Raw genomic sequence first — 72,089 nt, forward strand, 5'->3', positions numbered from 1 at the left:
AGCGTTCGCACCTCTCATACAGTGGCAGACACGATAGGATGTCCAAACTCCAGAGACAGAAACTCGCGCTGAAGCCGAGTGTTCGCATCCCTCATAGATCTACGGGCAGGTCGTCGTTGGCGTAGGCCTTCCATCGCTTCGGGATGTTCCATCAGCCGCCATTGCCTTTCCCGTTCCCTAGTTTTGGACTAACCGTTGTCTTCTTCATTTTAGATGCGAAGCATCTTATAGCGGCGGCATGTCCTGCGGCGTCGGCGTCCGCACTCACACTACGCATGTGCAACCCTCCTCCTTCCTTCTCTCCAACAGCTGCGCGTTACTCTCTCCACTTCTCTCCTACCACCTGCTTGCGCTTCTCTTGCGTTCTCGCTTCTGCTCTCGCGGCGCATGTGCTACTCTCCTCCTCTAGTCTCCTCTCCTTCAAGTGTGAATATAAAGCGGGTAGAGCGCTGCGCGCGTTCAGTGCAGCGCTTGCTTCGGTTGACTCCGCTTGACTTTGTTGATGCTTCCGATGAAGTGTGATGGAAGCAACAGTCCCGTCAGTTAGTAGGTTGGCGCAAGCAAGCGTCCGCATCAGCCCACAAACCAGCAGCAATTTCGTGTGCTTTGTCGTGTCTTTCTTGTGTGTGACCGCGTGTGTGGGCAGCTTGCCTCATGTTTTATGCGCCTGAGTACGGTTTTTAGATGCGAATCATCTTATAGCCGAGTTCAAGGCGGTGGTGGTGTGCGGCGGGACCACCCTTACTGCGCATGCGCATCCTCCTCCCCCTCTTCTCTCTTACGCTGCGCCTCCCCCTCTCTCTCCTCTCCTACGCTCCCCTCCTCTCGCGCGCCTGTCTACCGCGTTCCCCGCTCGCCCTGTTAGACCCTTTTCGAAAAAGGGCGCCCCTAGCGCCGCGCACGCAAACTACAGTCTGCCGCCATTGTGAGGGCACCGCAGCAGACGACGCAGGCTTCGGCAATGTGCCAGTGCGTGACATTTCAGCACCACCGAATCGTGAACTGTCATCAACGTTTTTCGTAGAGACGGCGTGCTGCAATGGTGTAGACGCGCTGCGTTCCCATGTGCCACCAACGAGGATATCGCGACGAGAACAGCGATAAGGTACGCGATAAAACTTGAACAAACGCACGTGCTCTCTCTCCGTACGTGATGTCAAACGGATGTGCGGAAGGGCGCCGGTTTGTAAACTCGCTACAGAAACGGACGTGCTTATTTCACAGCGCCATGTGTAGCTTTGCTTTTACGAATGAATAGTCTTCTCCCGAGTGCCTGCCTGCGGTGAATTGCGATAGATTGTGCAGAAATACTACGAGTGTTCGTAAGGCCAGCCAGAAAAATAAAAATGAAGTTGCGTATCGTTCATTTAGTAGCGACAGAACTCGCATATCGTAAGCCACGTGTCAACATTTTTTAGTACATGCAAACAGGGGCGTAGGCAGAAATTTTGTCCGGGGGGGGGGGGGGGGTTGGGTACCACCTTGATCTGAAGTGGGGGCCGGGCAGGCAGATGTGGTCGAGTGTCATTTTGTGCTCTGTGTGCGATGGCAAAAAAATACGGGGGGGGGGAGGTCACGGGCCCGGTGTGCCCCCCCCCCCTCCCTGGCTACGCCACTGCATACAAATATATATACCCAACGCGTGGCGTCCGGAAAATAGTTGCGTGGTGTGGCTTGCGGCAGACAGGATTTTCACCGGTTGCGGTCGCATAGTTCCGCGACAGTGACGTCCTTCCTTTCCGTCGGTGCGAAGTTTGTAGCTTCGGCGAGCCTTTTTTTCCGGTCCGGGCGCGCACGCGAGTTGGCTGTGGTCACGGTCCCGCAACCGCGGCAGTCGAGCCAGACTGCTTCGCTGTTAAAACTGTCACAAACACTCACAGGGGCGCGCAATATTATCACGTTTGTCCGGATGACGTGGCCAATGGTACGCTGCTTGCACAGTTGTAGCATCGCGCCGTTGCGGTTGTTGCGGAGTGGTAAGCTTCCCGTCTCATTTTCAGTAACATTGCCATTTCCGGCTTTTTTTAACGCAAAAATAAGGGTCTTCATAAATCTGCCCTCAAAAGCGGAAAGCCTCTCTTGTATTTGTATTATCGTTGTTGTTGTTGTTGTTGTTGTTGTTGTCATTCTTATTACTTTTGCAATCAGTTTCAGCAAAAGTGCTTCTGTGGGTGACAGAAGTGAGGAGATTTTCGTTCACAACAATTCCTGCGCAGCTGCGACGGAGGTAACGTTTCCGCTAAAAGCAATCGCTGACGCTCAAGCTTCGTATGCATGCAGCTAGGAATTCAGTTTACAAGTGTTTCATAATATGATACAGCGCATCCCTCGCCGACCAGACAACTTTGTAATAAAACTTCGTACGCTACAACATGACATATGACAAAGAGAGAAAGGCCATGCTTGTCTGTTACAATGAAGTTTTCGGCAGTAATTCCGGCACTGGCTGGTGGGTGTATATAGGAACTGGGAACCGGTTCGCAAATTTGCTCAAAATTTATCACACAAGGTTTACCATACACAATAAACCAGTTTACACCCTTAAGGAGGTTTTGCTGTGTCTATAACTACACTCTTACATCATAGGAAAAGGGTGTTTTCAAGTATCAAAACACCCAGTGGTGTTGCCACTGGCCTAACGCCCTTATTGTGGGGTGTTTGCAATGCCCTAAACACCCTTATCACTGAGAAAAACGTGAAAAATAAGATCTACCAGGCAGGGAACACGTAATTACAGATGACATCAGCATATAAGGTGCATGCACGCGCCAAACCGTACACACAACAGAGATGTTTCAAGACACGTAGAATCCGATTGGCAAATAAAAAGAAATCTGTATTTTTGTATAGTTTTCGGACAAAAAACTCGGTAGGGAAAGGGTTAATGATTCGCATTCCTATGAGAGCGGAATGGCACCCATTGGAGCCCTCCTCTAGGCGTCATGCACATGTTACCTCAAGGCACTGGACGACGGAGAGTTATATGCTCCGTTTAGAAAGCAGTACCGCACCATTGTTTACTGCGGTCGTTCTAGCGGCGCCGTCCGCCGAGTAATGTCACGTGGTCAAAACGGGTTCCTCTGCGTTGCGGAGAAGCGAACATTTTGCAGGTGACACCGACACACCGCAGAACCTGGCCGTCAGGCGCAATTCACACTGGCACTGCTATTTTTCTTCCCGCTTTTTTTTTTTCTCCACGCTCATCATCAGCAAGAAAAGAAAATACTTTTCTGAAACATTCGCTGTGGTACATTGCGTAATCAATATCCTACGATGCACTGACAGTTTTTGCGGCAAGATGGCATGCTGCAAGCTCAAGTGTCACAAACGCGACGCAAATAGCAAAGCGTATTTAACGGCGCTGTAGATGATTACTCGCGCCCTAAACTTCCTCGCTGACTCTAATCGCTATCGCCAGGTATACGTCACTTCTCACTGCGCGTGTGAGACATTAAATGAAGACAAACTCACATTACGTTGTAAAATGGAAAACTTGTATTCTTATACAAAGCAGAGAAAGGCACGATACATTCAACGTTCGGACACGCGTCCGCTCTCTAGTAGGTCTTTTGAGCGTCGTAAACACGCAGGCTGCAGGCACGCAGTCCGTCCCCTCCTCCCGACGTAACAGTACACCACCCCCACAAGCACAACACTCGCGGAACGACGCACTGCTCCTCTTCAGTCAACACCGCCGTCAAAGGCGCCCCGCCGAGGCCATGCCGGTGGAGGTGGCGCGGTCTGAGACCCTCGATGTCGGCAGACGAGGAGTTATGGCTCTTTCCTGGAAAGCGTCGACTGTGCACGTCACGCTCAACTAGCACGGATAGAAACAAAATAAAAATACAACAGCGCGTTGTTGAAAATGACGGCTTGGGCCGCGCGCGCAGTCTTTGCGGCGGGAGGGTGCGCGGAGGCCTTCGGAATTCTTAACATCCTCCCCCGCAATGAGCACACGCTCATTCTCGTCCGTCTTTGTCCTTGCTGGCTGTCTAATCGTTCAGCTCAAGCGGGTACAAGGCTTGTACCGGTCGTCGAAGCTCCCTCTTGTTTGGTAGAAGCACTTGGCATGCGCGTGTTCGGCCGTCTCTTCCCGGGAAGGTTTTTAGAACCCGGCACAGCTTCCACATCTGCCGAGGGGCTCTGTCCTCCCCGAGCAGAACTATGTCTCCCTCATGGATGCTTCTTCCTGTTCCTGGTTTTGTTACATGCGCAGAACGCAATTGCAGAAGATATTCGAGTCTCCAACGCCGCCAGAATGAATCGACAAGGGCGCTACGCTGCCTCCATCTTCGGCCCTGGGTACCTGCTGTTGATTCCAACCCCGTGGTCTCTCGCAGAGGAGGCAAGCTTGTTAATTTGCGGCCGACCAGGAAATGGGCAGGCGTCAAGGGCATAAGCTCCCCCGCGTCCGAAGAGATGAAGGTCAAAGGACGAGAATTAACCACAGCCTCTGCCTGCGTTAGAACTGTGGAGAGGCTGTCGTAATCAAGGCAGCTTTTTCCGAGCACTCGGCGAAGGGTGCCCTTGACGGTTCTCACCATTCTTTCCCAAAAGCCACCCCACCATGCCGCTCTCTCGACAATGAATTTCCAACTGATATTATGCCCACTGAAGAAAGAACGGACCTCGCATCCCTTTATGGCTTGGAACATTTGGTTCAAGTCCCTTGAAGCTCGTTTAAATGTCAGAGCGTTGTCGGATAGCACAACCTTGCAGATTCCTCTCCTCGATACAAATCTCTTGAACGCCATCAGAAATGACTTTGATGAAAGGTCTCTAACAAGCTCGAGGTGCACGGCCCTTGTCGTCGCGCAAGTGAACAAAGCAATATAAGCTTTGTGTTCGGACCCGCTTTCTTTGTAGAATATTGGCCCCGCAAAGTCGATACCGGTTGTTTCGAAAGGGCCAGCTTGGGTTACTCTGCAGGCAGGAAGCGGGGCGGTAGGCTCTTCTGCGGCACGGCAGCTTTGCTTCTGACAGGGAAGACAACGTCGAATGACGGATTTGATTGTTTGTCTTCCTCGAATGATCCAATAGCGTTCTCGAAGAGAGGATAACGTGTCCGGCACTCCAGCATGCAGTAGGCGTTTGTGCTCCCAGGAAATCAGCAGGCGCGTGAAAGGATGAGACGGTGACAATATCACAGGATGCTTCGCTTCTTCTTCTTCTGTACTGTACTGTAGCCGCCCACCAACTCTCATTATACCATCACTGTCCAAGAACGGATTTAATGCCATCACTGGTGATGTCCGATCGAGAAGCCTAGAATCGCGCAGTGCGCAAACATCGTTTCCGAACGTTTCTGATTGGCAGGTTTTCTGCCAAAGCTTTTCCGCGTCGGCTATTTCCTCAGCAGTGAGCTCTCCCGTCAACCTCGACCGACATCGACTGTTGTGAATGAAACGCCTGACCCACGCTGTTACGCGGAGCACTCTCGTCAAGGAGCTATAATTTTCTAAATTAATCAGTGGCTTCGGGCATGTTAGTGCGACAGAGCTAAACACTTGGACCGCTCGCTCTTCTTCCATGCAAAGCCGGCTCGTACCGAGATCGGACTCTGAGACTGTAGTGTCTAGTTCTACTTTCTCTAGCCACTCGGGGCCTGTCCACCAGTCCTTGCGTCCGACCAGCTCAGAAGGCAATATCCCACGGGTCAGCAAATCTGCGGGGTTCTCTTTGCCTGGGCAGTGTTTCCATGCTGCTGGATCTGTCAGTGTTTGAATTTCTTGAACGCGATTGGAAACGAAGGGTTTCCACCTCTGAGCGCAGCTCTTGATCCAACTGAGAGCGACGGTTGAATCAGTCCAACAGTGCACGGAAATGTTCTCAACGTTAAGTTGTTTCGTCAGGTAGCTCGCGAGTCGTGCGCCAATCAACGCTCCCATCAGTTCTAGCCGCGGTAATGACAGCCGCTTAAGTGGAGCGACTCTTGCCTTTGCCATCAACAGCACTACGGTGACCTCACCCTCCTGACTTCGCGCTTTGATGTAAGCTACTGCACCATATGCCATCGGGCTCGCGTCGGAAAATATGTGCAGCTCCGGTTTCGTCTCGGCACGTTTCAGGTCGCGAGCTAATGTCCTTGGAATGGTTATCTTCCGAAGCTGAGGAAGCTGCCGGCACCATTTGTCCCATCACTCTTGCACATCTGGGGGAATAATTTCGTCCCATGCTGTACCCCGCACCCAGAGGCTTTGAAACATTATCTTTGCGGTAATCGTAGTGGGCGCAAGGAAACCAAATGGGTCGAAAATGCGTGCTGAGGTCTGTAACAGAAATCGCTTTGTGTCCTGCCTACTTGCCAAAAATGCAATCAGGGCGGACATCTCAAACACGAACTCATCTGTCGCAGGCCTCCATTCCACACCGAGAATCTTTGTGGGGCCCAACTCCGGTATAGCCGTTTGGGCTGTCTCAATCTTAGTAAGCGATGCCATTACGTCTTGATTATTCGATCGCCATTTCCTGAGGTTCATGCCTCCCATCTCGAGTATAGCCTGCGCTTCCTTGCATATCTGCTCTGCCTCTTCTACACTGTCAGCACCAGTCACAAAGTCGTCGACATACAGGTTGTCACTTAGGAGCTTAGCGGTGCGGGAAAAGTTCTCCTCGACACCTTTCAGATGATGACGCAAGGTAGCCGCGAGGAGAAACGGGCTGCACGTAGCGCCGAATGGCACCCTTGTCATCCGGTATTCTTTGATTGGGGGTAGTAATTCGCCTTGCTTTGGTGTACTTTGATACCACAGAAAGCGGAGAGCGTCACGCTCCTTCTCAGCCAGCTCTATTTGGAGGAAAGCCTTTTCTATGTCAGACATTATGGCCACATTGTGCACTCGAAATCGAATCAGGATGTCTGACAAACTTGGATTTAGGTTGGGTCCTGCGTAGAGAACGTCGTTCAATGATAGCTTCCCTGCTGCTTTGGAGGACGCATCAAATACGACCCTCAACTTGGTTGTTTCGCTACCTGGCCGGACAACGCCTCGGTGCGGCATGTAATAAATGGGCCCCTGCGGGGACTCACCCAGTTCTGGGGCTTCCTCAGCGTGTCCGGCATCAAGGTAGTTCCGGACTGCCTGATCATAGCTGCGGATCATTTCGTCATTTCGCAGTAGTTTCGCCGTGAGTGAGTGAAGCCTGTGGGATGCTGTCCTCTTGTTGTCTGTCAGCTGTGATGCGTTCTCTTTCCATGGAAGCCTCACTTCGTAACGACCGTTCTTGTGGACGATGGTGTCCTCAAATGCCCTAAGAACGTCGTCGTTTTCGGTGGTCAGCGGTGCGTCATCGACGATCCCAAGGTGTTCCAGTTCCCAGAATGACCTAAGTTGACGAGAAACGTCATCTGGTTCTGTGTTCACGCTGACTCGCATCACGCCGACGCTCGTTAGGCACGCTGCGGCAGACGATGTGGTGTCTGTGCCCTGCAGTGCCCATCCAAACGCAGTTTCCACGGCCACGAGCTTCTCAGTGAGTCGCTTGACACTTCCTGTCGTGATGTCCCAGTAGTGATCTGCCCCAACAAGCAGCTCAACTCCAACTCCAGGATGGTAGCCACCAGGTACTGTGTCAGCAAGCTCGAGGCCTTGTTCCTGCGCGATGTTGGCAATGCGGTCGTCCGGTGGTGGCAGCAGGTCTCCGCTGATCTCGGGCATCTCCAGCGCTTCGATGCGGACTCTGGTGTTGTCGCGCCAGTTTCTTAGCCAGCATTCCACCCGACGACAACTTCTTTCCTCTAATGGCCTCTGGCTTCCGAAGGCATAAATGGTCAGCCTCTCCTCTCCTATGACGCGGAGCTTTAGACTGCGGGAAACCTCCTCTTGTATGAACGTTCTTTGGCTGCCCCCGTCGAGAAGCATTCGCACCAAAGCACTCTTATTTTGTCCTTCCGCAAGCGCTCGTGCCGTCTGTAGAAGTACACGTGCCCTTCCTCGGTTTCGTTCCACCTGTAGCGATGACTGGACTGTAGTACTTGTTGGTGCAGCACCTTCGCCTGAGGGAGGCGGCGTTACTCTTTGGTTGAGCTCGCAGACACCCGTTGCGTGCCGTCCTGAGCACTTCGCGCACTTGAGCCACATCGATGTTCTGCACAAGGCGGCACGGTGATTTCTTTTTGCGCACTTGTAACAGCGCCTCTCCTTTGACATCACCGCCCTTTTCTGGTCTATGGGAATGGGGTTGATACATTCCGCCGCGGTATGTCCTTCTTCATCACAAAAGGCGCAATGCACCTCGCTTCCAGTCACTGTTAGAGCAGACGCCGACGGTGTTTGATGACGATCTCTTGTGAGTGGAGCTTTCTGTTTTACAGCGGCGTCAGGCACCGGTCGTACTGCACGTTGTACTCTCTCTCTGCTCTCTACCTCCGCCTTCAGGAAATTTAGGAAATCCTGAAGGTCGCCTTCAGGAACGGCTTCCGATGTTGTCTTTCTCCTGTAGTACTCGAGGCAAAGCTCACTCGGGATGCTCTTCCGAAGGATCGTCAACAAAAGCACGCCGTATGTGCTCGAGGCCACACCCAATGCCTCGAGACTGCGGACACCCGTCTGGAGTTCATCGTAAAGAGTACGCAGTCTCTCGGTGTCGTGTAGATTGTGCACCGGGCGGACCGCAAGCAACCGCGCCATGTGCTCCTCAATGATGACCTCGTCCCTGCCGAATCTTTCGACCAATGTCTTCACAGCAATGTCATAATTTCGATCACTGAGTGGCAGTCCATCGATAGCGGCCGCGGCCTTTCCGGTTAGATAGCTAGTCAGATACTGGAACTTGTCGATGGTGTGAAGAGCTGGATTTTTGTGAATCGTCGACTCGAACTGGTTCCAGAATCTAGTCCACGAGCGTAGATCTCCATTGAACTTGGCGATCTCCAGCTTCGGAAGCCTGGTTGTTAATGACGGCAGCTGGAGAGTCGTCGCTACTGTGCTCTGAACAGCACCAGAATGTACTGCTTGTTCCGAATCGTTCGTTCCTGATGAAGTGCTTGATCTTGTTTCACTCAAGGATTCGTTTTTTATGGCTCTTTTGAGTTTCGTCTTCATAGTGGTGATTTTCTTATTGTAGTCAATGCATTCGGTCAGCGCGGCATCGAGTTCCTGCAGCTCAATGTTCTTCTCGATGGCGTCGTTTACTGCCTTTAGCTCATTTGCTTGCTCTACAAGGTTTTCCAAATGTTCTTCAAGCTCACCGATCGCTGTTGCTGGCGCTTGCAGCTCCTCGCTGCTCTCTGCGATGATGGCGTCGATGGCTTGTCGAAGGGTGGCTTGCTTCTTCTGCAGTCGTTCCATGGCGCTTTCGAGGTCAGCAGGCGAAGTAATCCCGGGTTTCGGCACCAGAAAATGTAGATGATTACTCGCGCCCTAAACTTCCTCGCTGACTCTAATCGCTATCGCCAGGTATACGTCACTTCTCACTGCGCGTGTGAGACATTAAATGAAGACAAACTCACATTACGTTGTAAAATGGAAAACTTGTATTCTTATACAAAGCAGAGAAAGGCACGATACATTCAACGTTCGGACACGCGTCCGCTCTCTAGTAGGTCTTTTGAGCGTCGTAAACACGCAGGCTGCAGGCACGCAGTCCGTCCCCTCCTCCCGACGTAACAGCACACCACCCCCACAAGCACAACACTCGCGGAACGACGCACTGCTCCTCTTCAGTCAACACCGCCGTCAAAGGCGCCCCGCCGAGGCCATGCCGGTGGAGGTGGCGCGGTCTGAGACCCTCGATGTCGGCAGACGAGGAGTTATGGCTCTTTCCTGGAAAGCGTCGACTGTGCACGTCACGCTCAACTAGCACGGATAGAAACAAAATAAAAATACAACAGCGCGTTGTTGAAAATGACGGCTTGGGCCGCGCGCGCAGTCTTTGCGGCGGGAGGGTGCGCGGAGGCCTTCGGAATTCTTAACAGGCGCATCAAGCGAAAGCCAATGGCAGCCGCGTATTGCCTGCAACAGGCCGGATCCGAACAGAATATACAGCAACAGCTGCGCTATGTCGCTGCGGAGCTCCTAAGCTGAGTATCACATACAGCAGGTGTTGGGACATAAACAAAGGTTTTACGCTCAATAAGCAATAAAAAAAGTGGGTTGTTTCGATCTGAGCGGGGCGTTGCAGAAGTTGCGCAGTTCGATCTATACGTGCAAGTATCATCGGTTTCCGCGTGTGTCAATTACACGACCGCCACAGTGCGAACATATTGATTTGTGAAGCGTTACACGTGACAAGGTATCCATACGCTCCGAACAACTGAGTGGTACAGGGCAACGCAAACAGTGCGCGAGCGCGTGAAAGCGCGCTTAAGCGCGGGAGGTGAAAAGAGCCGTTTCTTGTGTATGCACGTTCACGTCCTTGAGCTGCCGCACGCCATGTCAGCGATTGAGAATTATGGACACCTTCTAAAAGCTTATAAAAGCGCAGAAGTCCTTCAATGTGAGTATTCGTGCATGGCCACCAATAGGAGTCTCTCAGATGAGCTTCGGTGCGGCTAATGCCTGGTTGTGATTCGTGGGCCAGATCCGTAAGACGGCGTGTCATAGTCGTACGCACGACAGTCCTGTCACCTCGGCACAGAATACCACTTACAGCCGTCGAGGACGCTTCGAATACAAAATTGAAAGGTTAACAGATGTTGCCGCCGTGCGGAGGAGTATCATTTCGCCGCACGCTATATTTCCAGCAATCATTGATCTCTAAGAACCCTCTGCGTAAAAATAAGGCGCGTAAACATGAGATGAGCGTTCGACTTGCTTTGCCAGCCTTATTTTTAAAAACAAGTTTGGCAGCATACACTAACACTTGAAGGTTACAGCCTGGTGCACACTTGGTAATGCATTGTGTGTTACAACCGGGGACCGGGGACTTCTTGCAATGCGTAACAAGCAGCGGCAATGTGAGAGACACGCATTAGATTACCTTGATGTTCTCAGCCTAGTGCACTGTTCTTCCAGACCTGACGCTTTCTGCACCACATGTGGTGCTCATGACCTCCGGGATCGGCGCACCTTTGACCAAGCGACAATGCCATGTGACGTCAGAATGTCATGATAACGTCTCAAACTTATACGATCTGTGACTCTCAAGGCACGTTCACAACGAACGCGGAGCACGCAATTGTGGGCAAGCGGATTTTCAAAGCGGAGAGGCAGCGAGGCCGCGCGGCTGTTCAGACCGATCGCGTTGCCTTCTGCCCACTCCGTCGCGGGGGCGGAGCAGTCCACCAATCCTCGGCGGACGTGTCGCTATCTTGCGGCACTACGCAATACTGCGCGCGCGCTTCTCGGGCCCTGATTGGCTGCGGCCAAAGCGGACAACTTTTCCGCGCGAAGAAAATCGGTCCGGGAGCGATCCGGGCAAGCGGCTGCGGGTTTTCCGGTTTTGCGGATAATTCGCGTCCGCTTTCCGGATCCGCCTCTCCGCTTTCCGGATCGCCACTCGGTGTGAACGTGCCTTCACTGCTGTACTTTTCGAAGACAACTAAGCTGCGTGACCGTCTGTCTGTCAAGGCGCGGTGAACTGTGTTATGTGTGCGCGCGCATCACTTCTTTTTTAGGTCTGTAGCACTTTAGGGGCCCGGCTTGTCGTCCATCCAACGTCTCATGTTGCATGGTCACGCAGCGTTCAATACAGGCCTAAAACAAGGCTAGCAATGCTCAAAACCAGTTCAAAATAAACTAACAAGGTCTAAAATGATATCACCTACAGAAATAACCAAGAATTAATCGCAATAATTTACCTAAAATCGCGAAAGACTGTTCTAAAGCATACGGCTGATGCCCGCGCGCGCCGCGCAAGAAATGGCGCCACCGTTTAGCCAAGCGCGTGATAGCCGAAGGAATCACCGGGTTTCCCGTGCTGCGCACTTCCTCAGGTTGCACGGTAGCGGAGCTGCATTAAGCGCAGGATTTGGAACTACACCAAGGCCTGCACGGGAGTGACATTAGCGCAGGATTCAGTGTGGCATGTATAACTACACTAAGACCTACACTAGAACCACGTTAACACTACAATACCACTGAAAGTTTCCCCCTCCTTTCTTTCAGCCTTTCCTTTGTCCTTGTCACCTACCGAAATGTAGTGCAGAAGACCAGTGACAACCCGGTTGACCTCCCTGCCTTTCATTTGTACTCTCTCTCTCTCTCCCATACATGAATTGTGCAGGCACCGGTCTGTACCTGTCTCTGCGTCGACGGTCTCGCTTCCGGAGCAAAGATGAGACGTTCCTGGGAAGCCGGACGATCCACACCCTTCCGCTGGCCCTGTCTATGGTGGCGTCCAACGTGTCCGCGTCCGGTCTCATCGCGTTCACCGCGCATTACTACGTGTACGGCTTCCACACGCTCTGGGCCATACCGGTCTTTGTGCCGGCCGTGATGATGGTCGCCTATCTCTTCCTGCCCGTCCTGTATGAGCTCAAGGTCACGTCGGTCTTCGAGGTGACATACCTCCGGTACCTTCTCATGTGACGATGTTGTTGTAAGCGAAATGAACGGGCGAATAATGATGCGATCCGTCACACGACCAGTCATACCAAAAGCTCGATACAAGCAAGTTGTCAGCCTCTTCCATCAGGTCACAATAACATGTGTCAGACGGGTCATGCCAAACGTGCCTCGCTTTAAGCCCCTCTTCGCTTCAAACGTTTTCCTGTGACGGACAAACAGAACCGGTGGGGAGATACAGTACAGAATACGCAGGAAAAGCGTTCTAAGGAACAGGAGAAAGCGTTCTGTTTATCTGAATTCCCTGTTGAAACGAATGATGCTAAAATGAAGATTACTGGTTGTACTTTAAAAAAGAAACATCAACTGTTGGAATTTTGGTACGGCAAACGAACCGACGTCGCCGTACATATATTTCAGGGTTCGCCTCACAGTGGGCGGTGGTGGAAATGCAGCCTACCGCTCCGCTTACAGCCCACCGCTCTAGTTTACCGCCCATCGCTTTCGACAGACCGCCTACCGTTACATGGAATGTTATCTCTTGTGCGTAAACCAGTTAGAGACGGGGCGTGCCAACACGGACACAAGAGAGAAGTCAAGACACCACAAACGCCGTGACTGTTCTCTTGTGTCCGTGTTTGTATGCCCTGTCTCTTTAACATGAATACTTACCAACTGGCTCAGCTCTCTGTTATTTTAAACGTAAACCAGTACCTCCCACGCAACATCTGCTGCCACCTCATTCAAAACGGAACAAGCCTCTGAAATGACGCACAAACGAGGGTAACGGTGTCTTTCCTTTTTCATTCATGTTAGCCGATGTACGCATTCGAATTCGGACCTCATTATCATTTACGTATGACAACGTTCACTCCAGGACACGAATGAGTCATTCATTCGCGCCCTAGTACAGAACACTAAGCCGCAGCACCGCAACCACGTGATGGATAGGAACTTCCCGATTGTTTATCTTCACCATCTGTTATGGTTGCCGGATTTTTAAGCTCTGCACGCTGGATAACGGCCCATGAAGTAGGTGGTAGCATCGGTTCACAGTTCAGTTTGGCGCATTAACGCCAGTACTCATTGTGAGATTCGTTCTGCCATAATATTTCTTTTCTTTCGGACAGTATAGCGCGATCGCTACATTTTTTTTCCGTGGCAAACATTAATTATCAGACTCAGTATATCCAAACAATCTTATCTTTTTTCGCCACAGTACCTTCGTATGCGCTACGGAAACGGCGTTGGAGTTGCATCGTCGGTGATCTACTTCGTCTTAAGCGTAAGTGCGTCTCCACCTATTTTTACGCAGAGCAAAAGCGAGAGAGTGTTGGGTGATCGCTGGGGAATTGAGAGAAGGAAGAAATGAAGAAAACGAAAGGGAGAAGGCAGGGAGGTTAAACAGAGGAATCCGAAGAGCGTGTGCACCTGTTGTCTCCGTCGCATCAATATGAATTTCGGGTGTACTGATTCTACGGTTCGGTTGTTAGACGTTCGCAACTGCACTCTAAGAAAAAAAAGAGTATGCGTGACTCTTTTCGGAGTGTTCTGACTTGCCACGTATAGGACTCTCTTTAAATAGTCACGGTGACTCTCTTGGTGGGTCAGGGTCGGCTCGCTCTAGGAGAGTCCCCTGACCCTCTAGGAAGAGTGGAAAGACTCTCGTCGGGCGGATCACGTTACCACTTATAGGGAGTCAGACGACTCTTGCCGGTAACGCTCCTAGGGGGGGTCAAGGGACCCACACCGAAGCATCAAGCGACTCCACAAGTATTTTAAGCTACTCATTTGATCCTTGCTCTACTTTTGCGCGACTACTATTGAATATAGTGGAGTATTCATTTTAAGCAAGTCCAATAATACTTGCCGTTCTTCCCAGCGACTGTAAAAAAAGAATGGTTCAGTTTTAGCATTATTTTAATAAAACTCGTCAAAACAACACATATTTTCCAGCAAAGTTATATAGAAAGCGCGAAAAGATGGTCTGTGATTTCCAATTAAGAAGTTTGGGTATTCCTCATTTACATGCTTCAATGAGTATAGCCAACTAAAATGTGTTACTGTGATGTACACAGTGTCATATGGTGCTAAATGAACAGCAGAAATCGCCATCATGTTTCCATATTTATTCCTTGTGATTAAGAATAAATCAAAAAGTGGTGACGGCTTGAGGCATCAGACTTGTGGCTTGCTAGGTTGTCGCTCCTGTCCAGCTTGAGCACCATGAAAAACGGTATCTGAAAAGCAGAACGTGATATTATGATGAGGAAATGAAATTGCAGTAAAGGTTTGCAAAACCTACACAATAAGTGGTTCACACAGACATAATAAAGGCTAACAACAAAACAACAAAGCACATCCTCCGGCAGCCAGGGGCATGCCGCGAGCGGTTATTGACCGCATGTTTTACAAACGTAACCCATCCTTAAATGCTCAGATAAACAGATGCGAGTACTAGGGCCCGAACGACACCCAGGGCGTGCGTACGCCGTCTACGTCGAGATCAGACATGTCATATTCTAGAATTAGCGCACATAACTCCGACAATCACGTACACTCACTCGATTCTGTTATAGCGCCCAACGTCATCGCAGTGTATGCAAACCACGAAAACAGCAAACAGAAACGAGGGAACAGAGTGCACGCCGGCGGCCGCAACAACGCGCGCCGTCGAAAGTCTAGAGCTTTTTCACTTTACCGGCGAGCCGTGTCCAACTTGAGTGACTACCGCGTACGGTATGGAAGCCACCGTACTATATCTGCACCTCAAACTACCGTCTTTAAGCCAACAAAAACCATTACATATAGTGCGTCTGAGCGTTCTGTACACAGGCTTTTTTTCTTCACGTTCCCACGCGTGGAAGCACGCTGCACACTCAAAGTCGATGGAAATGTTATTATGAAGTAGACTAAAGTGCATCTCAAAACGACATCTTGCATCTTCAGTAGTGCAGACACGACGTGCGATCAGCAAGAAATGACCCTCGATTATTGTTTGCATCGCTCACTTTATGGGAGCTTGTACAGCAACGCGCATAACGGTGGCAACTCGTTAACTGACAGCCTTAGTTGGGCATCCGCAACAGACCCGCGGATACAGGCTATCTGTTCGAAATGGCTAGCAGGTTCCGCAGAGCTGCTGCAGACGCCCAGCTAAAGCTGTATAATTAGTACCTACGAAAGCAGTACACTCACCGTTAATCGGCGCCCGTTGTCGTCCGCAGCTCCATGAATATTCCGCCCTCCAAGCGTCACTTTGTGCACGGAGCCGGCGTCAACACCACCGAAGACGCGCAACCAGCGCTCCGCGCAACCAACGCAACCACGCGTCGCATTCCAATAGACCAGGAGACTGAGACGACTGAGAGAGGAGAGCGGCGCGCCACCCCGGCGCCAACCCCGTCTGCGTCGCCGAGCAAGGCGCCACAACGGCGCCAAAGGGCGAGCGTGCGATATGTATGGCGTATACGGCGGCTCTTCCGTATACCGAAGCCAATCGAAATGCGCTTCAGGAGGGTCCAGTGACTCCTTCCCAAATGCGAACTCTTTTTCTCTGCCTGTACCTTCCAAAAGGGGTCAGATGGACACCCGAAGAGAGTCACGGTTCCATGACCCTCTTTTGACTCTCTTTTTTCTTAGAGTGTGCGCACGTATCGTATCGGGTGTTTCTCGAAAGATTTTAAATAGGAATGACAAGACATACAAGTGAGCTTTGCTGAATTGGTTTTTCCACTTAGGGGTAGATTCTCGTGCACACTAGAGACACTAATTACCGAGAACTTACGCAAATAACACTAATTATCTTTTAAATCAGAGTCACCATAAGAATGAGTCCAGATTGGACACTTGAAGTGCCCCGTCCGACAGAGCTCATAACCCTGCGCATAACTTATGAGAAAGTCGGGGCAGCTAATTTGTAAACTGATTTCGGGGCAAGTTTCTCGCAAAAAAAAAAAAAACGATACGGGACTGCCGGGGAATACAACTATTACGCCCCTGGTTCATGCCCATGAGTATGTTGCTTATGACTCTTCACCTTGCGAGCATGAAGCATGCAAGATGGCTGGTCTTCCAGGAAGCTCTTATGAACCGAGCTCGATAGCTGCTACATAAAGAAGCTGGCTTCTTAGTCCAATCAGATTGATGCTTCATAACGAAGCTCGATTGATTAGCGAGCCATGCCATTAGTTGATGAGGAAGCTCACCTTACAAGGTATCCACATGGCAGCCAGAGAAGAAAGCTCGTTTTATAAGCGAGCAAGATTTTTTGCTTGACAAAGAAACCCGCTTTCTTACGAAGGTATTAACAGTGCATAGACGATAAGAAAAATAGACAAGTAGAGGCGGCGCTCTTTGCCTCTACTTATCCTGTCTTCTATCCTTATCGTCTATGCTCTGGTAATACCCGTTTTTCATGATACAGATATCTTGTTTGCAGATAAAGACAAACTAACACGGGAAGTTACGGAAGCATTTTATATCAATAGGTGTGCAGAGAAATGCATCAGTCATCCTTCGGTGGCTCTAACAGATAAGGAGTTTGTTTTTTTTAAATTCTGTTTAGCCCTTCTGACAGTGTCCACATGACTTGCGCCGCACATGCTCTATGCTGGTTTTTGGGTATTTATATGTATCGTTCCTTTGAAAAATAAAAATAAAAAGTTTAGAGTTGGCGCTCGTGTGTCTCTTTCTTGTCCTTGTCTTTTGTGCGCACTAAAAAAGTTTAAATATGGACAAATCTGGTAAGAGCTTTAAGAAGGTATTAACAGCGCATCCTTACCAACTCGCCTTACGAACTCCTTACGAGCTCGCCCAAGCCTCAGTTCTTACAAACTCGCTTCACACTCGAGTTAGGTCGTTACTTGACAAAGAAGCCCGCTTCATGAGTGAGCCCATTCGCTGCTATAGGTAACGGAGCTCGATTCATTGCTCGCCGATGGTGGAGCGCAACCAATCACGTCCTTCTTCAGTGCCGGCCAAGTGCGTGACTGGAGCTGCCGGAAAAGTATGTCTCTGTGGTATCAGCAATCAGGAAGAAATTTATTATCTCACATTCATTATCTTAACGAATTTAGAACGCATTTGGCGAAATACCTGTCATATCGTAAGCAGTCAGTAACTGTAAACGGTTGAACAGTCTTTCGCAACTAAAAGTGAACATGTTCGATTGATTGATTGATTGATTGATTGATTGATTGATTGATTGATTGATTGATTGATTGATTGATTGATTGATTGATTGATTTCAGCAAGCTATAGGTGTGGCTGGCCTGTACAGTGCTGCGATTGCCATTTCTACAGGTAAGCTACATCGCTTCGCTCCCATAAACGTAAAATCTTTCATGCTGGTTGCCCTGTGCCCAAGCTATCTAAAAACATTATATGAGCTTTTTTACGCGGTCTGCGGTCGACTTTCAATATCGGTCTCTAAATTTCTCCGTCGCGATGGAAGCCTTGAATGTAGAAGCGTTGTCGCCTCGTTCTCGGACACTTGGGCCTTGAACACCACTTGACTGACATTCCATTCGCGTTGTCATTGTCATAAACCGACAATACTTGCTATAGGCATCGTGACTTCTCAGAACCGAGAGTGTAATGCTACTCTCGCGACCACGGCGCACCAACAACGCGGCGGCACGCGTGCGCTTGTTCGCTCGCACGTCATCTGAATGACATTTGATGAAGACGAATCGACACGTCATAACATTTCTAAACTTCAAAATTGGGAAATCGACCAGGACCACGAAGGAACACAGATGCACATGACATGCACTTGTGTTCCTTCGCATCTGTGTTCCTTCGTAGTCCTGGTCGATTTCGCGTTATCCAATTTTGAAGATTATGAACCAACTAGCCCAGCAACGTATTCTATTAAGCCATACTTCTAAACTTCCACTAATTCACTGCTGGCCACCCGATGACCTTATCACCCGTCTGTTCTCTGCCCCACTCTATACTCTCTTAATTTTTGCCTATCATTTCTTTCTTCCATGGCTCGCTGCGTCACCCTCAATTTAAGTGTAACCCTTTTCGTTTCTGTCCCGTAGGTAAGTGTCGGTAAGATGCGGCAAGGACGTCTTAGCAGAAATCAAGAAGAAAAAACTGGCACTAACTTACAGGGCATGTAGCGCGAGCGCAAGATAACCGCTAGTCATTAAAGAGTAAAGGCTAGATTCCAAGAGAAAGCAGGTGCGCGAGGGGGGGGGGCAGAAAGTTAGGTGGGCCGATGTGATTTTAAGATGCTCGTGGTGTAAATTGGCTGCAGCAAGCACACGACCGAGTTAACTGGAGAAACATGGGAGAGGCCTTTGGGCGTTGTCAGGCTGCTGATGATGACGACCCAATGACCGGCCAACCCACCGTGGTCGCTGCGTGTCATACGAGCGGAGCTAACTGGAACACCGTTTTATTGCGATAGCAATTATATGGACAGTCTCGGCTGGTTTTTGCCGTCGCCGCCGTCATGCACCACATATATATATATATATATATATATATATATATATATATATATATATATATATATATATATATAGATATATATATATATATATATATATATATATATATATATATATATGTGGTGCATGACAATACTTGCTATAGGCATCGTGACTTCTCAGAACCGAGAGTGTAATGCTACTCTCGCGACCACGGCGCACCAACAACGCGGCGGCACGCGTGCGCTTGTTCGCGTGTCTCATTCGCGTGTCTCATATATATATATATATATATATATATATATATATATATATATATATATATATATATACCTCCACCACTCTCAAAGACGCAGGAAGACTTCACCAGGCAGGGCCAGCAGCAGCGTTTATTCCGCGATGTCTGCCTCGGCTCAGAACAGCAACCAACCAACCCAATGGCGATGATGATGGTTGTGTATAAGTGAGAACGATGAAGTACGATAAATGTGCTTACAATATATATATATATATATATATTTCATACCGGGACATGAAGGCACAGAGCGTACCAAGGTCACTTCGCTCGCTGCAGCGGCCGCGTTTGCGAAACGAGCACGCTGTTCAAACAGAAATAAGTAATAACTGTGACACTTGATAGTTCACGCTCGCCCTGTGTGTGTTCTTTTCGTGCGTCCTTTGCGCTTGAGCGACGCGCTGGAAATTTCGAGCTGCTTTCCGTTCTTCGCGTTTCATTCTAATTTGTTGCTATCGCATTGATTGCTTCGCCGCTGCGGCGAAACTGTGACCTTTTTAGATGATGACCGATGACCCTTTTCCGGGGACATGTTTTCTTGAGAACACACACAGGTCAGCTAGAACTCTCGAATCTTTAATCAAGAAAAGCTCTGGTCATGTACAGGTACGAACATGGCGTTTTTGTGTTTTTGTTTTTTAGTGGATAATATGTTTTGATTGCACCGTTGAATTTTGTTGAAACCAATTCGTAGTTCGCATTGAGGTTGAGAAAAAAAAATGAGGCGAGGAAAAAATCTGCACGTTGCAGCTTGGGCGGAACCTGAGAACCTCGTATACACAGGCCAGTTTTACAGCGGCCGAGCGGAACCTTACTGAAAGACCACAAGGTGTTTTGCATAACTCCATACTAAAAGACCACAACAACCAAGCAGCGATTTTATGAACAAAACTACCGTGAAACTATTTCCCGCGTCACTTTGAGCAGCTACATGATATCTGACAAATGAAGGACAAGCAAGAATTTCATACCGGAAGAAAATTCACCGTAAAAATGTTTTGGGCTGTCTTACATTGGTGCAAGAAAAAAAAGACATTGAGGATCATCTTTCTCTCCATTTAGTTGAACTGCACCGGTGAAGGAAACTAACAATTTCCGACTCGGGCTCGTTCTGCTAATGCTGACATTTCAGGGTTTTTGATGACGGAAGCTTTAACACGAGACACCTTGCAATGACGAGTGGGTATGTTCCTATTAAGAGCACATAGTTAACAATGTGTTAAAAGGATACTGGGACATGTATAAAGATTATTGAGAGACGGGTACTGAGAAATTCTTGGTACTTTATGAATTCAGCTCTTCCTAGCCGGCACAACATTGTCATAGACAGTTTAATCCAGTCATTGAGGTATATGTGGCACCCAGGGGCGTAGCCAGAAATTTTTTCGCAGGGGGGGGGGGGGGCGTTCAAGCACACTTGATGTGTGTTCATGTGTGCCGAGATATATATATATATATATATATATATATATATATATATATATATATATATATATATATATATATATATATGCAAGATTGAAAACTTTCGTAGCCATGTACTATGCCCCAAACGGGAATTCGCTTAACCAAGCGCTAGATTATTTAGCTTTTAATACGTTTTTCTTAACCTGTCTTCTTCGTTCGTTCATCCGTTCATTTATTCGCTTGTTCTTGTTTTTTGTTGGCGTTGTTTCTTTGACCTAAAGGTATTTTTATTTGCATTCTTCTTTTTTTTTTTCATAGAAAGCACTATAGCCCGCTTCACCCGTGCTGCCAGCTTAGTACTCAATTGAAATAGGGGCTGGCACGCATCGTACAATTTATGATATCCGGTGCGGCAACCCGCATGAAAAAAAAATGGCAGATAATAACAGCAGTTCAGATACTTTCAGTTTAACTCGCCTTTTCATACAGAATGTCGCCGTTATGGCAATGACATAATGTCATTACGGGACGCGATTAAAACATCGCTGATAAAGCTAGCCATGAAAAAGAATAGCAGCTCATCGGGATTTCTGTCGCAATCCCCACGCGTGGCTGTCACAATCGAGCAACTATACTCACTATTTCCAACAGAATTGACTCCATGCTGTGGGAGCACTGAAGTACATTAATTGAATGAAATTCTCTTAATGTTTTCCTGATTTACAAATCAGAAACGAGCCAAAGACAAGGTACTACACTCTACACAGAGTGTGCCGTACCTTTATTCCAGACCGACCCTTGATGAGTGCATTCAGGCGAGTACAAAACGCGTGAAACTCGGCCTTTAGCAATTTCTTTTCTGCGCGACGGCTTGCTTGCGCAGCTTGCTTGCAGAAAATCTGCGCGCGCGACAGCTTCAGGCGGGAAAATTTAGTGTCACTTTGAGCGAGTGCTCTTCGCCATTAGCGTCATTCGCAGGCCGCCGCACGCAAAGATTTGTAACTTCCTGTCGTCTCTGACGGCGTTTCAGATGTAATTAAGCGCATGATGGGTGGTCAAAGGCTTTGAGTGAGTGAGTGAGTGAGTGAGTGAGTGAGTGAGTGAGTGAGTGAGTGAGTGAGTGAGTGAGTGAGTGAGTGAGTGAGTGAGTGAGTGAGTGAGTGAGTGAGTGAGTGAGTGAGTGAGTGAGTGAGTGAGTGAGTGAGTGAGTGAGTGAGTGAGTGAGTGAGTGAGTGAGTGAGTGAGTGAGTGAGTGAGTGAGTGAGTGAGTGAGTGAGTGAGTGAGTGAGTGAGTGAGTGAGTGAGTGAGTGAGTCGGTCAGTGTCGAATATTAATCTGCAGCGGTAACCACCAGGGCCGTAACTAAGGGGAGGGGGGGGGAGGTTGAGGGGGCTCTGACACCCCCCGAAATTTTTTCATGCTTTAACTTTTCGGGTGAGACTAAAATACTTGCACGCCTTCACAGCGACCACCAGTCGCCAAAGTTAGCCGTTCTGCACACAAACACCCCCCGAACAAAATTCCTGGGTACGGCCCTGGTAACCAAATAGACATCGCTTGCGATAGGTATGTGGTTACCGCCATCCCGGGTCTTAACGTGCTTGACCGCTTTGTTTTGTCAGCTATGCCTTTTTAATGAGAGTTCTCTCAACGCATGATTACCTTGACAATTCCGCGTAACGCGGCGCAAGATTCCTACTGCTAAAGCTCACCTAGAGTAACTCGAATGCAACTAAACAGTTTGTTTCTTAGACTGCGAGGAAGCAAGAGCAAGGGGTAAAGTCGTTAATCGAACGAGAACTAGCAGACAGCAACACTGTTTTTGTTTATTTTTTGTCTCGTTCCCTTGTTTTCTTAGAACATAATCACCCCCTCTCTTCCTGTTTGAACTCCAGTGCTCGAGGTGTCAACGGTAGTCGCCACAGTCATAGTTGGCGTCGCTGGAACCGGATACACTGCGCTGGTGAGTTCGACTTAGAATTTTCCTCAAAGCGAGAACAAAACTTGAACGTTCGTCGCTGACAGAATCGATGAAACACCGATTGTTTTGACAAAAAGTATCGGCGATAATCGAAGTCTTTAGAAATGCCGTTACAAGGTCAATGTTGTTAGTTTCATCGACGTTTTACCAGAGAAAACATTTGAGTAAAAAAAAAAAACAAGAAACCTTATGTTTGTAGTGCAAAGGAATACACAGGGTGTTTAAAGAAATGCCGTGTCCGAAAATCCTCAAGAATTAGGGAAGTGCAATATTTGCACGAAGTTCAATATTTGCCCGCTACCACAGCCAATACATTATATGTGGCGGCGGACATATCCAGATGAAGAGAGACGTTAATTCCAGCACTAATTATAGCAGTTAAAATTAACTTTTTTACCAAATGGAGATAGGCGGTTGGGTCAAATGGGAGAATTGAAATGCTTCCTCTGAATACCCCACTGACACTTCGTGATTTCCGAAAAGTGGCCGCTGGTAATTTGTACGGAATAATGAAATCGGAGAGATTTCACCGGTGAAACCGAAACCGGAGCACCAAAGAGCGCAAGTACCACGCCCTTCGAAGACGCCCAGAATGAGGACACTGCTTTCCTCTCATTGCAGGGTTTTGGATAAACGAGCGCCGTTATCAGCCATCAATCTTCTTTGCTTCGTGGGTTTTGAATCTGCGCCTGCCATAGTAACACGCATGGCGCATGTACGTTAAGAAATGCATAAAAACCGCGCAGTACGAGGGAAACAGTGTCGTCATTCTGGGTGTCTATAAAGGGCGTAGCACTTGCGCTCTTTGGTGTTCCCGTTTCGGTTTCGCCGGTGAAATGTCCGATTTCATCACTCCGCAATGATTAGAAGCGGCCGCTTTTCGGAAATCTGAAAGAGACAATGGCGTATTCGCAGTAAGCACTTCAACTTTCCCATTTGACGCGACCGTATACCTTCATTTAATAAAAAGTTAATTATTTCAATTTCTATAGTTACTAACGTAACTAATCTCTCCAGTCATCTGAAGATGAGCGCCGCCGCATATAAAATTATGCCTAAGATAGCGAGCACATATGGCACTTCCCTCATTTTTAAGGATTTTCGGACACACTTCTTTAAACACCCTGTATTGTGGCATGACAGTGATATCTTTTCGTCCATTGGACGGTAGCACAGAAGGATTTCTGGGTTTCTGTAAAAAACTATGCAGTTCAAAAAGAAACGACCTCCTGGTTAGGGGATAGAATACGAAACCAACGCCTATCCAGAGCAGTCGCTCCATACCATTAGACACACGCGCATCCCGAAGTCAGTGGTATCGTGAAGTATTGTGTTGTATTGTATTGTATTGCATTGTATTGTATTGTATTGTATTGTATTGTGTGGTATTGTAAAGTCAGTTCAGGAAAATTTCAAGTTAAGGTATGTTTACGCACACCATTGCTCATGACACCATGACGTCCTTCTGTATAAGCATCTCCTGTAATTTTCACCATTTTGTTAAGACCAAAGCCTTGGAATGCCTCACCAAACGCAAAAACTGACCATCGGCGTCGATGGCGTCAACTCGTAATGACGCAAAAAGTCACGTGATCAACGATGACGTCATCATTCCGTCACTATGATGCAACATAACATGACGTTGCATGGTGACGTCATCACATGACGTCGCTTCTTCAAAACTGGGCGGATCTCGGAGGCAGTGTAGCACCACGTGAGGTGCAGGAAACTTTAGGGGTGGAGCGAAAGGACCATTGCAATCGACTAAGTAGAAAAAGAACAAGACGGCTTTCGCCTTTGAGTCGTCTTAGGGGAATGCCATGGAACCGTGAGACATTTTATACATTTGCTGATTCTGATTTATTTGTACATTCAACCACGAATTTCAAAAGACGCAAGTTTACAATTAAGCGACCAATTTTAAGGTCTGCGAGTCAATTCTAAACTGCAGCAGAGTTTCTTGCTATGAACAACAAAAAAGTAACCCCGGTAGGCGCGACTCACTGGAGGACACGGGCCGTTATATAGGAAATATAGGTTTGACGTGAGCCCTGCGCTTACATGCCATGCCGCCTTTTCGCTACAAGCAGCCATTAATTTGGAACGAATGCCATAAAGGTATATGTGCACTCTACTTACCCATACTTGCCCAACACCTGCATCAGCAACTTTTTCTACAGGTCGTTTCCCGATTTATAGGGCATCGGAAACACGTGCTCTTCCAAACGAAAACAAGACCAGCCGTGAAACGGAAATCGCTTCAATATGGGCCGCGTTCATAATGTGTTGGGAATGCGTTCGCTTGTCCGTGCAGGCACCTACGCGTACATCCTCCAGCAGGGATGGTAAAATCGATGAACGATTAATCGATTAATCGATTAAAGGCCCACAATTAATCGATTAATTGTAATCGATTTCCGCCGCTCGATTAATCGATTACAACTATTCGATTAATCGATTACGGCACCCCCCAATCCCGCCCCCCAAACTCGCCCCTTGGCTGGAGCGCATGACTGCGAGGCGCGCTATCCTGAGACGCAGATGCCGTGCACATCGTCTCTCTTTCACTGATTCCACTACAGCGCATATTCCTGCGCTAGCAGAACGAGCCCGGAGGTGGCGGCGGCCATACCCCATAGAAAAAGATATGATGTCGCCCTGATCTCCGTCGCGTACGGCGTCCCACTCCAAGCACTCCCCAATGCTTCAAGCCCGGGCAGGAGGCGGCTCCCCACCATCGAGGCAGAAATGAACTTGACCGCTTCTCTCCGGCTCACAGTCTACTGCTGCGCGCACCACGCGCACTTCTACGCAACTGCGTTGCACCAGTTGCACTGGAGGACGATCCGATTAACCAAATGCCTTCTGAGTTCAAGACATACTATAGTAACCCTGTAGTCGATCGCCGCACCAATCCGAATTCACATGAGACTTGGCACAGCATGCGAACTGGCCTAGATAATGTGTTTCACGTTGCAATGGAGTATTTGCCAATTCCTGCTACGTCAGTAGCATTCAAGCGCCTTTTTTCGCATGCTGGATGTGTGGCGACCCAAAGGAGGTGTCGGTTGTCGCCCGAGCATCCCGGGCAACTGACATTTATTCGCTCAGTAGCAAAATGCATGTGGTTCGGAGCAGCAACCCCATGAAACAAAACAAAAGGGGACTGTTGAGAAAGTTAGCAGCACGGCGATTCGCAAAATTTCAACACAGAAGTTTATTCTTTTCTGTAAATTCCACACGTGCCAGCGCATCGTCTTGTTGCTTATTTTGTTCGTGTTCGTTTTTCGCCGCGCTGTTTCATCGTGTTGCCGCATAAACGCATCTCTCTTTACATTTGATAAACGAATAGTTTTCGTCGCCTGTAGTGTCAATCGCAACTTTCTTTGTATTTTATTCAACCCTCAGATTTTACTCGTTTTTTGTGTAAGTGCGGCATTGTAATATGCGCTGCTTGTTTCCTGACTGGTCTTTAGTGCAGTTCTGTTTTGCTCTTTAGCAAATAAAATATTGTTTACCAATGAAAGAGAGAGAGAAAATATATTACAAGGCAGAGAGGGTGGCCTGAGCTAGTACGCCCCTGCCTTCTACTCTGCACCGGGGAAAACGCAACGGGGGAAAAAGAATGATGAAGTACAATGATGGGGAGATGATTAGGTAATCCGTATATACATAATAAGACACGTTTGCTAGCGTAAAGAAGACAAGGATGCTAGTAACCATCTTTTATTAAGCTGTATACCAACTAGCCCAGCTGTCCGTCTTATACGTTTTATACCATTTTCATAATTGTTCAGCTAGCTTTCTTGCGATGCAGTTAGTCCAATTAATGGGAGCTAGTGACTTCTTCAAACAGAGTGTTCGAGCGCGGTTTGCTTGCGCTGGAATGCGGAAAATGTAGACTCGGCTCTCTTGACACGAACACGCACACTCTAAGCCGCAAAGGACGAAAAAGGGTCTGTGGTTCGTCCTTTTGGGGGGTAACTGCACTGCCACAACCATTACTCCCTAAAGGATGAACGATTCGTCCTTTAGGGAGTAACTGCGAGGGGACGAACTGTTAGTCCTCAGTTGTTTTGAGGGACGAAATGTCGGGGTGTAAAAGTTACCCCGTTAGGGAGTAACTGATTTATTGCATGGTAGCTGCGTAGGGACGAACTGTTACCCCTGATGGGACTAACAGTTGCTCCTTCTGGATAAAAAAGAAATCAATTTATTACAGTTTCTGGTTGAATTACCGAGAATTTGGAGGTTGATAGACGCATTTGACGACATACACAATTAATATACAGAAATAAATTCAGAAGTAAACTACAGAAAATTCACAACAAACACACCGGATTCGAACTCGTGACCATTGAATCAGCAGTCGCGTACGCTAACCACTATACCACATGCCAGTACGCAGCAGAGTGAATATTACCGGGGCTATATATGTACAGGCACCGTCTGGAAGCTGCGCGTTCTGCCATGTTAGTCAAAGTAGCAAGATTCCTTATATTATTAGACTTCAGCCTTCAGTGTTTCGCAAGCAACCATTCGGTGATCACGTTCATGAAATTGTAAAATGCGTTGGATTGGTCTTTCTGCGCGCGTGTTTCGAGCGAATTTGGGCGCTTGATGAATGTATGTATATATAAACAGTCTCAGTATGCTCCCGTCGACGGGCCAAGTTTGCTCGCTTCTCACTGTACGGAACACGGTTGGTTATATCGTTCAGTGAAAATGTCTGTTTAATGACAAAAAAAATGAAAACGTCTAAAGAAACAACCAAGTTTATTCAACGACTCGTGTCAATTCTGCAGCATCGTGTGTACACATAAATTGAGCAACTTTGTTGAATGCAGGAGATAGGATGGCTTCTCTGCATTATAGAAGAGACAATGAAAAGTGCAATGTTTTATCCGAATGGATGCTGTCCAGCCGACGTCAGGAACAGCACCATCGACAGCTGCTGAGAGCGTGTTCATAGCAGCAAGATGTTGAAGACGTTTCTCAGGAGGCGCAACGCTCTCATTCATCGATTTCCTGAAAAAGTAATCGCAGAAGCATTAATATTTCCGGCAGAACTGTTCGTGCACTTGCAGTTACGTCACAAGGCGTCTGTAGAAATGCTGCATGCGTAAAAATTAGACGAAAACTGCTCTTTCACAAAACCTGCCGCCCACTTATTTATCAATGAAGCTTGCTCTTCATTTGAGAGATATAAAAATAAATGATTCCTAGCATCGCTACAAACGAGCGAAATCGCCGATGCCGTCGCCGACTGCCCGTGTTAGCGGTGCTAAGCCTTTAGCTAGACATACTATTTTAACAGCCAATCTTCCCAAATGACTTGTTTACATTGCTATAGAAGATATCGTGCGGAGTTTACGTGAATGTTCTTTTAAAAAGACGCGAATATTTCTGATAAACAACGCTTATTTGGGCAGCACTGAAAACAAAGCTATTTTTGAACAGCTGTACTTGCTACAGCTAATGTTGAGCCTTCACCGAGGTTACCATGTTTCGATGGCCTAACCATCATGCTTGTAATTCTATAGCAGGCGGGGCGCACTCGCGACGCTGTATCGCGCGAGCTCATCAATCATGCGTGTTTTGTTCGCGCAGAACGTGAATGTTAAACAAGCGGTGATCGTTACATATCAACTGCACACAGGTAAAATCATGCGGAGTGATGGCAGCCTTGTTTACACTCACCTCTCAGGCGATGTCCCAGTCGGCGCGTAGCATTTCGATAGGGTAGCACTTCATTCCAGTAGTAGATCACGTTTACCACAACGCGGAGATGATTCAGTGCACCACAAGTGACAGCAATCGCAACCACGAAACGAGAACACACCCACAACACACCGCAAAACCGCCGAGTCCTAGCTTGCCGTGCATACGACGAGAACATCACGCAGCGCATTGATACAGCTTGGGCGCGAGCACATTTTTTTTGTGTGTGTGAAAGCTTTTTCACATTTATTATTATGCCATATGAACGATATTACTTTACTTCTGCCGCAGTTGCCGTAGTTGACAAGACCTTTTACACTGAAATAAACTGTTAACAGTTCATTTCTTTAGCGGACTCTTTGAATACGCGCATGCTGACCATTCGTTCGAAGTCGCCACTGCGCCGGAAAGTTCCATGGGAGTAAACGTTGCTCCCTGTGGTCTAACAGTTCCTCCCTCACTTTGCACACGGCACCCTCGTCTTGCAGTTAATCCCTGCGGGGACGAACTACCGGTTGCGAGGACGAAATGCAGCACTTACTCCCATTTCGCACCTTTGTGGCTTAGAGTGCATAATAGACAAACGCCAGCACGTGCAACTACGACCTCGTCTCCACTTGAAGCACGAAAGTTGCTGCCATTAGTTGAGAGAACATGTAGCGCAGGAATGCGCACTCGCGAATTGTGAAAAAGGTCTTATAGAATTTTATGTAATTTATGTAACTTTACGCGTCGGTTTACCGAACGTCTAGCATCCAGTGTATTACTATTTTAGAAGTAACCTTGTAGCACTTAGTAATACTGTATGGTCGCCTACTTAGGGAGAAATACAGCTTTCAGCTAGAGGCCCCCGTCTTCTGCTGTGACAAGAAAGAAGGACAGTCACGAAATTTATATTGTAATGTCTGAAACATGAGATAGCGCTCACAGTTCAGGCTGTACGCACGATTGAAAAGGTGCGAGTGGCGCCGTGTTAAGGCAACGATCAGATGAAACCTGCGGAGTATACTGGCGCTGCTGCCGTTTGTTCTAGCCGGGAGGCAGAAACTCATGTCACTCTATTTCCCGCAGTTGCCTGCACCGATGGTCTGTTTGATGGCCAGTATGTTTCTGTGTAATCTCTGCATGGGTGACCTCAAGGAAAAGATCGCGTCAGTCCGCAATTATAGTATTATGTAGGGCTTCCACAATATATATCTAACCGACAAACCGAGAAAAGATGCCATGTTTACGAGAGCGAGCGTCTTATTTATTTCCTCTTCCTCCTCGTCTGTCTTTTACCTTTCTCGAGATTTCCTCACCCTCCGCCACACTGTATGTTTCAGCTGCGACTTTCCAACCAGTGTGGTCCCCGAGCGCGCCTCCGGTTTCGATGAGCTCGAGTAGGCAGGCTTCGAGAAAATACGACCTGCTGCCAAATAGTCCAGGAATGATGGCCACAGATGCTTGAATCCGCGACATCAACCAAAGACGACGGGCCCCTTGTGTCCACTGTGCGAAAGTGGAAATTTGCGTACACTGAACACAAGGGGCCCGTCGTCGACACTTTCGAAAGTGGGAACTTTCGATCGTCAGCGCGTCTGATAAAGATTTCGGTCCATATCGAACACGAACGATGCCTCTCAAACAATGAGATATCGGTTTTAAAGCACGCATAAAAAATGTCGATTAATCGATTAAAACATTCTACCGAAAGCAATTAATCGATTAAAGGCTAAATCGATTAACGATTAACGATTAATCTATTAAAATTTTTAATCGACCATCCCTACCTCCAGCGAAAGTTTGCGGGACGCGCAATTTTTGTGACAGCTATACACCCGCTTTACTTGGGAACACAATCTCCGATTAAATGTTCCAGCCCGTAGTACTTTTTTGCTACCTATACACTTATCCGCTAGATCATAAGCGTCATGCACTAATAGAGCAGAAATTTGCATTTGCAGTGGAGTCCACGTCCCGTAAACATTTGCTGCTGGGTGTATAAGTAACGTATGCATAGACGTGCGCACAGGGAGGGCAGGGGGGGGGCGCCCCCCCCCCTAATCACCTAAGAGGGGGGCGCAAAATCTGCCTCGTACATTGACCCTTCTAGTCACCTAAGAGTGGGGGGGGGGGGCGCAAAATCTGCCCCATACATTGACTTAGTAGGGTGTGGGGGGCGCTGCGATGAACCTTTGCCCCCTGTGATGGGGAACTCTGCGCACGCCTATGAACGTATGCTTTACAGAACGAGAGAGGAAGGATTGATCGAAGGCTCGTTTCTTTTTGTTATACACAACCTAATGAAGCCAACAGGCAATGAAGCTAAGGACGTGTAGGGGACATTACTTGTATGTTGTAAATATAGTGTAGTAAGTTTGATCCACTTTAGTTTCTTCCATTTATGTCATAATTACTATGCTATAGTTAAAATACACAAGTAATGTACCCTATACCTTAATTCCTTAGGTTCATTGTCGGTTGAGTTCTTTGGGTATGCCTTAAAGAACTCTTGTTCCGTAAGGCATACCTTACAAAACAAGAGTTGCGCCAGACCCCTACAATACGTTGTAGGGGTCTGGTGGTACGGAGGTACACAGGCGTCCTTCCATTTTGCCCCATCGAAATGCGGCCTCCGCGACCACATCATCGGGCTTAGCAGTACAATACCTGAGCCGCTAAGCTATCACTAATAATAATAAATACTGGAGTTCTACGAGCCATAACTACGGTGTGATTACGAGGCGCACAGCAGTGGAGGGCTCCGGAAATTTACACCACCTAAAGGGTTCTTTAACGTACATCTAAATCTAAGTATACACAGGCCTCTGGCACTTCCCCTCCGTTGAAATGCAACCGCCGGGGCCGCGATAGAACCCGCGTCTTTCGGGGCAACAGCTGAGCGCCGTAACCACTGCCGCCGCCGTGGCCGCTGCTATAAGCTTTCACGGAGGCTTGAACCAATTCTTGACGATCACAAAGCAGCTATAGTACTCGGCGGGTCAATGACGACGCGCATGCACGGACGATATAGATCAAATACAATGTCTCGTTTTATTTATTTTTTTTTTTCGTCACCATTTCTTCAGGGCGGGCTCCGCAGTGTAGTTTGGGCCGACTGCGTGCAGACCCTGATCATGACGGCCTCGCCTCTGGTAATCATCACCAAGATAGCCTACGATGCTTCCGGCACAAACGTGTCAGCATCGAGCCGAGAAAAACTGGACGTCAGGGCTTACATATTTCGGTGAGCGGCTACAGCAAGGCCCTTCAAAGCTAAATGGGTTGATGAACCCGGTTATTACGTTATTTGTAATGCGTATTACGCGTTCTTTTCATATCTCTGAACGGGTTATTATTATTATTATTATTAGTAGTAGTAGTAGTAGTAGTAGTAGTAGTAGTAGTAGTAGTAGTAGTAGTGGTAGTAGTAGTAGTAGTAGTAGTAGTAATAGTAGTAGTAGTAGTAGTAGTAGTAGTAGTAGTATGTGTAGTCGTAGTAGACTATATAGCAGTACTATATACGGGGTGTCGCAGCTAATTTGCGCCAACTATTAAAAAATTACACCATCTCCCGCTAAAGGGGACCATGGGGCGATGCGAAGCCGGAGCACTTGCACGATCGCGCTCCGTTGGCGTTCGTTGGGCATGCTACCGACCTCGTGTCGTGGAACGCGAAGAGGGACGCTACGCGCGTCGTGTCTTCCATCTAGCCTGGCCGTTAATTCTCACAGGGAGAGCGGGGAACGCGGTCGACAGGCGGGCGAGAGGGGGGCAGCGTAGGAGAGGAGAGAGAAGGGGAGGGGACGCGCATGCGCTCGAGCTCATCGCGGCGTTGTGCAGGAGAGAATTTCGGCATGTCTAGCCCGCGTTTCAGAGCAAGAGTGGAAAGGGGGATGGGAGAGAGAAAGTGGAGAGGGGGAGGGGTAGAGGGAAAGTGGAGAGGTGAAGGCGAGAAGGTGAATGCAGAGGGGAAAGAGGAGAAGGGTAGAGGGGAAGGGGAATGGTGAGGGGGAGTGGAGAGGAGGTATGTGGAGAGGGTGTGCGCATGCGCAGTGAGGGTGGTCACGCCGCACGCCACCACCACCACCACCACCGGATTGAGCTCGACCTTAAGATACTTCGCATCTAAAAAATTCACGAAGCTTGCACTAAGCCGCGCAAGGCTTGAAACACCGAAACTGGACGATTATGAAGTCTAATCTGGTTGCTTCTAGGTTGTTTCTAGGCCTTAGCTAGGTGATTCAGGTTGTTTCTAGGTTGCTTCTGTGTTGTTGCTGGGCTTTAGCTAGGTGATGCTAGGTTTTTTCTACGTTGATTCTCAGCGCTGAGATGTTAGAGTTAAACCAAATGCAGTTACATACAGGACACGGATGTCCAAGCTGCAGAGACAGGACCTCGCGCTGAAACCAGGCATTCGCACCTCTCATATAGATCTACGGGCACGTCGTCGTTGGCGTAGGCCTTCCATCACTTCGGGGCCGCCGTCGCTTCGCAGCCATTTGTTTGGCTAACTGTTGCCTTCTTCATTTTGTGTGGACCAGTGGTGAGTGGAGGGACTTACCTAAGTTCTGTGGCACATACCCGTTTATGATGAACTGATAAAACAGCTTCGCCGTTCAAACAAACGTATCGACTTGGCCCGGTATCCTTCTTAGCCCCACGCAGCCGGTCAGAGTATTCTTTCAATCCGCCGAGCAGTATAATTAACAAAAATGCTTAATTACCTGCTTAATTAGTAATTCTAGCGAAATATCTTCAGTACAAAAGTTGTGGCACTTGTTCTGAAACGTCGAATTATTTCATTCTTGCTAAGGTAACTGTCAATCCGATCAGCTGGGTAATTAACAAATATTGCTTAACTAACGTCTAAAATAGTAGCTCCGACGAAAAATATTAAGTAGAAAAGTTGTAACGTTTGTTCAGCAACGTGCGAAACGAGCTCTTTAACGCTATCGCGTTAAAATGTACTTGGCGCAAGGTAGCTGAAACACCCTATATAGCAGGAGTCTCAATCTCACCTCAGATAACGGGCCGCAGTCACGAAAATTTACTCCCGCAAGGGCCAGGATAATGATGAAATTAGGAGCAGGGGGGGGGGGGGGGGGGGGGGCAAGTCGAGTAGGTTGCGCAAAGTGTCAGCTAACATTGCCATTTGAAAGAAGACTTTTCCTATATTTCATATATGAGTCATTACTAAAGGGGATTTGGCGCCATTATTCTCACCACATATCAATACCGGTCTACAAAATGTCTAAAATCTGGATGCCGATTCTCAAATATAGAGTATTGTTTTACGGTTATGTGTAAACGCATGATGACCACACAGGGTGCCTCACGGCAAAAATGCCTTAGCCCAGTCATGCCTTTGTATCTCATGAACATACAAGTTTTGAACTTGTTAGGGTATGCAATTGGGCGTGTTGGTACTGATCCATAATGAGACAAGACACACTGTCTTGTCTCATTATGGATCGTCCTGTCTTGTGTTCTTCCCTGTATCTTTTCAGTGTGCTAAAGTTTCATCATGGTGATTTGAGCGTCGATCTGCTACTTCCTGCGCAGGACCGACCTCGACCTGACCACCGACGAAACAGTGTGGGCCGCCTCGGTCGCAGCGTTTCCGTACCAGCTCCTGCGACTGGGCCTCGATCAAATGATCACGCAACGCTTCTTGGCGGCGAGGACTCTTCGCGAGGCGAGAGTGTAAGACTGCGCTCATTGTTTGCTTATGAAAAAATGAGCGTATTTAAAATCGATATATTCAGCGTGTAGTTGACAGGAAAAAATTACACCATCTCTGGCTAAAGGGGACCATGAGGCGATGCGAAGCCGGAGCACCTGCACGATCGCGTTCCGTTGGCGTTCGTTGGGCATGCTACCGACCTCGCGTCGTGGAATGCGAAGAGGAACACTACGCGCGTCGTGTCTTCCCTTCCCTCTAGCTTGGCCGGTAATTCTCACAGGGCAAGCAGGGAACGCGGTCCACCGGCGCGCGAGAGGGAGGCAGCGTAGGAGAGGAGAGAGAGGGGGAGGGGACGCGTATGCGCTGGCGCTCATCGCGGCGCTGCGCAGGAGAGAATTTCGGCATGTCGAGCCCGCATTTCAGAGGAGTCAACCGAAGCAAGCGCTGGACAACGCGCGCAGCGCTCTACCGGCTTGAAGGAGAGGAGACTAGAGGAGGAGAGTAGCGCATGCGCCGCGAGAGCAGAAGCGAGAACGCAGGAGAAGCGCAAGCAGCTTCTGGGAGCGAAGTGAAGAGAGTAACGCGCAGCTGTTGGAGAGAAGGAAGGAGGAGAGTTGCGCATGCGTAGTGTGAATGCGGACTAGCACGCCGCGGGGCATACCCCCGAGCAAGAGATGCTTCGCATCTTAAAAAAATCAAGTATGAATCGAGTGGGATTTCCTCTCCCACTCAGAATAATGTATTCGGGAAGGTGAAGCAGTTTCTCGAAGTCTACGCGCGAGAAGTATCAACGAGAGAGAAATATGGTTAGCTGCTGTGCGAGCACACGTAATAGTTACCAGCAGCTCAATTTCCAGTCATTCAATAAGAAGGCCTGGCCGCGTATCCAAACTTTTACATTCAGGACAATCTCTATTAATACAGACACCTTTGTTGCTACAGGCACCTCTGTTGCTATAGACACATCTGTTACTATAAAGAACCTCTGTTACTATAACAATCTGTTATATAAAGAGAGAGAGAACGAGACGAGAAATATGCAGTAACCGAACAAAACCAAAACCGGCGACAAATTTTCAAGTTCTCTTTCAACGATTCCTCATACACAACTTCTTCAGGTGACCATAAGTGTAGGTCTGACTTGCTTACTTTTGCCTCATGAATTGTAGACAAACCTGTACCTTCTCTTCACTTTTGCCAAAGAGACTCCAGGGAACCCTTATACTTCGGCCGTTGCTCAAAATGTATAAAATATCGAATATACAACGCTGTGCATTTATTTTTTCTCTCCGATATCCTTGTTGATTTTTATAACGATATATTTCTCTGTTAAAACATTGTTATCTCTCTCTTACAGGGTAACGTTCATCGGTGCTGGCCTACTCGCCCTCTTCTACGCTCTCGGTGGCTTCACAGCCCTAGCAATCGTCTTTTGGTTCCGGGGCTGTGACCCGTATCTTTCCGGATCCATATCTCGATACGATCAGGTACACCCTGTTGATGTCAGGTTGGCAGCGGGTGTGTTCCAATGCTTGTCAGTGTCGTAGAACAGTCTACGTTGACAGCTTAATAGACAGGACAGCCCATTTGCACCTTAACAGCTGGAAGTCACGTGAACTTAGCATAAACATCACTTATGACGTCATTAGCAGAGCGGCACGTCACTGTCGACCCTTGCTCTGACAGTGTTGAAGCTGGAAAGATAGAGGGAACCGCGGAGTGGCGCGGCGTGTGTTACAGGAACCTCAGTGACACAAGCAAACCATTGACACTGACAATATAGCGATACTTATACAACTACAAACGGACCCTTGCCTTTCATTCAAATCGTGGGGCGGGGTTATGACATTATACGTGACATTGCTGCGCAGGTCACGTGACGCCTAGCTCTCGACGTTCAAATAGACACTCCCTTAAAAAAGCAGCATCGAGTCCGAGTCGTCCTGGTAATACAACGCGTCTGGATGACACGTCTCTTTACCTTCTTTCGTTTTCGAGTCTATGAAAATCTTAACCTTACGTTATAACCTTACATTAAGCATAAGAAAACCTGAAAGTTCCGGGCAGACGACCACATAACAGTGAAAGCCAAGCATTCCACTGAGTCGCCACCTTGTTTGGACAATGTGGCTCCTGCTTCCGAACCCCCTTCTTTCCATTATTTTATCACGTTTGAACAATGCGTACATATGCAGCGACCAAATGAATAAAGCCTCTTGATGCTTAGCGCTATTTTCGACCACATAATTTTTTTTTCCTGTGTTCTTCCGACTGCATGCGCAACGATACCCATCATAGCAAGGTAGCCTGCATCGTATTCGTTTCCGATGCTATCTTTGCGAAGCTGTCTAATTTACTACTTACGGCTCGTAATGGAACGCACCCAATATTTCCAAAGAATAAAGTGACTCAAAAGCTCCACCGAAACGTATGCAAACGCCAGATAATGCGTTGCCGCGACTGCTTCGTTAATTTCCGGAATCTAACCTAGGTTGTAAGCGGCCAGCTCCGAGTAGCGAATCTACATATGAAAGCTCAATAATGAATAGAAAAAAATTTATGGAGTGCTTTCAACTTATGCAATTACAGTTTCCTACAAAAAATTACCTTACGGTATACGGTGGCTTCACTGTGTCGCAGGAATGAGATGTAAAATGTGTGCACTTGCCTCATCTTCGTGCTTGCGTTCTGAGAGGGAATGAACATATTTATTTACAAGTCGGCTAAGGAGAGGCGCCCTTACTCCAGGATGCCTTGAGCTAAACGCCCATGCGACATTATTTCGTAGGATTCTTTTTCACTCTTTCCGCGCACCAATGCTGTCATAGTTTTATAAACGTATCACGAGCGCTGGTCTGTTCCCGTGTGCGGATGTAATCATAGCGAACTGTTTCATTCGCAACCTTTTATTCGTACGGCTTTATTTATAGACAGGATACTATGCCCTATTATTATTAGTAGTAGTAGTAGTAGCAGTAGTAGTAGCAGTAGTAGTAGTAGTAGTAGTAGCAGTAGTAGTAGTATCACCATTATCATCAATCTTGCCCAACTCATTTTACAGCCAGTGGCTATATAGCCACAGTTTGCAATGGTCCGGGTCGTGGGCGTCGCGGACCCCAATGCGTTTGTGACCTTTTCGTGACCTCTCTGAACACCAAGAAGTAATGACACCCCCGTATTGATCGTAATACACTAACCGTGCTTCACTCCTTCATTCCAGATCGTGCCCTACTACATCAACAAAAGCGCAAGTGCGGTCGCCGGTGTGCGAGGCTTGTTCCTGGCTGGAGTGGTGAGCGCGTCGATAAGGTAGTTGAACGAGTCACACGTAACGCGCTTAACACCTCTCAGGGTTGAAACAAACACGCGCGTTAAAGGGGTCCTGAACCAGTTTATCAAGTAATCATCGAATGACCTCACTATCATAGTTTATTGCTTCAAGAGTTGATTGGCGCAAGAATTTCTCCAATCCGCCAAGAGTGAGCGGAGTTACGGGTGTCTGTCGCACCCTTCAAGCGCTTTCTCTCTTATTTCGTCCCGACGAGCGCGCTGGAAGCTACGCAAGGGGGAGAGAAGCTACGTCACGCGCGTCATGAAAAGCGATCGCTCTCTCCCAATGCGATTCCTGAGCGCTCTATATAGCTAAAGTGGATGCTTAGACGTGTTGGTACGACATAGTGGAAAGAAAACAGCGCTGCTGTTTGTGGTTGCTTTTCTCTCGTGCTCCGTCTTTTGCGCTGTTTTCTTTCCGCTCTGTATAGTGTCGCTACTGTGAACTTACGAAATAAGGGGAATTTTACGGGCTTCTTTTTCTTCGCTAGACAGAACATTAATGAGAACTGACAGACAAACAAACCAAGGAAAGTATAGGGCATGTTAATTGTAACAATTGTGATATAAATGAGAAGAAATTTCTGTGTAACGCTTATTGCGCGCTTACAGAGGTGGCTTTGAATATTTTATACGTTATGTATATGCATTAAGAGCATTTCTAATAAATGCCATGTAATAAAAGAAACAAGAAACGCAATAGCGTGGCTCTGTGGTAGAACACCTGCTCGCCACGCACACGGTCTGGGTTCGATTCTCACTCGAACCAAAGTTCTTTATTATTTATTTTATTTGCATCTTCTTGATTTTTCGATCACGGACAAGACGATTTTTCGCTCGCAACCAACGACACCGACACTGACACCGGATTTTCTGCGAAACGAGCTCTTTAATGCTATCGCGTTTATATTCGAACATTTCGAATAACGAATCGAATAGCGTTCTAATCGATTCGGTACTCGAATTGAATAGCGCATATTCGAACTACAGAATATTTTTCGAATACTTTTCGAATAATTAGCACCGACGAGAAAAACCCAAAGGAACGACCCGTTTGAAGAGCGAAGGATCATTTTTCTTGCTTTAATTAGTGAACTACCAAGATGCATACAGTTCAAGCTTTTGCGGGACTATCGAAGCTTTACTCATCACGGGGTGAAGGACTTCTTGCTTTAAACTCTAGTTATGCAGAAGCGAATGTGTCCTCAATCCGGGTAGCTGCTTGGGCTGGTTGGTACTGCATTCTTTAAAGGAACCCTTTTCTGTGCGCAAAACGTTTGAGGAAAAAACTGGAGATAGGACAGAGCGCACAGTGCGCTCTGTCCTATCTCCAGTTTTTTCCTCAAACGTTTTGCGCACAAAAAAGAGTTCCTTTAAAGAATGCAGTCCTCAATCCACTGTCATAATCATGAGATTCATAATGTTCATTCATAAAATATCATTTGGCTTTTAGGTCTTGGTGTTAAAAGCTGGTGAAAGTGCCGCCTAGAATACTGAAGTAACTGCTATATTCATCCTACAGTTAAAAAACACCTCGAAGGCTCTCGTCGCTAGTGTATACGAGCTTACCTCAGTTTGCATAATTGTGTCATCTTTTGTCGGTTAAATGTAACAATAATGCTACTTTTTTAGTTTTTGAATATTTGTTTGCAGGTATAACGTGGCAGCAGAAAGCACAGGACCGAGTTGATTGGCGGAACATGGGAGAGGCCTTTGCCCTGCAGTGGGCGTAGACAGGCTGATGATGATGATTTGTTTGAAACAGAAATTTGTAGAATTTTTGGCCTGTCTTGAAAATGGTTGCTTTACTATTCGAATAGTATTCGATTGGTATTCGCATTTGATTCGGTATGACCCCTATTCGATTCGTATTTGATTCGGTTCTAAATTTCGCTATTCGCACACACCTACACTTGTAGTAGAGGGGAATCCCCGCCGAAAAAGGGGGAAGTCCCGACTGGAAGAGAGCGCGCCCTTATCGTCCGTCGTATCAGTTGGCCTTCAACTTCTGCGAAGGCAGTGCCGCAGCAGCATGCATACTGGCTGTGGCGAAACACTCAGGCGGCCGTACCACGTCGCTATTCGCGAGATTAGCGATGCATACAGCCTCGACAATGCTGTTGACCCACACCTTACGTAACATCCCATTGTGGGGTTTTTAAGGAAACAAAATGAAGTGATGTACCAAATTCTTGATAACCTAAGTCGGCAACATTAATAAGAACTAACAGACAATAACGCCAAGGAAAGTATAGGGGGTGTTATCTGTAGTATTTAGAATATAAATGTGAAGAAAGTAAAGTGGACGAAAAGATGACATGCCGCTGGCATGGACCTAACCCGCAACCTTCGAATAACGCGTCCGATGCTCTACCACTGAGCTACGGCGGCAGTCATCCTCCCGTCCACTTTATGGGGTATATATATATGTGTGCATTTAAACCTAGGAGTGTTAGTCAGCGCCAATCGCAGCCATGGCAGCGAGTGTGGAACACTTTTTCCTGCCTGTTGGCGTCACGTAGTTACTTCTTATTAATATTGTGTCTAACAAAGAAAAACGAGCCCTTGAGAGTCACCTCCATTCCTTCATAACGCGGCAACGCCACTTTCCAGCATCGCTCCGTAACAACAACCTATCTAAAAGAAACACTTTCGTGTTGTTATCTCAAAAGAACATGCTTAGCGCATCCTCTGCAACGTTTTTATCTGTTGTTGTTTTTTTTTATTCAGCAGAAAACGCCACCGCGCAGACGCTTTCCTGTTTTTACTTTCGTTTACCTATCCGTGTGATGAAACAACTCGATTACTCCCCACCTGATATGACGTTAGTGACACCAGTGCTTTCAGCTTAACTCAGCGTTCCTGTCACTTCAATTATGAACAGGAAGCGAAGAGGGCATTAGCAAAGCATTGACGAGTAGCGCAAGTAATGAAGACATTGAAGCCAGAAGACAGTAGCCCGACTAATTGGGCTATAGTTGGTACTTGTTCATTTTGACGGGATCTGGTGCGCACACAAACAACACAGGCTCTGTGTCTGTGTTTGCGTGCGCGCCGTATCCTGCCAGAAGACAGGACGGGCGAACACGATACGGTCCTTGTGCCTTCACTGTCCTCGTTCTTTGCGATACTCGTCAAATGTTTTCAGCGATAAACGAAGTGGCCCAAATCACTGTTTTATTCTAGCATTATCAAATGAGAACGATATTTCTGTGTCTCCATCGGTGGAGTCAAGATAGGCTATGTATGTATGTATGTATGTATGTATGTATGTATGTATGTATGTATGTATGTATGTATGTATGTATGTATGTATGTATGTATGTATGTATGTATGTATGTATGTATGTATGTATGTATGTATGTATGTATGTAAGCAGCTTGCGCTGTGTACGCAACGTTGGATGTTCCAATGTAGGGTGTTCGAAAAGAACGCTACGCATGCTCTATTATGCGAAGCTCGACAGGTACAGAAAGTGCAGTTTTCAACGTGACGTGCCGAAAATTTATCACGATCTTCGTCCCGTAGAAGACAGCAACTCTTTTTTTTTTTTTCAATTACAATTCACGTTGACTATATAGCGATCGTTCTCTGCGCTTTTCAGCACGATGTCGTCCATTGTCAACTCCCAGGCAGCCGTGCTGTACGTAGACATTGTGTCACCGAAAGTACGCGTCTCTGAAAAAACGACTCCATTCGTTGTAGCTGGCCTCGGTAAGTTCACGTCTGATTTACCTCACGGTAAACATCGAAGCCTCTTAAATTATTAAGGAAAAAAAAATGCAGGAGCCCTTGCCCTAACGGAAAAATGGGGGCAAGCGAAGATTGGCGTGTGTGTGCCTGACGTACTACCTTCTTTCTTTCTTTCTTTCTTTCTTTCTTTCTTTCTTTCTTTCTTTCTTTCTTTCTTTCTTTCTTTCTTTCTTTCTTTCTTTCTTTCTTTCTTTCTTTCTATCGCACTGCGCTATACTCCCTCCTAACTGTTTCCTTCCTCCATGCCAGAAATTGGACCTTCACCCACGTGCTTACCGGCGCAACACTTAAGTTGCTACAGGCAACAACGACGGCCATGCGTTCGTATCCAGGCAACAATGAAATGTGGCAACGTGAGATGACAAGTAACTTCGATAAAAGATCGGACTATACCATATCAGAAATAGTTGATCGCCGGCTAGCCCACGACCAAGAGAGCATTGAACTATTGGAAAACTGCGCATACGAATACACCTGTGACCGGCACATCTTCGAGGGCCGCAATTCTGTACGCTCGCTGGCACCGTCATTTCTTTTTTTTTGCGTACGACGCCGCCACCGAAATCTGTGAGTTATGACAAGCTTCGCTTAAAAATTAGGGTGTACTCACGCGTGTGCCAGTGTATCGCGGAGAATGCGAGCCATACTTGTACGATTTCACGTACGAAATGTGCACTTACAGCTGTGACCAGCGGCACGGTGATGACCCTTTTTGGACTCGCGGTTCCTTACGCCGGATCTGCTGCTAGGGTGAGTATCAATATTTATTTATTTTATTTATTTATTTATTTATTTATTTATTTATTTATTTATTTATTTATTTATTTATATCTCAAATACCCCAGCTTGGGGTTTTACATGAGGGATGGGCTGTTATGTAGTGACAATGATTCGATGAACAACTTGAAGGCTTGCGGGTTGGATTTGAGCATAGCATCTGTGGGTAGTGCGTTCCAGTCTCTTGCTGTGCACGCCATATGCAACAAAGTGCACCAGTAACACGTTCCGTAGCGCAAAGCACACACCTGCGCGTAGGTTTTTTCCCAATAGCAACACGCGAGGTGGAGACGTAATGACGATACCAACGCTGTGAAGCCCACATCTCACATGAAGCGCTTGAAGCGCCGGGTGCAGACACAAAGGATGTCGCACTCACGGTCTCCAACACATTCAGTCGTTCCCCACATGCCGAACACGAAAATTCTGACACCTACTTTAAATTAAGATATTACACGATGGAACGGAAAACAAGTGAATAAAGCATATACCGTTCACGATGATATTCAGTGCAATCGAAAAACCATAAGCTTCCAGAAAGGCAAGCTGCTTTCTGCAGCGATAAAGGAAGAATTCTTTGCGCTTATTTTGGGGCGTCCGTGAAGTGCTTCACTTGAAAGTCGAGTGAACGTGTAATCTGAACTTCGCCATTGTTAATCGTGCCCGCCCTGCGTGCAGTTCTGCATATCACTCTACTCATCGGCGTCGGGCCCCTTCGCCGGAATCATGATACTCGCCTTCATGTTCCCATGGGCAAACGCAAGGGTAAGCCTTGCACCTTATACCGTCACCAGCTTTTTTCTTTCCTTAACACCTTATGGTTGTGGCGCGATTAGAGTGTGACCGGAGGTCGACGCCTCCAAGACCTCCCATATATGGTGTCGGCCGCACTTTTTCGCGTAGTGTCACGCTACAAGCGCAGATTAGATAGATTGGATGGATGGATTACACAATATAATGTATATTGCACACGAGCGTGTACACATGTGCACTACACAAACAATGTAAGGTAATTTTAAAGGGAATGTGATACTGCGAATGAAACAACAAGAAAAAAAGCGTTCAGAAAATGTCAAGAAACGGTTCACGTACCACGAATAATAGAGTCCAAGTGGCGCAAGCGCACAGGGGAAACATACTAAGGAACGCGCTATAGAAACATGAAATGACGCACAATTCTACGCAAAAAGGGCAAGTATGCCGCACGGAGGCACTCACATCGTCGGGCCGCTGGCAGTCAAGGCTTTCATGACTTAAGAATTAAGGCTTGAACTCTTGTCAGGTGCAAACGAGCTATAATGACAGTCATCCGTTATGATGTGTCGCTCGCTAATAACGCAACCATAATGACTTGTGTTCCAAGGAGCACATCTGAAGAGTATCTCTGCATACTTACTGAAAACAGGCACTATTTAGGTGGCACAGCGAGTAGTTCACACATGCACCGCGAGGCGCCGCCATAATCGCTCCCACAGTGACGCGCAGCATCTGAGCTACTGAGAGCCGCACGTCAGGTTAGGGTGTTCTAGCAGCGCCGGTTCACCGTTCGCTAAAGGCTCGTTCACACCTGCGACTAGCGCCGGTCGAGCGACCAAAAAGCGACTAAAGACGACCGATGTTCACACCTGCGTACGACTTATATCCGTCGCCACACAGAATTCACGTCTGCTTGCATTGCTATTGACCCACAAAGCAAGCTGACGTCCTGTTGCTGCGCATCTGACTGGTTCAGAGGTTTGTGACTACAGTTGCGCAACTGAAAAAAAACTTACACCATCTCCCACTAAAGGGAACCATGTGCGGATGCGAAGCAGCACATGGGTCGACTTAAAGTTCCGTTCATCACGGGCACCTTGCCCGATGTTAACGCGTGCTTGCAAGTGGAGCACACCGTGAATTCACTGTAGTTGCTATTGCTCTTACTCGTCCCGAACTCTTGTTGGAGCACGCCACGCGGATTCATCGCGCGTCTGCAGAATCTCGTTCCCCGACGCCATCACGTGATTGCAGAGAGTGTAAGGGGGAGAGGCCACAGCGTCTTACCCAGCCCCTTACATAGGCCCGAACGCGCTAGCACGTGCCAGCTCGTTCTGACTAGGATAAGGTTCATCGCGCGTCTGCAGAATCTCGTTCGCCGACGCCATCACATGATTGCTGAGAGAGTGTAACGGGGAGAGGCCACAGCGTCTTACCCGGCCCCTTACATAGGCCCAAACGCGCTAGCGCGTGCCAGCACACATGGTTTTGTCTGCGTTACGCCAAGCTAGGACAGCATACGGCAGCCCGGGCCCCTAAAGTGTTCTGCACGTATCATTATCAAGGCGCTCGAAGAACAAGAGGAAGAAGACCTCCTTGGCGCGAGCGCGCGCTCAGATGGCTATGCTAGGTGGGCACAGCGGCACAGCCCAGCGCAAAAGCTGCTCCGCATCTAAAATCGAGCAGTGAGACACTGATTCCCTTTGCAACCAAAGCGGTCATTTGCGAGTATTTGCAACTAACTTGGCTGCTCAACTGGTGCTAGTCGCAGGCATGAACGAGCTTTGAGTATGGTAATACCGCACCAGCGTAGTCTGCACGTAGCTTTCTAATTGCGCAAGACCCCTATTAGCCGCTTCGATCATCTCGTTATGCGACCGTAGGTTATGAGCAAGTCGTGCGGCTAATACCGGTGTGACACGGTGCACTGCTGATCGCGGTTAAGCCCGATCCTGATCATAAGCCTCAACAATGATTGACTCCCATTTGCAGCTTGCGTAAAGAAGCCAATCATGATCAAGAAATTCGATCCGGATCAGGCCCGATCGCGATCAAAAGTGACCGTTTGACACCGGTGTAAAACGTTTAAAAAAAAAGTACGGCGCGGCATTACCGTTCTTGCCATACGGTAAACCGGCACTGCTAAACCACTCTATTGAGACACGAGCGAATACGATGCACTAGTTGTCGCACTGACGTTAACACGCTAGCACAGGCCCTGATGTTTGATTGTCGCTTATCTTTCAGGGCACGGCTACGGCAGCCCTCGCTGTCTTCCTCATTCAGACATGGCAGACCACTGGCAGGTTCTTATCTAGGATAGAACCGCGTAGGATGTCATACAGCGTGGAACAGTGCCCGTTGAACTCTACTGTCCATGAGACAGATTCGTCAAGCAGAAACTTCGAAGCGTGAGACGTCTTGACTATTCGTTGGAAATAACTTCCAATACTAGAATGAGCATCTCTGGCTTCCGTGTTTATTGTTATTGCTATTATTATTATTATTATTATTATTATTATTATTATTATTATTATTATTATTATTATTATTATTATTATTATTATTATTATTAATCTTATTACTACTACTACTACCCCCGCCACGGTGGTCTAGTGGTTATGGCGTTCGGCTGCTGACCCGAAGGTCGCGGGGTCGAATCCCGGCCGCGGCGGCTGCATTTTCAATGTAGGCGGAAATGTTTGCGGCCCGTGTAGTTACATTTAGGTGCACGTTAAAGAACCCCAGGTGGTCGAAATTTTCGGAGCCCTCCACTACGGCGTCTCTCATAATCATATAGTAGTTTGGGGACGTTAAACTCCAGATATTATTATTAATATTATTACTATTATTATTATCATATTTATTATTATTATTATCATATATATTATCATATTATCATATTATTATTACCCTATTTCATCCACCTCGTTTCATATCACCGAGGACTGATCATCGCTATAAGGTGGGCCTACCATCCTGTCGCACCAGACTGTGCAATGACTCGTTTGTTCCTAGGACAAGCGCCGCCTGGAACCGCCTTCCCGCCTCCATCGCCTGCATAACGGACGAAAAAGATTTCAAGCTCGCCGTACAAGATGCCCTGTAACTTCTTTCTTTTTCTTTTTTTTCTTTTTTTTTGTTAACTGCACTTGTAAATGTTTTCCCCACTCCTTTCTGTAGTGCCTTCGGGCCTTGAAAGTATCTTTAATAAATAAATAAATAAATAAATAAATTCCAAAGCGTGCCCGATGTTATACAAGACGTCTGATTCATGCGAGTCTATGTTCTCTTGCTATTTTCAAAGTCGTTTTTTTTTTATGCAAGTACTGTTTTATACAACGGTTCAACTCGAGGACACCTTTACGGTTGCAGTATGGTGTTTTGTAGGCAGGTTGAGGACAATACCGTGTACGTTCGGCACGTATGTATGTGTCGTTTGTTGTATGTGAAACGTCATATATAAATAGCACATCGCATTCAACGTGCTTATCTTTGATTATGCCCTCCTAGAGTGATTGAAAAGCGCTGAAATCCGTTTCGCGAAAGGTTGTACGCGCCTTTTGATGACAAGAGTTGCTACGAGGTTTTTTTTTAGCAGCGAGGCTGTTCTAGATCGGCGTAACGTTGTGTCGTGACCTAAAATTATCATCGTCATGTACCGGCACGCGATCTCTTCGTCCTCTTCTTCTGCTTTGCTCCCAGAACACATCCCAGAACATTTGTCTCCGGCGTATAGCGAGGGGAAAGCACAAAGCTAAGGAGAGATGTGAGAATGAGGAGGAGGGCGAAGAAAGAAAAATATTCCTGGGATTCGAACCGTCGTACCCACGATCCGAAGGCGAGCGTCCTGACCACTCGGCTATCCGGGCACGCTGACAGAGTATAGCATAGCCTTGTATAGTATCGTATAGCAAGGGGGTAGAAGAGGAAAGTGATGGTGAGGAGGAGGGAAATGAGGAGGGGAGAGAGTAAAGCATAGCATACAAAGTATGAGAAAGAGAGAAATAGAGAGAAAGAAATGCAGAAAGAGAATGAAAGAGAGAGAGAATCAAATAAAGAGAAAGAAAGTAGTATAGAGAGGAAAAAAAGATAGAAAGAAAGAGGAAGCAAGCGATAAATAGAGAGAAAGAGAGAGTGAGCCAAAAATAGGAAAGAAAGAGAAAGAGAAATAATTATAGGGATAAACAGAGAGAGAGAGAGAAAGAAATTGAAGAAATAGAAATAAACGGGTAAAAAAAGACAGAAAAAACAGAGAGAAATAGGTTGCCCTGCGAGCAGGGACAGACCCGTGCTTCGCTGTGCTAAGCTTTGCGCGACTTAGTTGAAGCTTCCCGCATTGTTTTTTTTTATATTTTACAAATTTCAGTAACTGCTCACTCGCTAGCGAACCAAACCGTGCTTGGCAAAAAAAAAAAAAACACTTCTTTTTTTTTAATGTTTTCTGCGCTGGTTTTTGTTATCTTCAAGCAAGCTCACGTGTACGAAGTTTACATATGACATTACCATGTACACAGATCGCAGGTGTTCCTTCTGTACCGCCTTTCACCGTACTGGTGCTGCCTGCTGTCAGCCTGTGCGACCGTGCTGCTCGGACTGGTGTTCAGTCTGTTGATCGGTACTCCAGCTTTCAACCTTTTAACTATACCGAAGCCAACACATTCTCACTGCCTAACGCTGGTACAAAGTTATCGCTCCGACCCGCCGCGGTGGTCTAGTGGTTATAGTGCGTGTCTGCTGTCCCGCAGGTCGCGGGATCGAGTCCCGGCCGCGGCGGCTGCATTTCGATTTAGACGAAATGCTAGAGGCCCGTGTGCTTAGACTTAGGTGCACGTTAAGGAACCCCAGGCGGTCGAATTTTCCAGAGCCCTCTACTATGGCGTCTCTCATAATCATACCGTGGTTTTGGGACGTAAGGGCCCAGCAATTAGTATTATTAACGTTATTGATCCGCGCATTACGCACCTTCCCGTACCGGAACTTCCTCTTAATTATGTCGCTAATATTCTGTTGCGAAAGGGTACTTATCTTACCAGATTGCGTAAGAGATGCGAGTACTGTAGTGGCGTCTACACCAGGGGAGTGAAACTTCCTATACCATCCATGGAACGCGATATTCGCTCGCAGCGCCGGACTAACGCCTGGTGTTTGGGGGCGGTACTAAAACATGGCGGCGCATTGCAGACCCGCACTGGGGGACGCCATCTTGATGAGGACTGAGGATCCGAGTGGCGGGGGGGGGGGGGGCGATTTAGCGCCAAGTTCAATTGGGATGCACCAGCAAGCGAAATTGAGCGAGTGGAAGGTATTCAGATGGCGAGCGCACGACCTTCTTCCTGTTGCGCAACCCGCCACATGATAAAACGGCAATCATTGCGCTCTGATTGATGAAGGTTTGCCCATCCACCTGTTTTTGCACCACTTATTCTAAGTAAGACTTTGTTTTTGTTTACGTGTACACATAAATTAGACAAGAATAAAGAGGAGAGTTCGTTGGAATCTTTTATTGCCTAAACGTACCATTCATACAGTAAATTCAAGCATACAGTATAATTCAAGCCGCAGAGCAGACAATCAGAATGTAATAAATAAATCATGCACGTGTATGCTCAATTAAATTACACAGCTACTGCTGCAACCGCATCCTGATATGCCGTGCAAGCGTAGAAAAACAAAACGAGCATCATGCAGGTCGTACCTTTCGTCCGCCGGGATCCGAAGAATTTATGCCGGTGTGGCCTGAACAATTTCGACACCACTCAGCACAGCACGATTTGTGATAACGGCGCGAATCCATTGATGCGTCTGTTTCGCTGAACCTTGCAAAGGTTTCGCCAGTTTCGCTTAAACAAGCTTTACGGTGGTAAAAGCGGCCTTTGGGACACCGCAGGCCATAGCATACATAGGCGCGCGACAAGAAACGCCCCTTTTTCGCCGTGAGAGATAGGACGGCGCAGTTCCCGTTTTCCACTCCGGGTGGCGCTCGTATTTTCGCAACCTCGAACTGCAACTTTTAGGTTCACTTGAGTATTAAAAACTCGGGAGTTAATAAGTAACCTGGTAATAAATATAAAATGAAACAACAACGTTCATTTATGCTCGTGGGTAGTACAGCCCCCAAACATTAGGATCGCTGCGTTCACGGGACAGAAAAACCGCGAAGTTTCACCCCCCTGTCTACACACCGAAACGTTCTAAGCGAGTATTAGCGACTATGCTGGAATGTAGCGCAAGCGGTCACGTAGTATAAATAGCTGACGTGTTTGACCCGTAGATAAGAATTCAATCACCTACGACTGGCACGCTGCTGCCGCTACACTTGAGTGTTTCGTGGTCGTCTGCGCCGCAGGGCCGCTCGATAAAGAGTTGCTCCTTGCGACTCGCATTCGTACCAATGTCCGGGTCTTCGCCTTCAAGATAAAAACAATACGCTACCAATCGGGCGCCTCTCTCTCTTCTCTATCTTCGTGCGCAGAATAACTTCGGTCTGTCAACGCACCTATGTTCATGTCTGATAAAAGCACGCTGTGACATCAATAAAGCTACGAGTAGAAAATGCACATGCAGTTGAGGAAACATTACATATATATTTGCGATCGGGGAGGCTTACGTATACAAACGCAGGCGTTTGAACGATTAAGAGAGAGCGCGAGTGGCACCAGCTGCAGAGCGGATACGTCGAGACCTACTGCAACGCGATATATTCAACCATAACACGTTAAACACTCATCCATGTGGAACTGGATAACGTGACACTGATTATTACTGACCAATGCCAAAGCATTGTACTGGCATTTATAATGTAGCAAATTTTCTCGGAGACAGGTCGGAAGTGGCTCAAGACTTAGCGCTTGTGCTGAAGGCGCACCATCCGTAACCCTTTCAGACGCGACCTATGAAGAACTGTCTATGAATGCGTCAAGTCGATATAACATTATTTCAAGGCAATCGATATTCTATTGCAACAAAGATAATGTCATAATACGTTAACTTATGCATGTTATAGTAATTACTTCTTATTAAATTGTAATTAAATATCCATTTACTCTTAAGTCATTCAGGCTCTGTACTTGCATTAATAGAATAAAATCTAAGGCTAGAAATAGAGTGCAAAGCCGTTTTCAGTTATATACATTTCGAGCAAAGAAAAATTATACTTTTGACGTGGCTCGCGGAAAGCGGTACGTCAAAAGACTCGTCGAACATGGTAGTGCCTTAAACAAAGTGCTCATATGCAACAGTACGCTGCAAAATGAAGTTAAATGAAGACAAATTTATTATGCAGAAGGTTCAATTTACCCAAAGCTCAATGTATCCTGCCCTTTCGTAGCCCCTAGTCGATACAACCAGCGAAAACAAGTGGTGTACACAATTATATACGTAGCGTCTGAGAGGGTTAACAAAGTATTAGATGCTGTCAAATTAAGCCATGACGTCTGTTTGGCCATATTGTCAGCTCCGATTGGTCGCGGGGTCACTACAGGCTCCCTGATGCGCTTAAAATGCCGCCACTTCTAAATTCGACAATATATGACAATATGCGGGAGGGCACCCCTGCTTGGCGCCATCTTTGAGACTCCAATACCGCGCGTGTGACCTTCCGCCAAGGTTAAGTTAAAAGTAACTTGAAACTTCATTTTCACATGGCTCATTCACTATAGCTGATTTTTGTGCACGCATGTTTTAGTCGAACTGAATAGTGGAATTTCACAGGCCTTTGGAACTTCACGGGGTGGAATTTCACGCGCTGCACTAATTATACGTCACAGAAAATGCATCAAAGCCAACTAGCCCAGCTTTCTTAATGTAGCGTACATTTTTCAGAAAGACAATAATGCAACATTCAATTTTCTTCGTTGTTGCGTATGCACAAGATCGAGTGAAAAACCACGCGTCGAAGGTTAAAGAATGTCAACTGAAAAGTAAGCGCGCAATACAACGCTCCTCCTAGATCTCGAATGCGACGTCAGAGCAGTAGCCGAGTATACCACAGCAAAGCTTTCGCATGAAGGCAAAAAAAATATCTGAATTGTTGCGTCGTTTGAGGCCGCATATAATCGACTCAGCGCTCAGATTAAAATGATGAGGATAGTAGACAGAACATGCCTTCGTCATTAAATAAATATTCCACATGCAGCATTCCGTGCTGCGCGAGTGCAAACAAATATCAGGACAAATGTATATCAAATGTTATGCGTTCTTACAATTTATGCAAGAACTGCAACTACACACTGGTTTACCCGCCGCATACCGTCTTCAGTCAGTTTTTTTTTTTTTTCCTCGTTCAGCTGGACCAGATGACAGCCTAAAAAATGCCGCAAGATTATCGACACCAGCAACGTTGAAGTTCTGGCAGCGGATCGGCCTGCTTCAACATTTGGAAAAGGTATGCAACAACGTTTCCAGGTGGTTCAGCGCTTGAGCTTCCTCTTGTACATATGCTACCAACAAAGGTTCTCAGGGGTACTGAATGTTCACACTATTCCGATGTGGGCATAGCACGGCATTTTGTTCCAAGATTCTTGAGGGACGTGTTACACTACCGCGACAATGCGCAGTATTCTTTTTGGCCCACGCCGGACGTTGTGGGCAACGGATCTCGCACCGTTTTGTGCCTTTGTAGGAACAGCAAGAAAGACTCGTCTTTCCATTGTATGCTGGAACATTGGCTCAGCAAAACACCTGCCCGTTGCCTTAACCATTCGCCTGGACTCACTTTTTTTTGCTATTATTGTAAGATATACCCGTTCGACATTTCTGAAGCTTTATATCCTTGTGGCAGTTCTTCTGCCAGGTACTATGCTACCAATTCGGAGGAGCCTACTTGGTGAAAATTAAGCGCAGTGGACAGGAGAAAAGAAGGAACACACAGGACGAAGTGCTTCGTCCTGTGTGCTCCTTCTTTTGTCTCGTCTATTGCGCTTAATTTTCACCAAGTATGCTCCATCACCAACTGGCTCTCACCTCGAATCTGCTAAAATTCGGAGGAATGTTCACAGAGGTGCGTTGATTTCGCTGAGCATCGCATGATATACACCGAAAAACTTTTTGTTTCGTCATGCTTGCTTCAGAAAAGTTTAAAGGGCATACGCCACCTCTCCGTCGACATTGAATTACGCCAGAAGGAGGGGAGAGGGGGGGGGGAGGGGAGGGGTGCTCAGGGAAACAGGCTCCTCCACCAACATTATATTGTCTTGCCCGATGATCAAATGAAATCGGAGTTTAGTTATTTACATCCTGTAGATGTGGCCAAGCTTTGGCGAAAAGCGAAACAGTTCGCTTGAGGAAAACACAAACCTCCATATACAAGGCATACAGTGAGATACACAAGTATGTGCAAATGCTATCACAAAAACAAAACACACACACACGCACACACAGTCCACTTCGGTGGGTGATCGAACAGTGTTGTGGTGGGTGCGAATTGAACGTCAGACATAAATAAACGCAAGGAAGAACAACGCAAGGTGAAGAAAACAGACAAGACGCGGCCTTCACCTTGTCCTTTGTCCTTTTTTTGCGTTATTTATAACTGTCTGAAGTGAATTCGCACCAACTAGCCCAACACGCATCTGTATTACTGTGGTGGGTGGGCTTTAAGCAATGCCTGTACGTCAACACCTCTCTTGTGTCATGAGCGTCCGTTCGGCATATGTGCCTTCAAGAATGACTTGCATGAGTAGTGTTAACAAGGCTAACTCGCTCACAATAAGGTTTTGACGGTTTATTACACTTTCTACTTTTGAATGAAATAAATTTTCGAGGGCTCGCTTCTTTGTTTGACACAACCTTAATGAAAACCCGCTGATAATGATGCCAAGGAAGGTACAGGGAACTTTAATTGTACTCTTTTAGGTCTATTGTAATAATTTTTGAATTGTAATAATAATTATTACAATACGCTTAAAACAGTACAATTAACGTTCCCTATACCTTCCGTGGCATCATTATCTGCTGGTTTTCATTAACGCTTTGCTTGCTTTTGTTTTGCAGGAGGCTGCTCAAATCACAGTCGTTGACCCTTGCTTCAAAGTGTCCCCTTTCGAACTCCAACCCTTGCACGAGAGCCAGGGTGGTCATCGCGTCCCCGTCGACGCGACGAGAGAGACTGGCGTACTTTACAAGTTCACTCAACTTGCATCGTGACACACAACGTTCGATGGAATTTCCACCGACAGAGCGGTGTTGTCAGTGAGCTATGGGACACTGACTGGGGACAGCTGCCCGACGTCATCGCACGACAACCGTTGCCGGCTCCGACAGCTTCTCATGGCAACGCCGTTTGTGAAATTGCCGCAGATGTATATAGATACCTCTTGTCACGCAGTTTTGTCACCCGGATCATATCGACATCTCACCCCAGTGCGCTGAACTGCAGTTTTAGTTAAATAAAAAACCGGCAGATCCCACGCATTGTGGGAATCGATGTAATGCGAAGCAGCCAGCATCTTTAAGAGCGGAATAAATCTCTTGTATGTCATTGAGGAAAATGGGTGTCATGGTTTTCATGTTAACTCCTATTATTTATGTTCGTCACACAGTAACGTCGCGCAGTACCAACTTCGGGGTAGATCAAGCTAGCGAAACGGCCGCCAGCGCACCACGAGCGTGGCACGCAAGTCATGCTGTACATGACATGCGTGTCATGACTTTCATGTTAACTCATGTTATTTACGTTTGTCACACAGTCACGTCGCAAGATACCAGTTTCGGTGTATATCAAGCTAGCGAAACGGCCGCCAGTGCACCATGAGCGTGGCACGTAAGCCATGCTGTACATGACATGCGTGTCATGAATTTTATGTTAACTCGTGTTTTTATGTTCGTCACACAGTCACGTCGCGCAATACCAATTTTGGGGTAGATCAAGCTAGCGAAACGGCCGCCAGCGCACCATGAGCGTGGCACGTAAGTCATGCTGTACATGACATGCGTGTCATGATTTTTAGTTAACTCGTGTCATTTATGTTCGTCACACAGTCACGTCGCAAGATACCAATTTCAGGATAGATCAAGCTAGCGAAACGGCCGCCAGCGCCCCATGAGCGTGACACGTAAGTCATGCTGTACATGACATGCGTGTCATGATTTTCATGTTAACTCGTGTGTTATTTATGTTCGTCAGACGGTCACGTCACGCAATACCAATTTAGGGGTAGATCAAGCTAGCGAAACGGCCGCCAGCGCCCCATGAGCGTAGCACGTAAGTCATGCTGTACATGACATGCGTGTCATGATTTTCATGTTAACTCGTGTGTTATTTATGTTCGTCACACAGTCACGTCACGCAATACCAATTTCGGGGTAGATCAAGCTAGCGAAACGGCTGCCAGCGCACCATGAGCGTGGCACGTAAGTCATGCTGTACATGAACATGCGTGTCATGATTTTATGTTAACTCGTTTCATTTGTTCGTCGCACAGTCACGTCGCAAGATACCTGTTTTGGTGTATATCAAGCTAGCGAAACGGCCGCCAGCGCACCATGAGCGTGGCATGTAAATCATGTTGTACATGCCATGCGTGTCATGATTTTCATGTTATGGCTTGTCACTTATGTTCGTCATACAGTGATGTTTGGCCATATCAATTTTGGTGTACATTCGCTTAACCAAGCGACCAGGAGAGCACAAAAGTCGTAGGCGGCTAGATAGATGATATATAGATAGCTAGACTATAGATAGATATATAGATAGGATAGATAGATAGATAGGTATCGACTAGAAGATAGATAGATAGATAGATAGACTAGATAGATAGATATGATAGATAGATAGATAGATAGATAGATAGATAGATAGATAGATAGATAGATAGATAGATAGATAGATAGATAGATAGATAGATAGATAGATAGATACGCTCAAAGTCGCAGAAGTTCGCTAAGAAATGCTTCGCATTTAAAAGCAAGGTAGTTGGTTAGAAGAGTCTCGCCAACGAGGTGCCAACTAATGAATCAACCCGTGCCAACCTTCTGACAAGAGCACCTCTTAGACAGCATATCACGTTGAGATGTTGGCTCTAGGCTGATTCATTTCATACTCAACCAGTCATGAAATGTACAGGTCTCTACATCACTGCGAATAGTTTGCGTTCTTCCCTTTCCCCAGTGTAGGGTAGCACACCAGTTTTTCTGATTTCTGGTTAATTTCCCTGCCTTTCCTTTCTCTCCTGTTCCTTCCTTCCTTCGCTCCTCTTTCAGCTGGAGCACAGCGTCCATTGTAAAGGCCGATACGTATAACGACGTGTGGGAGACAGTGCACACATCCTATACGCGCAGATTACGACGGATCGCGGCTGCTCCTCCGCACCTTCCCCTAATTAATAACCGGCCCTTGATATGTGTTTTCGTCTTCGTGGCCACATGTACGAAAATGGCATGATCATTTTTACTCGAGTTTCCGTAGTTTGTTATAACAAGCGTATTAAACCTCGCTTGATTATTTAACATTGCCCAAAGTCCTACTTATTGACATTTCGCACAGAAACTAGGATTGCCTCCAGGTACTACCTTGTAGAACTTGCCACACCGGCCACAGTTGGGGGTCTTTCGCCTCGGTGTACTTGTAACTGGACTCTGCTGAGTTTCTTGTTTCACGCCACCGATCTGGCAAGACCCACAGACGCTTGGGTCTCCTAATGGCACAACCTTGTAAAACTTTCCGCAACGGCCGCAGTTCGGCGTGCGCTTTCTTGGTTCCGGGCTGCCGAACAGGGGCGTAGCCAAGGGGGGGGTTGGGGGGGTTCAAACCCCCCCCGAAATTTTTCAGTTTTGCTGGCGTATATAGGCACGCACACATACAAACGCACGCACGAACATACATAAAGTATGGTTGAACCCCCCCCCCCCCCCCCGAAAAAAATTTCTGGCTACGCCCCTGCTGCCGAACAAGACTGACGATTCTTTCCTGCCACTTGACTGGCAAGACTCACAAATGCTTGGGTCTCCGAATGGCACAACCTTGTAGAACTTCCCGCAGCGACCGCAGTTCGGCGTGCGCTTTCTTGGTTCTGGGCTGCCGAAGCAAATTGGAGTTTCTTGCTTCACGCCACCGATCTGGCAAAACGTACAGATGCCTGGGTCTCCGAATTGCCAAACTTCGTAAAACTTCCCACAGCGACCGCAGTTCGACATGCGCTTTGGTAGTTCCGGGCTGCCGAACAAAACTGATTGTTTCATGCTATTTGACTGGCAAGACTCGCACAAGCTAGGGTCTCCGAATGGCACAACTTTGTAAAACTTTCCACAGCTACCGCAGTTCGGCGTGCGCATTCGTGGTTCCGGACTGCCGAAGCAAACTGGAGTTTCCTGCTTCACTCCGCCGATCTGGCAAAACACACAGATGCCTGGGTCTTCGAACTGCCCAACTTCGTAAAGCTTCCCACAGCGACCGCAGTTCGACATGCGCTTTGGTAGTTCCGGGCTGCCGAACAAAACTGATTGTTTCATGCTATTTGACTGGCAAGACTCGCACACGCTTGGGTCTCCGAATGGCACAACTTTGTAAAACTTTCCACAGCTACCGCAGTTCGGCGTGCGCTTTGGTAGTTCCGGGCTGCCGCACAAAACTGATTGTTTCCTGCCACTTGACTGGCAAGACTCGCATATGCTTGGGTCTCCGAATGGCAACACCTCGTAGAACTTTCCGCAACGACCGCAGTTCGGCGTGCGCTTCGGCTTCGAAGCTTTGGACACCGCTGGCGTTTCTTTCTCGGGGCGACTGTCTCGTTGACAAGATTTGCACCGCTCAGGATCATCGGAATGCGTTGCCTTGAAAACCTTTCCGCAGGTAGCGCATTCGGGCGTTCTGCAGTCCCCGCTCCTTGTATCCTTTCTGGACGTTGCGTCCCTGTCCGGAGCGTCCGGCGGCGTCGGCGGCAGGTAGGTTGTCCTGCATGCGTTCCTGACACTCGCTTCCGGGAGTGTGACCGCACTTTCGCACCGTGATGGTGACATCGCCATCGCAGGCAACATCGGCGCCGTCTCGGCGACGTGAGGCGACGCATAGGCGAGATATTTAAGCGGCGGTGGAGCGTCTTCCACTCGAGAAGCCACAGCTGTCGGTGACGTTGGAGGCGATGCACGCGGCACAGCTGTATCGTTTTCGATCCCAGTGGCTGTCGCACGTTTGATGCCGGCAAGCGACATGGCTCCAGGGGCTGGTGCATCCGCAGACCGGGCATTCGATGCCTCTCGTGGTCTGACTCCGTTGATGAAAGCGGCGAGGCCTCATCTGTATCTTTCTCCTTTCTTTCGGATTCCTCAGAGCGTTTTGCGCTGCGCCCTGCTGACGTCTGTGGTACTCCCGTATTCGGCGGACACGGAGAGGATCGCTTCGAGATGCCATCGCTGGAATTCCCGGGTCTTGTCGCTCCCTCTGCTTGTTTCGCATAATTCCTGAGACGGTGTAGGGGCCATGACGAGGTACTGTCGCTGAGAGTCTCCGAGCGCGGTATCGTGGCCTCAGCGCACTCGGTATAGACGGAATTTCCTCGAACGCGGCGGCCGACAGCGTCGGGCGCGCCGAACAAACGCCGACACAAGTTATAGACAGCCGTGGTGTCGACCAGCGCGGCAGCAAATAGGAGCACGAGAAGGACAAGCAGTGCGTGAAGAACGAGCCGAACGAGTTCTGTCAATACCTCTGCGACCATCTCCGAGCTAGACAACGACGAAACCACACTGACTTGCCTAGCATGCGAGTGATGGACGCGTTTTTATGCGGATCGTTTGCTACGTGGCGCCGGGCGCCCTGCCTGCCTCCGCCTTTATCTTACGCCACGTGAGAAAGAGAGCTGCGGTGAGGAAAAGCCTCGAATACGGGGGTATATCAGTGCACGGGTTTAATCAGCAAGCCAGCTGAGAGCAAAAGAAAGGTCGGGTGACTCAGAAGTGGCTGCTCTACTCGGGGCACTTTGTGGCGCCATAGTTCTCCCTGTAGAGGCGTCACTCATGTGGGGCGAGGGGGGTGAGGGGAGGCGTGTACCGGTGGACGAAGACGTGACTTCCTTCCCCTGACCGCAAACCTTAGGCATGTCCTCTCATTGCCTGCGTCGTTTTCCGGAAATGTGTAGTGCGCAGTTTAGCATGTGTAAACGATGCAAGAACCATGCACACGCTTCCCGACTTTAAGTTCCAAGATACCAAGAAAGCTTCAGTAGAGGTGGGGATCATTGTCTGAGAGTAACCTCACCTCCTCTCAAGAAGGCAACACTATGCATCTAACTTCCTACCTCTCTCAACAGCTCCCATATCCGTCTTGCATTTGTGAAAACGCCGAGACAGATGCAAGGGAGTACACTGCGGACATCGGTGAGACTCCGCTACCCCTGCATTCGGATGAAGCCATGCAAGTAGCCGCGTGGTCTACCCCCCGGACGAGAGCTGGGACTGCGTCTTACGCTATGGCCAGGGTATCAAATGACCATTGTACTAAATGGCTAGATCTATTCCTGCACGCTGAAAGTAGGAGAGTTGCCCGGTCCCGGTCTAGATGTGCATAAATAAAGCCCATAGATTGTCTATAAAAGCGTACAACAGCCCCGTGTAGGATAGCAAACAAGGTAGTACTCGCGTCAGGTTGATCTCGCCGTCTTTCCCTTGTTCTTACCCGGTCTTTCGCCTGTTTTGTCGTAATTATAAGCACCATCCGTAGTAACAAACTTTAAGCGAACTTTTATTTCCTTTCTTCTTTTGTAGTTTCCCAATATTTTGCAACCACCAAGATAATTGACAAACAGTCTGAAGCAATCACGAAACGGCTAGAGCCAAAACCGTATATACTATCGGTAGACGTTTTCATGCTTCCTTGAAAAACACTTTCGGGGGTGGAACAGTACAGGGCCTGTCCACTTTGCCCGCATCTATTGCACCTTGGTTGTCTGACACTATTTTTTACGACACGGTATAACTAAAGTCATAGGTGTACACACGGGAGGGGGTGGAGGAGCATGAGGGGCGCCAATTCCGCTGCACACCTCCACTTATTTCCACCTTTCACGTTATCTTTAATGCGCTTGGTGATGACTGCGCATGTTTTTGACGATAATGGCGACCAAGTACCCCTGATGTTGCCTTCGAAGAACTGCATTGTGTTGTTAATTAACATAACTCATAATCCTGCTATATCTAAGTGAATAGAAAACTATCTGTACCGACTGTATCCGCGGTAACTATGTGACCACCCTGTATGTATTGGACTCGGCTGTGAGACTGTCCATTTTTTGCACGTCAGATATCGCATATGCACATAACGTTTCTGATTATGTCTATCTTTTCTCATTCTTTTATTTGTTCTACTTTTCCTTATTTATTGTGTGTTTCTTCAATCCTAATATCACGTTGATTGAATAGCCAGCTCTAACGCAGCCTACCTTCTTTTTTATTTCATATGTAAGTTTAAAGAAGAACAATAAAAACTGTTTACTTAGCACTTTGCTAGTATCGAGAAACACCTAGACGCCTAAGCACCACCAGCAGGAAGAAGAAGCTCAAGGAAAGAGCGTGGTTCTTCAAGACGTTCTGCTAAGATAATTTACTAAATTGCTGGCACTGATGAAAGCGCGCTCCTTTGGATTGATGATTCTCAGCTTTTAATCGGAGGAAAGCACAGCTACGTCGGCTAAGGACTTCCCAACCTTCTGCAGGGAGCGGTCTGTGTCAACATGCCACTTGATACCGGGTTACACCGCTGAACTACTTGCAAGTCTATCATGAGGGTCATACGTCCAGGAAGCTCGTCTTCGTAGAAGGTTGCAAGCACCGCCACTGCCGGACGTCCGTAAAGTTACAGCAACTCGTCGATGGGGATGGAAATGAGGTGGTCTTTCATCGAAGAGCTTATTGCCTCAATGTCTATATCCCACTGATCTCATGTATCTATATCCGATGTAGTTGATCACTACTTGGCATTGTGTGCCGCCGGACACTTGCTTCGAAAGGAGCTGCGAAGAGGTCCATCGGCCTGGTGCTGTGGAATCTCAGCATGACACAGTGCACGGCAAAACTGGTGCGTGAGGTAAAGCTTATATTGGCCAAACCGGCCGATGTACCAATAACCGCTTAGAAGATGCCCGTTCGATAAAGAATGAAAGAGGGCCGTTAAAATCGGAGTTTATGAGATAAATCCGAATTGTCAAAAATTTTACCGGCGAGTGTTTATCGACTTCTTCTGGATTTATCCGAAAAGACGGGGCCCTATTTATGGGTTTCTGTATTTGCAACAAAATGAAACAACACACAGTTAAGCCAAGAAAAGCATATATATTATAGGGTACATTGTTTCTTGTTTCTTTTAACTGTAATGTAATGATTCTGACCTAAATTCAAAAGTTCGTGGGAACCTAAATTTCCGTTCGTGAGATACAAACCCACAGCCTTCGAATTACGCGTCCGATGCTCTACCAACCGAGTTACGACAGAGCATTGGCCATGAAATCGAAGGTTGTGGGTTCGCATCGCACCGACGGAAAGTGTGTTTTTTCGTCCACTCTAATTCCTTTTAAGTCCTGAACATTACACTACAGTTAAATATATATATAATGTACCTTATGCTTTCCTTGGCTCCAGGGGCATAAAGGGGTACGTCCTTCCTGGTGCGAGGAGGAGACCACTCTACCACAAATATTTGACTAAAATAGGTATGGTGGCCGATTCTGGAGCAGCGAGTCAAGAACGTGCTGGGCCGGAAGGCGTGAGCCCAACAGAAGGCATGCACTGGGGCCTTTGTTCCTTTGCGACCTACTCCTGACTTGTCACGTATATGACTGTCTTTAAAGAGGCACGTGAACTCTATTTGTAGATCATTATGTATGTACACTCGTCGGAGAGTCGAGGCACCCAAAAGAGAGTTAACTTGTCTCTTTAAAGAGAGTCATATATGTGGCAAGTCGGTAATCAAAAACAGCAACACACACATTTTTTTCTTACAGTTGAAGGGTTCCTTGCGGAAATGGAGTATAGTATACGAGCGTAAAGACGTAGTAGCATTGTGTGCAGTCCAACAAGCCCAGACAAATTGACGAAACATTTCGTGTCGTCGCGCTGATAGTTTCACAGCTTCGAAACTATTACTGTTATAAGTACTTGAATTATCTTGCAGGGAACTTTCAGTGCAGTCCAATACTTCGTCGCAGATGTCACCCTCGCGTCAAACTCTAAGAAAAAACAGAGTCTTTTGACTCCTTTCAGGAAGTCTTGACTTGCCACGTATATGACTCCCTTTAAAGAGGCACGTTAACTCTCTTGTGGGTCACGCGACTGTCCGAAAAGAGTACAGTGATCTCCAAATAGAGTTTGCGGGTCTCTTTAAAGAGAGTATTATACGTGGCAAGCCAGAACGCTCAAAAAAGAGTCAAAGGACTCTCTTTCTTTTTCCTATCGAGTGCACTGCCCTCCTACCTGTTTCTAGCAGCCTTGTCTTCTCTCACTGAAAATATTCCAGCGCTAATTTTGAATAGGACAGGACATAGAAGCGCATGACAGGATTGGAGCTGTAACGAACTTCTCTGTCCTCTGCTCTCCAAAAGTAGCTCTGGAATATGAAGCAAAAGTGCATCACGAATTGGCCGTGCAACATGTTTCGTTAACCAGCTTTGTCCAGCCGTTTTTACCCTGTGCCGTCGTCGTCGTTGCAGTAGTTGTGGTAGTAGTAGTAGTAGTAGTAGTAGTAGTAGTAGTAGTAGTAGTAGTAGTAGTAGTAGTAGTAGTAGTAGTAGTCACGCAGGTCACGTAACCAGAGGGGGAGTGAAGAAATAAATCAAACGCAATTATGATGGTTACTTTCGGCACAGGATACCGGGAAAGCAGCTCGCACATTCATTCAACATTAGTTAGACTTATATTAAATGTAAGAAATAAAGGCAAGGCGCCTGGGAGCGTACGACAGTCATGTAGATAACAGGGAGCGCACATTTGGCAGGATTCCGGCTGCGCCGGCGGCGAATCACGTGACGCGAGGCGTTCGCTGAAATGTGATTGCCCGAGCCGGCAGGTTCTTCGATCTCGCTAGAAATCAGGTGACACGAGGCGTAAGCTCAAACGCCATTGTCTGCTCCCGCAGGTCGCGTGATCTCACTTTAACCAATCAAGTGTAAGCGAGCGTATTCCAAATCAAGCGGCGGGTTTACGGCCCTACGTGATCTCGCTAGCCAATCACATACACGTTCGTGCTTACAGCTTTGCTCTCCGACGGTTTTCAGGGCGTGGAACTGACCGAACTATTTTTTATTTAACATGTTCCGTACCGCTCTCAAAACTAGTCAGGGTAAATTATGCGTCTCGGAAATCCACCAACTCAGCGGCCTAGCCGGAAATTTATACGAGAAGACTGAAGGGTTCGGACCCTTCATGCATGTTCGTGCGCGTGCTTGTATGTAGACAGACAGACAGACAGACAGACAGACAGACAGACAGACAGATAGATAGATAGATAGATAGATAGATAGATAGATAGATAGATAGATAGATAGATAGATAGATAGATAGATAGATAGATAGATAGATAGATAGATAGATAGATAGATAGATAGATAGATAGATAGATAGATAGATAGATAGATAGATAGATAGATAGATAGATAGAACAGACAGACAGACAGACAGACAGACAGACAGACAGACAGACAGACAGACAGACAGATAGATAGATAGATAGATAGATAGATAGATAGATAGATAGATAGATAGATAGATAGATAGATAGATAGATAGATAGATAGATAGATAGATAGATAGATAGATAGATAGATAGATAGATAGATAGATAGATAGATAGATAGAAAATAGGAAATTTTCAGTGGTGTGGAGACGTATCCGTTGAATAGTTGAATCCCCAGTTCCCTTAAATAGCGCCCGTTGGGGAAACGCTGTATTTTATTTAATTATTTCACGGAGTTCAAACATAACTTTGCCCAGTATTCGTGATCATAGTACGTAGTTATGCTTCCTGTCCGGTAAATCTACCTCGAGTACCACGTCTGATCCCATCACTGAGGAAGTTGAATTAATGTAAAGATCTATGATGTGCGGGAAAATCAAGCTACAAACACAACGCAGGACTACACGAGACAAACCATTATACAAAATGTGGCCTTTGAGATTAAGCCAGCTGCATTTGTCTTCGAGGCTATAACCAAATAAGAACAAGTGACCTACAGCAACAAAAAAGTACAGCACTGCTCATACACCTTGCTTTACTCTTGTTTGCGTTCAGCATAAAGGAGCGTGGGTTACGGGCCTCGTTTTCAAGTACGTGCGGTCTCAAACGGCATTATTTTGTTGTACATATTGTATATTTCCTTGTACAGTAATTTACGCCGGCGCGAAAACGAAGCTACAGTAGATCTCAACGCAAGACTTCCAACCAAAGCATGCATGTAGCCTTCGAGATTGCACAAGGCGGATGGATTCGTCTTGGAGGCCATAACGAATTGGGAGCACTTGTTCTTCAGTCACAAAAGACGGCAGCACTTGTCAGGCAATCTTGCTTCAACGTTGGCGGGCGCGTGACACACGTCTTGTTTTCAAATACGTGACCTCTCGGACAAATGGCACATGCGACATTTTTTTTTTTACTGTACACACCAGCGTTGTTTAAAAAATCACTTACGTTCGCGGGAAAACCAAACTGTCGTGGATAACAATGCAAACCCACACGGCAGAGCAGTAAAGCGTGGCCTTTGAGATCAAACACGCCAAGTGATTCCCGTCTTCGAGGCCACAACACACTCTTAAAAACTCTCTTAATGTTACAGAAGATGGCAGCACTCCTGAGGCAGGCTTGCTTGAACTTCGAAACGAGAATCTCGAAGACGGCGTGCTGCCCGCTCTAATGGCAATGAATCGACACTTTTTCTAGACATGCGTCGCCATACAGCTGGATGCATTCCGCGGGCAAGATGTCTGGCCGCGATAACTAATCCGCGCGACGATTCTCTCTCTCTCTCTCTCTTCTTCTTTGTTTTTTCTTTACATCTGCTTATTCTTTCCTTTGCGTCGCCGCACGGCTGCTGGTCGCACACAAAAATTCTGTTTCTTGAGTTTCCTGTTAAGCCGACGTGATTCACTGAATGCTGCGCAAACGAGATATTTCTGTTGTATACCACACCCGAGTTTCTTGAAGATCACTAAGGTGATTGTTTCATGTATTACAGCGCCTTAAAAGTAAATAAATTAAAGCATGCTAGAAATCTGTGTCAAAGTGTGTGTGTGTGTGTGTGTGTGTGTGTGTGTGTGTGTGTGTGTGTGTGTGTGTGTGTGTGTGTGTGTGTGTGTGTGTGTGTGTGTGTGTGTGTGTGTGTGTGTGTGTGTGTGTGTGTGTGTGTGTGTGTGTGTGTGTGTGTGCAGGTAAGCTATACTGCGTACATAACAGGCAACTTTTTTTGCCATTCTGGCACTGTACAATAATAATATACCGTGCAAATCTTACTATTCAATGACATCTATAAACAATTATCGGGTTTATGATGTTTTCTTTCGCATGCACTGCTTGTAGGAGAGCAGACTAGAATAGCTTATAATACTTCGAACACGCTGCATTTATTCTTAAGGTATTATCCCGAATTACCATCTCTTATTTCATATTCACATCAGCTGTCGTGTATTCGTAACGTCTACTCTTAATGAAGCCATCGCGGGGGAGGAGTTATACCGCATTGCCTCCCCCCCCCCCTACCCGATGGTCGAGTCCGGAAGAAAATGAGCTCCTCAATGCAAAACTGAAAATAAAGCGATGACGTTCTTCTGACAAAGACTGCCATTGACTCCCGGCTTTCCATGTGTAAAACGGTGGGAGGCAAACAGTTCAAACATGTCTTTTTGTTGGGCTAGTTGGTGCACGTTAATGGCAAGACTAAGGCACCAACGATACAAACATAAGAAGTGACACGGATAGGCGCTTACTGACAGCTGATTCTTTATGGGGAGAAAACACGTATTCGTACGCGCTCAAACTTTGACAGCGCTAATCACATGGGTCGATAGTCCCATTGTGTACTTAAAGGCGATAACAATTATATATGATGACCTAACTTGACGAAGAAGGTGGCTTTGGGATCAATGAAACGTGGAGTATATGGACAAGGCAAGATGAAAATGATAAAATAATAAAGATTACAGTAACGAAACCGATAAACAGCTATAACTATGCAAAAAAAAGGACATTTCTTTCGATTCTCGGGCATGCGCGGTCGGTGTTCATAATATAGCGAGGAGTGTTTTCAACTAAGCCCTTCTAACCGCCACGGTAGTGCAGTTGTTGCGGTGCTACACTGCTGACCCGCAGGTCGCAGGATCGAATCCCGACCACGGCGGCCGCATTTTTGATGGAGGCAAATATGATTGAGGCCCGTTTGCTTAGACTTAAGTGCACTCTAAAGAACCCCCGATGGTCGAAATTTCTGGAGGCCTCCACTACGGCGTCTCTCCTAATTATATCGTGGTTTGGAACGTTAAACCCCCAACGTTGATGACTGTATTAACTTAGAGCTTCTAAAAAGGACACTTTCACAAAGGTGCAACATTTTTGAAGGTTCGCAAACGCAATTTCGACCTTTACTTTGATAAAGAAGGTTTCTTTCAGCTCACGTGCAGCGCCGTCTCGGCTCTTGTCCAGAACAAAAGTTTCCTTTAAACGACGCATGCGTCCGCAGGTTTTACAATGAGTCACCAAGTTAGATCCGGTCCCTTTGTAAAGTGAACCTTCATGCTCTCCCAGCCATTCGCTCAAACAACGCCCCGTTTGTCCTATGTAAATCTTGTTACATGTAAGCGGGATCTTATAAACTACATTTTCCTTGCACCTTGCAAACGATTTGGCATGCTTGGGTTCCACAGGTCATCTTCCTTGTTTCTTGGTTATTGATCCAAAGCCACAAAGAAGCAAGTTTCAAAGGGGCTGAAAAAACTACCGGAATCTTGAACTTATTTGCGACCTTTTTCAGGTATTGTGCTACACGGTGCTACCAATAATTTCTTGAAGCAGGGACTCTAATACTGTTGTTAAAACTGTCTGTGGAAAGCCTGCCTTTTGTAGCCTTTCAATCTGGAGTTGAAAGCCGCTTTCCATGCATTGTTTACATGATTTCTTGATAAAGGAGTCCAATGCCGCTGTAGGCTATGGTTCTTTTCACGGTCTTGGAATGCACTGACTGATAAGACAAAAGCTCTTTTTGAGCTCGGGTGTGATACATCCAGTGCACCTCTTCTGTTCCCAAGGAGAGCTCTAGCTCTAAAAATTGTAACCTATTGTTTTCTGGTAGTTCGCAAGTGTATTCCAAACCGTGGCTATCTTCTCAAATAACTTCTATAATATCTTCTACAGTGCCTGGATGTTCCGATCGATCCTGCCTAACTAACACCATTATAAAATCATCGACGTACCTAAATACTTTCAATACCTCCCTTTTTCAATACCTCCCACGCTGTCTAAAATACCACCAACTGGCGAGACGAAAATGTTGTTCAGAACTGGAGCTACACGGGACCCTATACAGATGCCCCTTGTTCGAACGCCCTGTCAAGATCTACTTCGAAAATAAACCTAAGGTGCCGGTCCGGGATTAATACCGCCGTCACCTTTTTCAAGGATAGAGGTCTGCGGCTACTCCAAGCAGCTAAAGAAGGAGGCTTCGCGGTGGCCCCGCCTGGAATCTACAGTGAAAAGGCCTGCCGTGCTGTGGAAAAGAATTTCGCTTCGTCAAGTCTCAAGCACAGCAGCTCTCACTCGCCAGCAGCTCTCCCTCGAACGGTGCTGGCGCGCGCACTTCCCTGATCGCCGGTTCGATTGGCTACGAAAATAACATGGCCGCCTACCCCGCCACCGCCGTTCGTGACTTCTTTGCAAACACCCGATCATAGAATTGCACTAACGTGGCACTGAGATAGAACTGCAGTAAACCAAGAAAGCTTTCAATCGACATGCCCACCGAATTCTGAAACGACACAGCGCCATGGTTTTCATTGCATGTCCGAACGGCTAATAACAGCTCTTTGTGCTGAATAGAATAATAAAGGTCTTTAACATCGACCGAGAAAAAGTACCTATATTACCATAAGACTTCAAGAATCCTATTATATCGTTGGCGTTTCTAAGTGCGTAGCACTTTATGGGCCCGGTTTCTCGTCCGTAGATCTCATGTGGCGTGACAAGCTCACAATCAGGTGCTCAATGCAGGCCTAAAACAAGGCTAGCAATGCTCGAAACCGGGTTAAACTAAACGAACAATGTTTAAATAATATGATTAACCCCCCCCCCCAAAAAAAAAAAAAATCGGCAGATCCAACGCCTGGGAACTGGTTTAAGCGAAGCAGTCAGCGAGTAGTTCTATGCCGCATTTTTTTTTTTTTTTTTGCTTTGAGCCAAGCGCTCGACGTGTTTTTGAAAGTTTAATTGTTGTGTGCACATCGTGGGCTAACCAGGCACGTCGACAACACTGGCGTTTAATTGGTAACTTATGGTCTGACGTAGATTCAGCACTCACGTTAGAGCACATACATCACTATTATCAAAACGAAGTGCACTTTGTGGTGCGATTATGTGAATATCATAGGTAACTTTCGTTAGCGTATTCCTCCAGGGTCGAGCAACGCTTGAATATAGCTTGCTGAATCATAGGGATACGAATGTGATGTTTATTAGACTGCTATAAAAGCGCGGAGCCAACACTGGAACCACAGACGTTAACCTGACATGACGCCTCTGTTCGTAGGCGTGCGCGCGGGGCACGTCGATAGGCGATAACAAGTCACCTAAGAGGTCACCTAAGAGGGGGTGGGGGGCGCAATATCTGCCCCATACATTGACTTAGTTGGGGAGGGGGAGGGCGCTGCGATGAACCTTCGCCTCCCCCCCCCCCCTGATGGGTAGCCCTACGCACGCCTATGCCTGTGTTGTAGTACATATGTAGTGTTTATGGCTTTGTTATAAAATTAGATAGCCAGCACCAAAACCACAATTGACGTCGCACCGACATTACGTTGTGTAGCGGCACCATCATCCCTCACAATGATCATCATCGTTTTTCACCACTTTACGCGCCGCGCCTCTCGCGCACCTCATGCTGGGCTCTCGAGGCGCGAGCAGTTGAGAACGAGCTGTCGCTCCTGGCGGTTTGGACGCCTGCAGCCGCCGCTGCTACGCTAGGGTCGTTCGCCTCCCAAATAAAGTGGCGAGATCTCGGCACGGCCACGTCGGCCGCTGTCACGACGTCTTTCTCGTCTTCTCTCTCTCGCTACACGCTGCATAGGGTGCTTTTCCGAAACAGTTTCTAGACCTGGCGTGGCTCTGTGGTAGAATACCTGACAGCCACGCAGAATGCTTGGGTTCGATTCCTGCTGGGATCCTAAATTTTGTTCGTTGCATTCGTTGGGTGAACGCTGCCGATGTCGGTTTACGCCCTCGCATTTATATTACCAATATCTGTCCTCGCCGTTCCTGGGTAGATATAAACTGTCAATCACGTGTGGCGCACACCCGTATACCGCGGACCCTGGAAAATGGGTACAATACTTGGTAAACGGGTACACAAGTAACTCTATTTATGACGTATTTTATGACGTAAACGATTGCTAGGCGATAACAATTTTAAACTTGGCGTGGTCTCTACACAGCTGCTGCACGGCGCATGCGCGGCTCGGCGTGACGTCACCCCAGCTATCGCGGTAGTCAGCTCAGTTGCGGTGGCTACTCCATCGGCTTAGCTACGGCGTGGCTTCGGCGCATGCGCGGCTTGAGGTGACGTCACGGTAGCGAGACGCGGCGAGGCCAGGTTACACTGCAGCCAGGTGGTGCGCAGTTGTTGCGGTGTTTTAAAGACGATAGTCTTTCTTGGGGAACTTAAACGCTTAAATTTTTGTCTGTCATTCTGTCTTTCTGTTTGTCGGCACGTCCCTCCATTCAGCCACCCGGCCAAAGTTGAACCACTTGCCCAAGGGCCAGCCACCTTGAACGGATGACTAGGTTCATACTTGTGTACACTGTTGATCAAAAAGCAAACATTACTCATATCTGAGGCGCAACATCAGTAGGCAAGTATTAGGTGCTGTGTTCCTTTAATAGAAAATACATAGATACGTAATTCTAGAGACCCTAGTTTCTTAAGCTGCGCTGAAAATGCGACTGCGCTGAAACTTGTCTTCTTCCGTGCCCTCTGCACGAGCTCATTGTTGTGTTTCGGTTTCGGTTCCGTATTGCATGTATGAATGCCATGGGGTGCCGCTCTGGCATTCCTGTTTTACTCAGGCGACGTGTAAATAAAAGAGTGTGTGGAGAGCACTAGTTGAGTGCGGACGTTCCTTCTGCTTCGGCGCTCCCCGCCAAACCGCGTGTTCGGGCTGGCTGGCGTCCCCGCCGGTCGCGTTGGTCACCGCCGGTCTTCGCCTGCTGCTGCGCCGGGACTACCATCCCGTAACACAGCACTCATGTTTCCCGACGTATTGCCAGATGGCGTCCATATCTCACGCAGCGCCTCTTCTAACGTCTTTAGACGACATTTGCAGCGACGCACGCAGATACGCGGCCATTTTTTTTTCTTTTTCGAAAAAACGATGTGCCAAAGTGGGGCGTCGGCTTAGATTCGAGTATGGATTCCAGTACAATGATTAAGCTTTTTTTTTCTGGCCTTGCGAATTTCGGTGGTCGGCTAAGAATCGGGGCCGGCCTAGATTCGAGTAAATACGGTAGTTGCGCAAGGCTTGAAACAACGAAGCTGGGCCGATTCTGAAGTCTAATCTAGGTGCTTCTAGGTAGTTGCTAGGCTTAGGCTAGGTGATGCTAGGTTGCTTCTAGGTTGCTTCTGAGCGTAGAGAGGTTCGAGTTAAACCACAAGTGATAGACACTACACGCATGTCGGAACTGCAGAGAGAGAAACTCAAGCTGAAACAGAGCGTTCACTCCTCCCATAGATCTACGGGCACGTCGTCGTTCACGTAGGACTTCCATCGCTTCGGGGTCTTCTCGCAGCCGCCATTGCCCTTCCCGTTCCCTAGTATTCTCTCGTTGTACGTACCGCTGAAGCAGTCCGTACAGTTGATTCAGCAAAGCTGAAACATGCGGCCATGGTGGTTATCCTTGGGTAAATCCCAGAGGCTTAATAAAGCTCTTCTAAATTACTGGTTACATCTGCTTAAAGTCTTAAATGGGGCTTGCCGCCCGTGTGTTGCCTACTTCACTTTTACTATACCAATGGTGAGTAGTGGGATTTGCACAAATTATGTGGCAAAGTCTTCACGGCCGGCTTAAGCAGAGTCGCTGTTAACAAATGTTTGATGATTCAGAGTACTGTATTATGGGCTGTAGTACAATGATTCTGCGATCTGGGAAACTATAACACGGCTGCAGCAGACGCAAGGTAGGCCGCTGTACTTCAACATCACCGTAATCGACCTCCGTCGTGACTCAAAGCACTTGCGTAATGCCTATTGATTATCTTGCCAAGTTCACTGCGTTGGTTTAAAAAGTAATATAACAATCACAGTAAATTACATGAACCTTATGTCTTTTAACTACGGGTGTGCAAATATTAAAAATTTTCGAATACAAATAAAACATAAAATACTTAAAGCCAGTTCCACGCCAGTACAATATGTGCAAACAGCGCAGCTTAGAAAAAAATTGGCCGCGTATCTGCGTGCTTCGCTGCAAATGTCGTCTAAAGACGATAGAAGAGGCGCTGCGTGAGATATGGACGCCATCTGGCAATACGTCGGGAAACATGAGTGCTGTGTTGCGGGCTGGTAGTCCCGGCGCAGCGGCAGGCGAAGACCGGAGGTGACCAACGCGACTGGTGGGGACGCCGGCCAGTCCGAACACGCTGCGATGAACAGGCCGATGTTTTTACGACGCTTGGGCGAAGGTCGCCACCTCGCGGTGTGTTAAGGCATTGACAAAATTAAACTTCTATTGAAAACGCCCTGAATTGGACGGACGTGCAACGCGTTGCAGGTGTTAATCGCGGAGGCCACAGTGATGACGAATTACTTTACTTTACCACTGCCAGAGGGCAACACCACCCCGCCGACCGGAAGAGTGGTAGATATAAAGGGCGCGTTTGTAAAGCCTCTTAAAATTGGTGACCGTGGCGCAGTGGACAGCGTGCCCGGCATCTGTTGTTGCTGACCGAGCGATCGTGGGTTCGATGCCCGTTGACGGAACATTTTTTTTTCTTTGCCATCTGATCGTGTATATTTTTTCAACGTCATTTCCGTGACGGAAAATACGTCACTGAAGTCCTGGTGGACCCCCGCAGAAAACACTTTCGTATTAAAAATTACACCATCTCCCGCTAAAGGGGACCATGAGGCGATGCGAAACCGGAGCACTTGCACGATCGCGTTCCGTTGGCGTTCGTTGGGCATGCTACCGACCTCGCGTCGTGGAACGCGAAGAGGGACGCTACGCGCGTCGTATCTTCCGTGTAGCCTGGCCGTTAATTCTCACAGGGCGAGCGGGGAACGCGGTCGACAGGCGGGCGAGAGGGGGGCAGCGTAGGAGAGGAGAGAGAGGGGGAGGGGACGAGCATGCGCTCGAGCTCATCGCGGCGTATCGCAGGAGAGAATTTCAGCATGTCTAGCCCGCGTTTCAGAGGAACAGTGGAAAGGGGGAGGGGAGAGGGGTATGGGAGGAGAGGGGAGAGGGAATGTGGAGAGGGAAAGTGGAGAGGGAATGTGGGAGGGAAAGTGGAGAGGGAAAGTGGAGAGGGAATGTGGAGAGGGATAGGGGAGAGGGAAAGGGGAGATGGAAAGTGGAGAGGGAACGTGGAGAGGGGTAGTGGGGAGGGGAAGGGGAGGGGTGAGTGGAGAGGAGGTGTGTGGAGAGGGTATGCGCATGCGCAGTAAGGGTGGTCACGCCGCACACCACCACCACCACCACCGCCGGATTGAGCTCGACCTTAAGGTACTTCGCATCTAAAAAATCACGCCATATCCACGAAGTGAATGATGATTGTGGAGCTGGCTCGGAGATAATCGGGTAAACCGTGAATGCTCCATAGAATTCCTCTACTGTCATATAAAGACGTCACACGTTGTTATAGTAGCGACTGTGGTCAAGTTGTTGTCTAACCACAAGCGGTCGCAGACCTTGCAGCTGTGGCCGAACGTGTGGTCGAGGAAATCACGCTTGAAGCGCGCGTCGGCGCCACCAACTTCAGGTAGCGACCGCTTTCGGCGCTTGGGCGCTGTATCTCGCGAGCGTACCTCTTCGAGGTTCTCTTGCCGCCGCTCTCCGCGCTGTTTCGGCTTCGCTTCGCGGGCTTGTATCTCGGGGTCCACACGACGCTGACGTCTCTCTGCGGCCTCACGAGCTCTCACCGCGGGGTCTTGGCGGCGAGCCCGCGATGCTGCTGCCTTGCGGGCCCTTTGTTTGTTTGTTTGTTTGTTTGTTTTGCCTTCTTTTCTATGGCACGTACCCACTCTGGGGGATGGGCCAAGAATATGTAGCTGAAGCTTAAAATCTTATTCGAAGAATGTAAAATGGTTAAAAAAAATGAAGAGTAGAAATGGTAATAATAAATA

General features: G+C 47.5%; 2 protein-coding genes across 2 annotated transcripts; one reads left to right on the top strand and one right to left on the bottom strand.

Annotated features, from left to right (window-relative positions):
- Positions 1-6,137: 6,137 nt before the first annotated feature.
- Positions 6,138-9,290, bottom strand: LOC125759922 (uncharacterized). Its single transcript, XM_049419413.1, has one exon. The coding sequence runs from the start codon at positions 9,288-9,290 to the stop codon at positions 6,138-6,140; it is 3,153 nt and encodes a 1,050-aa protein (XP_049275370.1).
- Positions 9,291-12,152: 2,862 nt separating this feature from the next.
- LOC119405003 (sodium-coupled monocarboxylate transporter 2-like) lies at positions 12,153-52,966 on the top strand. Its single transcript, XM_037671751.2, has 15 exons — positions 12,153-12,440; positions 13,666-13,731; positions 17,699-17,750; positions 22,487-22,554; positions 31,365-31,522; positions 33,841-33,981; positions 35,319-35,448; positions 37,182-37,270; positions 40,897-41,006; positions 41,728-41,795; positions 42,501-42,587; positions 44,826-44,989; positions 47,096-47,196; positions 50,867-50,964; positions 52,572-52,966. Exons 1-15 carry the CDS (start codon positions 12,153-12,155, stop codon positions 52,722-52,724), a joined length of 1,773 nt encoding a protein of 590 aa, XP_037527679.2. The 3' UTR covers positions 52,725-52,966.
- The last annotated feature ends 19,123 nt before the right edge of the window (positions 52,967-72,089 follow it).

Source organism: Rhipicephalus sanguineus, chromosome 9 (genome assembly GCF_013339695.2).
Source record: "Rhipicephalus sanguineus isolate Rsan-2018 chromosome 9, BIME_Rsan_1.4, whole genome shotgun sequence".
NCBI lineage: Eukaryota > Metazoa > Arthropoda > Arachnida > Ixodida > Ixodidae > Rhipicephalus > Rhipicephalus sanguineus.

What these genes read in the sequence shown, in the direction of transcription:
- LOC125759922 (XM_049419413.1), bottom strand. Translation starts at nt 9,290, where the DNA reads ATGGAACGACTGCAGAAGAAGCAAGCCACCCTTCGACAAGCCATCGAC.
- LOC119405003 (XM_037671751.2), top strand. Translation starts at nt 12,153, where the DNA reads ATGAATTGTGCAGGCACCGGTCTGTACCTGTCTCTGCGTCGACGGTCT. An exon ending in GTCAGGGCTTACATATTTCG is followed by an intron (nt 31,523 to 33,840) that starts GTGAGCGGCTAC and finishes CTTCCTGCGCAG; the next exon opens with GACCGACCTCGACCTGACCA. An exon ending in CCATATCTCGATACGATCAG is followed by an intron (nt 35,449 to 37,181) that starts GTACACCCTGTT and finishes CCTTCATTCCAG; the next exon opens with ATCGTGCCCTACTACATCAA.